Source organism: Peromyscus leucopus, unplaced genomic scaffold, assembly GCF_004664715.2.
Source record: "Peromyscus leucopus breed LL Stock unplaced genomic scaffold, UCI_PerLeu_2.1 scaffold_1362, whole genome shotgun sequence".
Classification (NCBI taxonomy): Eukaryota; Metazoa; Chordata; class Mammalia; order Rodentia; family Cricetidae; genus Peromyscus; species Peromyscus leucopus.
The window spans coordinates 21,663-92,968 of NW_023504515.1; the positions used below are offsets into that span (position 1 = coordinate 21,663).

At 36.7% G+C, this 71,306-nt stretch overlaps 1 pseudogene; it reads left to right on the forward strand.

The window, feature by feature from the left end:
* Positions 1–34,332: 34,332 nt before the first annotated feature.
* On the forward strand, positions 34,333–59,909 carry LOC114688342 (annotated as a pseudogene).
* Positions 59,910–71,306: the final 11,397 nt, after the last annotated feature.

A 71,306-nucleotide genomic window follows, 5' to 3' on the forward strand; every position in this document is an offset into this window, starting at 1 on the left:
AAATTGTACCACTGTGGTATCATTATGAATGAATACTAATGTTTATCTTTGCATTTTTAAAATAAAAAACATCTTAGAATATTCTTTATTACCACATTTAAAAATGTCATTGAAATTTTCAGTACCAGTCAACCCAGAATTTGAGAGTATAACTTATGAATCTCAAACACCAACTCCTGCACGCTAAACAATAAGACACATCAGTGACTTGAGCTGTGACTGTTGCCTACTGGACTAAAGTGCTATGTTTGAAAACAACTATCAGTAATATACAAAATCAAAACGTATATTATATCCAAATTGGTAAAATATGCAGCTATAACTAGTAAAATTACAGAAAGAGAAACACAAGAGGTAAATATAAGTGTCAGAGAATAAACACATTAGACATAGAGAGAAGAAACGCATGCTTCTTAAATAATGTTAGAGATGTGCTTGTATGTAACTATTTTCAAGTGTAGCCAAGTATCACATGCCACAGCTGTCATTCAGGCAAGTGACTATGAAAGTAAGAAGTCATATGAGGGAAGAGGGGGATCTGTGATTGGTATGTAAAGTGAATAAAAAATTTCTTAATTAAAAATATGAAAGTAAGAAGTCACAACTATTAGTTAGAGTCTCACATTTCAAAGAATGGAAACATATAGTTTATAGTCCACACATTCCTTCTGTAGCCTATAAAGAGAGTGAAGAACTAGACTATGAAATTAAAGGTCAGGTGTTACACATGTCTATATGTGAAGTATGGGGAAACAGGAACACATGTGAAGTTCACAGTGGACAGGTCTCCACTTTTATTTTTGATGCAGCTTTAGAAGACGCAATGTGACTGCGTGAAGAACATCTCAGAGAGGAACTGAATAGCTATGTAAAAATTCTCTGCAGCTAGGGTGGCCACAATTATTAGTTGTCCTAGCACATGCATTAGGAGTGACATAGTGATCAAAGGTCATCACAGACTCATTTGACAGTCATTTTGTTACACTCATTTAGAATGATACTCCTTGAATACTGTGGGGTTTCTTTCAGTGAGACATCACCAGCTACTGTGCTGTGGGAAATGTCAAGAGAAGAGCTATATGTGATGGACAAGATACAGAGTCATTTTGCACTCAGCTTCCAGCCTAATAAGTAGGAGGCTAACTGGGAGAATAACAAAACACTCTTTGGACAAAGTAAAAGAAGAAAAAATAGCATTGAGTCTCTAAATGAATCTGAGTTGTTTCTTGGTGCGCAGATTGGGTAACAGGACAAAAGACTCAAGGCAATGCTCTGACTCTCATCTTCCTACCCACCTACTTCACACATTTACATAGAAGATACAAAGAAACTTACTGTGTATTCAGAATGTAGTTGAAATAATCTTTTTCAACATGCTCCTTCACAGCCCAAAGGAAGAAGATACAGCCTGTCGACAGGTCTCCATGCATGTCTTTATTCTGTTTCATTCTCCAAAAACACCTGGAAACAAGAAGTGGAATGTTCAGGACAAAGAACAGAAAAATCAAAGTGAACATCTTTGTCATACTTGACACCTGGGCAGTGTGCATTGTGAAGTGCTATTCAGATCAACACATGATATGGGCACCCATGTATTTCCCTTGCTTTGTTCCTATAGCCAAAGGAGGGACTACTTATGAATTCGTGTTTTCTTTTTTTCCAGATGGTCCCTCCCCTCTGGAGAATCTTGGACACTCTCTTACCTGGGGCTCTGCATCTGATGTCTGTGTGATTAAATTTGGTTCATAAATATATATGAGGATAGTTTAGCTAGTTTCATGATATCACTCATAGTTTTGGAAATTAAGGGTCTTTGGAAGATGCCAGTTTGGGAAATTTGGTCGCAGGACTGCCTGAATAATCTGTTTATGTTAATGCCTTTAGAAATGATGTCAGTAGATTTTATTGGATGATCCGCATTGAGACCTGCAGTGATGGTTCAGGAGGAACTCACAGCCAGAATTCATGGTTACATACTGGGAATTGTATTACATAGTCCCTGGTAGGCAAAAGCAGCTTGATGTTTAGAGCAATTGAGTTACACACAGCAAGCACAGGACCTACACCTGTGACAGTTAATGTCTAACCAAATCTGGTGCTTCCACTGTGTTGAGAAACAATCAGACCAAATTCCAAAATTTTCTTAATCCTGCCATTTTAATACTATCCAGCTAATCATAGGGCCACTGTTACATATATAGCATTACGAAAATGTTTTTAAATATTCAGAAAGATCCATAGAGATCTCCTGTCCTACATTTCAAGCAGTAAATAAGATCTCTCATTCCTCCTCTACACCAATCATTATTAAAGTGTAGATAAGTTGAATATTTGATTTCAAAAAGATCATCTTTGTCCCCAAGCTTCAGTTCTCATAGATTAATTTCTTGTGTTGACTCATGTCTTCTGCTTTATATTTGATTCCCTACATTGTTTTAGTTCATTTGACAAGTTATTAAATGCTGTGAAGAAGACTTTTTGGGTATCTTAGAAGCAAATAACAAACGAGAAGTGGCCCTGTGTTTAATGTGTAAATTGTTCTTATAACATTTGCCTAGTTTTATATTATTGTTTGCATTCTAGAACTTGAACTGCCAGTGTGAGAGCATTCAGGTGAGTGTGGGCCGATCATCCTTCAGTGGATATGGACTACAGAGAAAGCAAAACAAAAGTAGGGCACTTCTTTGCCTTGGTTAGTGATGTGTCTTATTTAGTATTTGTGATGATGCACACATGGCTATTTTTCTTATCTGAATCTTATTTTTTATTCAATAATAAATATTTAAAGAGTGCATGACCTCTGGTTTTGTGATGAGCTATCCTGGGAGTCTAAAATGTGGATATAAAGGAATGTGACAGGAAGAGTTTTTCATAGGAAGACAGAGAAATATCACCTTTCATGGAGAGTGCAAACAAAAATTCCAGTGGTCCAGTTTGGGCATGGTATCTAGCTTTGTTTTGTGTGTATAATTATTTTTTAATAACTTTACTTTATTTGGCAATTCACACATGCATTATGTGTCGTTTGGCTGCATTTTCTCTACTCTTGCCCACATCTACTGCTCAACTTACTACTCATTTTATTTCTCAGTCTAAGCTGTTCTCTTCTAACTTTCTTATGTTTGTGTGTTTGTATGTGTGCATATTAAGTTAATGAGACAGTGTGATATTTTCTTTATATTGGTTTCACAAGGGAACACATCCTTAGATCCTTAGGCCTTAAATTCTCAAATAATACATGTGATATTTTATTTGTGCTGATATGTGATTTTATTTGTATGTTAATAAATAAAGTTGCCTGAGGGTCAAAGCTAATAGCAAGCCATTTAGCAGAAGTCTGGCAGTGGTAGCACACACCTTTAATCCAATCACATGGCAGGCAACGTCTCTGTGTGTTCAAGGACACAGCCAGCACATGGATACACGCCTTTAATGCCAGTACCAACCACAGAAACCTGGAGGTCTGTATAGACAGGCACTAATGAGGAAGTCATGTGGTTGAGTTAAAACCAATGTGAAGGCAGAACAGAAAGGTGATTAAAAAGACAGGTTACACAGGAGAAGGTCTCTCTCTCAGAGGAAAAATGACAGTAACTGGTAAGCTAAAGGCTATTTGCTAGTGTTCTCACCTCTTGGGCTTTTAACAATTTATTTGGCTCTGTGTTTCTTTTCCTTCTTTTCTTTTTCTTTTTCTTTCTTTTTTTTTTTTTTTTTTGGTTTTTCGAGACAGGGTTTCTCTGTGTAGCTTTGCGCCTTTCCTGGAACTCACTTGGTAGCCCAGGTTGGCCTCAAACTCACAGAGATCCGCCTGCCTCTGCCTCCCAAGTGCTGGAATTAAAGGCGTGCGCCACCACCGCCCGGCTCTGTTTCTTATTTAATAAGACCGTTTAGAATTACATCTACATAATACCTCTCCTACTTTTTCATGTAAAATATTTGCATACATGCACACACACAAAAACATGCACATGCACACACAAACTCATAATCACATACACATAAACACATAGACACGCAGATACACACAATTATATGTAGAATCTGTGAAAAGTCTAAATTTCCAGAGTCTGTTTAGATAACATGGATAACCTACTAATTTGTCCACAATGCTTGCTAATGACATCATTTAATTCTTCCAGGCTGCAGACACCTTTATTATGTGTAAATAAACCTGGTGAGGATTTCCTCTGAATTATAGTATGTCTAAGAGAAGTCAGGACTCAGTATTCTTATTAGTTTAACTTCATCTTTTTTTCCAATCATTTATGAATTACATAGAATCAATTTGTCTAAATTTCTCTAAAATCCATGTATACGGTTTAGTTAAAAATCACTGTGTATATATTTAAGTGTGGTAATTCATGATACAAAACTTTCAAAATTCTAATAATGCATTACAAATAACAAAAGTGAATCTTTGTACATATGAAAATAAAATCACAAAATTTTAGCTGAAAACTATTCTTTATTTCCTCACCTTTTTAGAATCATTGTGACTGATTCCATATCTAGCATATTCTGAATAACGGTGAAATAAACCTGGGCAGACAAATACATATGTGCTATGCTGACTCATTTGCTTTCGGAAGGTTTCATGAAAGGTCTGGATAGACCATAAGATATTCCTACAATTACTGACTGAAGTAGCTATATGTGCTTACCACAATGGAGCCCTAGGCTTCAACTCACACTAGAAACATTCACTTATTATAGGTCAGATTTTAGTCACCAATTATCACAGTGATAGGGAACTCCCATCTTTACTATGGTTTTCCCTTTTTATAGCTAAAACAATTGAGTGTATGTTTATACTCATGTTGTCTTTCACGATTTGAAAAAAATAAAGTTAAAATCTAACACTGGTTAGGAAGAAGTCAGCATTTCTAATATTTTAATGTTGGCCATGGACTTTCTTTAAATTGCATTAACCACGTTGAGGTATGTCCCATTTATTCCTAATTGTCTCCATGACTTTTACAACTAAGTGGTGGTGTATTCTTTCAAAGGCTTTTCTTCATCTCATGGGATGATCATATGTGATAGATTATGTTAGTTGGTTTCTTGTATTGAACCATCCCTCCATCTCTGTAAAGAGGCTGACTTGTTCATGTTGGATGATATTTTTGATGCATTATTGGATTTGGTTTGCAAGTATTTTATTGAGTATTTTTGCATCTACTTTCATAAGGGAAATTGGACTATAATTCTTGTTTTTTTAATATTTAGGAGAACTGCATATCAAGGTAACTGCCTCGTGAAATGAATTGGGCATGTTCCTTCTATCTTTGCTTTGTGAAGTAAATGTTTGAGTATTGGTGATAACTCTTCTTTGAAAGTCTGCAATAATATATTATGACCCTGGGCTTTTTTTTTTTTTTTGGTTGGAAAACATTTAATGACAGCTTCTATTTTACTAGGGATTATAGGTCTATTTAAACCATGTATATGATCTTGAGTTGACTTTTGCAGGAGATACATATTGAGAAAAATGCCTGTTTATTATAGATTTTCAATTTGGTAGAACATAGTTTTTTAAAAGTATTTACTTATGGTTCTCTGGATTTCCTCAGTGTCTGTTCTCTTCCCCTTTTAGTTTCTTAATTTATTTAATCTCTATTTTGTTTCTGTGTCTTTTACTTAGTGTGTATAGTGATTTGTTTATCTTGTTGATTTTCACCAAGAACCAGCTCTTTGATTACTTTTTTTTCTATGTATAGAGAACTTTGTTTCTATTTTATTGACTTCAAACCTGAGATTGATTAAATTTTTGTATATACTCCTCTTATGTTACATTGTGTCATTTTGTTATTGCTCTAAAGCTTCCAGGTATGCTTTATTGTTGTTAGTGTGAGATATCTCCAACATTTTTATATAGGCACTTAGTGATATGAACTTGCCTCTTGGAGCCATTTTTCTTCATGTCCCACAAGATAGAAGATGAGGAAGTCAGATGGGGAAGAAGTAAATGGGTAAGAACGAGATGAGAAAGACCAAGATGGGGCAGAACTAATATTTTTAGAAGGAACAGCAGAAAGAGGTAGAGAGTATTAGGCAAGAAAGGAGATAAGTAAGAGAGCAAATGGAAGACGTGTAGAGAGAGAGCTGACTCAGAAGAATAAAGTGTATAGACTAAAGAACTCTGTGTACATAGATTTATTAGAGAATGTCTCAGATTAATCCACCACTAGTAGCATCTCTTATGAAACTATGGGTGAATGCAATTCAGTGACTGGACCCAATAGCTTTCATTACCTGGTGCTTTGCATGATAACCATACTAGTCAGAAGAGTAATTACCCAAACATCCAGGGAGATAGAAGTCACATAGAGGATGCTGTCCAGAGTAGAGTCAGTTTCCTGGAGGGTCATAAAGATGACCTCCAAAGTCTTCAGCTACCAAGTGGACCTAACTAAAGGGTGCTGCAGAGCCAAGGACATGGTACCTCCTGGAGTGTTGAGTAGTTTGAATAAGACCTTGCCCCAGTCCCCTAAGAATATTTTTCAAACCATGGGTCAGAACAAGTCTAAAGAGAAGGAACTTCTGATAGAACTTACAGGACACAGTCGTGAGATAAGAGGCATTTCAGGCAGCTCCAGTCAGTTTACAAGCTTAGATAAGGAAGCAACAGACTATCTTAATCCCAAAAGGCTCCCTGAAAAATGTAAAGAAAGATTTAAAGGACCCCTAAGGGCCTCACACCTGGTGGGATGGTTTCACTGGCAGACTATGATAAGTGGCAAAGATTGTAACATTTCCCTTCTAGGGAGAAACCTGCTGTTACTTCATCCAGGGCCTTATAAAGAAATAACACAATATTATCACAATACATGACTTCCTGAGAGCGTAAAATACAGCTAATGAAGTCTACTAAGTCCTCTGAAGTGGTAGCCTCCTGTTACAAAGGTCTTTTTTTTTTTTTTTTTTTTTTTTTTTTTTGCTATGACTCACTGGAATCTAAAAGGATAACTTGAGCTGTAAAATTTCTAACCTGCTCTGCAGTTAGCTAGAAGCTCCATCAAGCAGCCTTCATTTAAATAACAGTACAAGCCTCAAAGCCCTGCTTGAGCCAGTTTTAAAACTATAGCAATTCCCCAGCATTCATAAACTAATTCTTCAGCTCTCCTATCACTGTATTACAAAAGTGTCTGTTTTTCTTTTCTCTCTCTGGGTTGCCTGTTGCTATGAGGTTCTTGGTTATTTACAAAAATCTTGGCCAAATCTAAGGACTTCCAGTTAAATCATTCAAACCAGACTTGCAGAAAAGGGAGACTCTTCCATGATCTGGAAATCCTATGGGTTTTCTGGACCCCAGAGACTTCAGGAGACTGAGAAGTCCTACCTAAATAAATGCTTCCTGAACATCTGCCTTCTTTTGTCTCTGAACCTAACTGCCTGCCTGTAATTAATCTCCTTGCATTTCTGCTAACTTTGTCTCAGGTCACTTCAGCCTGCATCTCAAGCCCTTTGCTCACCTTGCCCTGCCCAGCAGTTACCTGACTTGATTACAAACTGGAGAAATTGGCTGCTGCAGATAAAAAGACAAAAACAAAACTTCTCCCTTTTAATTTTTTTACTGTGCTTATCTTATTTTATGATACACCATAAAGGATTTATTCAATTGTCACTCTCCTTACATACAATAATTCTGAATAAGAGCTCTTGTCCCTATATTAAAATAACTTCAGTACAGGCTTATTGTTTTCAAGCCTAAACCTAACATGGATAAAACTTAAAGTTCTAAGTTTATAGGACAACTAATTTATAAACTATTAAGAATAGGTTTACTTAAATTATAAACTATGAAAGATAATTAAGATATACAACGTATCAATTGCTTGTCCAACTTAAGCTGTAAACTGTTTAACAATAAGTAGTACTTAAATTATAAGCTATTAAAGACAATTTTTTTGGATACAAGTTACAGCTTGATCATCTTAATAAAAGTCAAATTCTCTAATGTATATAAAATCATATTTATATACATGCAAAGTATGCCAAATATAATCAATTCATTAGTTAGCCACTGGCATTTAAAATGTTTAAGATTCCCACTTTAGACAAAACTGCCATGCCCCTTACTGCCAAGGTTTAGTCCAAATTCGACTTTGGGATCATTTGCTCTGTATTTCCATTTACCAGGTCTAAAGATAATTTGCCTTAATACTCAATCTCAAGTAAAGATAGCTCACCAAACAGTTTTCAAAATAATCTTTCACTGTTACTTTGTTTAAAGGAATTCATTCACTTTACATTGGCTGCTCTCCATATTTAATCATTCATGTCTCCTGAAGAAATAAATGCAAAGATGCTTTTAGATGTAAAAATTTTACCCGGATATTAAGGCTTGGATATAAAGAATGTTTAGGGAAGTTCAGAAATAATTTAGGATATTTGAAATACAATTTATTGGGAGAGATAAATATAACATATAAACATCTAATATGTTATAAATGATACATGAGTCTCAGTAAATAACCTAGATATACTGAGGATGTATGTCTAAGTTAGATCTAATGATAAAGTTTTTTTATTGTCTGAGATATATTAGACTTTAGGAGTGGAATTATGTTCCACCTCCTTCACAATATAATCACTGACTTCCCAACAGTATGCCTTAGTACAAGAGTCTATGGACCTCCCTAGCCATAGCTCCTTTGTTGTACAAGGTATCAATGTTGCCCCAGGGATGATCAATCTTGACTTTTCTGGAGAGATTAAGACCATTGTACAACCCCCTACAAAAACAATTCACATTAATGCATGGCAGCACCTAAGGGAGGTGCCAGTTCTGATTCTAGTGACATGGCTTTCTGGGTATAGGAAATTAAATTTTCCAGACCAACTAATTGTTTTAAACACAGGGAAAGAAAATAATTGCTTGCTAGACATAGGCACAGACATTTCAAGCATTTTGCAAAATGATTGGCTGGGTTCTTGAAATAACTATTACTCTTTCCTCTCTACTAGGCTTAGGTCAAGCTAATGTTGTAGCCAGAAGCTCAGGAATATTAAGGTAATCTGATAGAGAAAATCATAGCTCTTTCTGTCTATATGTTATCCCCTCCATACCTATCACTTTATAGGAAGGAGATGTGCTACAACTAATGGGTGTGTTATTAAACTCTGCTAATGAACTGGTTTCAGCTCAAATGCTTCAGATGGTTTTTAAACCCTGAAAAGGACTTGGGTAAACAAGCCCAAGGCAAAATTGAGCCCATTATTCCAGAAATTAAAAAATGATAGACATGGCCTAGGGTATCAAAATCTATCCTAGGGACCACTATTCTCACTGCTGACCTCCATTACATGGAAGTCTGATGCTCCAATAAGGATAAACAATGGCCATTAAATGCTGAGAAATATGAAGCTGCTACCTGTCTGGTAGAAGATAGAGCCCCACACCAGCTCTTAGAACACACCAATATTTGTTATTAAGGAAAAAAATCAGGCTAATGAAGGCTTTTACAAAATCATAGAAAATTAAATGGAATTCATTGGAGTCTATGGACACTTTACAACCTGTCTTGCCATCTCCTATGGCCATCCCTAGAAATCAAAAACATAATTGTCATAGATTTGCAAGATTGCTACTTTGTCATACCTCTACACCCTAAAGACTGTCAATGTTTCACCTTTTAGCTTACTTTCTCCAAATTTTCATAGACTCTATCAGAGGTATGAGGGAAATACCTTACCTCAAGGAGGCAAAACTAGCCTGACAATATGTCAAAAATATGTTTTTGCAAGTTTGTAAAATGTATTCTGAGGTTTAACTTGTTCATTGTATGAATGCTATATTGATTTCTCATGCTGACAGAGCCTATTTACAAGAAGGATTACATTTTCTGATCCAACATTTGACTTTATATTGGGCCTCAAATGGCCCCAGAAAAATCCAAATTCAACCTCCTTTCTCATATTTGGAACATGTTATTCACACAGATTTTGTTTCTCCTCAACCTTTTCATTTGAGAATGCTCTGTTTAAAAACTTTATATGATTTTCAAAAACTGCTTGATGATCTCTCCTGAGTACCTACTTATTTAGATATACCCATGGTTGTACTCAAATTTTTATTTGACATTCCTTTTTGATGACCCTAATCTAAGATCATCGTGAAAATTATATATCTGAGGCTAAAGCTTCCTTGGCTCTGTTTGTGGGAGGGTCTTAATTCTAAAAGACTGGGCCTAGGAAGGAAATTAAACCAAAAAGAGAATTGTTTGGGCAAGATATTCATGTGACAACCCTCCCTCATTGGCTGAACAGCATAATATCTTGTATTATGAGCCTGAAGATTGGCAAGTAACTCAGATCGGATAAATATACATCTTTTCATATGAACTACATGATAACTACATTATCTGTTCATTATTGATGGTTTGTAAGAGTACTAAATATGCTTTCATAATTTCAGGTGTTAATTCAATCTACAGCATTTGGGTCGTTGATTTTCCATATCAGGAATGCCTAGAGCTCAAAAAATGGGCAATGGCCTTCTTATACTTCAAGAACTTTTAAGAACTGGTGCTCACCTTTCTTATCTCCCACTAAGGCATTCCTTATAACCCCCAAGGTCAAGCTATGGTAGAAAGAGCTCATCATACTTTAAACACCCAAGTATCCAAATTGCAAAGTAAAGATTTTAATATTCATCTGCCCATCATAACTTAAATCATGTGCCATTGTAATCATATGAATATAAATCTGAGGACAATACGAGTTCTTTGCTCAGACACTTCTCCACAAAAGTTACACTTGAGCCTCTTGGACCTCCTCACTGGTAATTGGAAGGTCCTGATGTTTTAATAATGACAAGAGGAGAATGTGGTTGCATGTTTTAACAGGACACTGACTCACCTTCATGGATCCTGGATCACTTGATCACACCACATGGCCAGGCCACTGCAGGACAAAGGCACTCCTAGCTGCCAGTCTGGCTACAAGCTGTAATTTACTTCTAGATTCTTAATATTTAGACCTTGGCTTTAGAAATAAACTGATAGAAAAAACAGGTTCCTCCTTAAAAACACCATGACTGCATGTTCTACCACGAATATATATTTGTTTCCAGCAGGAATTCTAATCACTTAAAAAGTTAAAGGTTGTCAACCTCTTGCCAACTGGTGTGCTGTCTAGCTGCAGCCCTGCACCCCACACTCCAGCCCACATACCAAGGAGTCCTTCTGCACTCCTGTTTGTCTCTCAGCACAGACTGATTCAAATTGCTGCCTGCATGGACAACACGTGAAAACTCCAACTCTTCCCTGAGCTTCCACTGTGTTCCAGGCTTCTCAACTCCAAACTTTGCCCTATTTCAGCATGAAGCAACTATAAGCAAATTCCATGCCCAAAAATATCACTCCCCTTCATTTCCTTTATGTTTACATAACCTTCCCACAAAGAGACTAGATTGCCTTTTTTTAAGGTTTTATTATTAATTGTATAAACTCTGCCCGTGATCATGAATTGTATGTACCATTAGACACACTCTTCATGTGCTTGTGATAATTGTTCTGTATGTCTTTCTGTATATACCCTGACACAGGTGATTACAGCCCTCCCAAAGTTAAATGGGTTACCATTGTGTTGATTATAAATTTGAAGTATTAGGTCAGCTTTAACTGCAGTCCACAGTTGCTCATGACTAACTTATGTAACTCTTAATCTAGCAATACTTCATTAAAATACAGATTAATCAAATTAATACCACTAATCAGAAACTAAAAATATACTTAATATTTAAAATTAACCACTTCTGTTTGATAAATCAGAATCTTATTATTTAGACACACTGTACCATATTATGTCACACTGACTAATCATAGATTTTTATGTTACTTCTCTGCTCCCTCCTTGGGACAGAGATATTCTAATTACATACAACTACACCTATTTGCTGTGGAATATAATTCTGTATGATGTGGATATGTGTTGCTCTAATTGGTTGATAAATAAAATGTTGACTGCACAGTAGCCAGGCAAGTAATATAGGTGGGATGAGCAAACAAGGAGAAATCAGGGAAAAGGTAGGCTGAGTGAGGAGTCACCAGTCAGACAAAGGGAAAGCAAGATGACAAAGCAGAACTGAGAAAAGGTACCAAGCCATATGCTTAAACATAGATAAGAATTACGGGTTAAATAAACTGTAAGAGCTAAGTCAGTAATAAGCCTGAGCTAATGACCAAGAAGTTATAATTAATATAAGCTTCCTGGCTGGAGAGATGGCTCAGCGGTTAAGAGCACTGGCTGTTCTTCCAAAGGTCCTGAGTTCAATTCCCAGCAACCTCATGGTGCCTCACAACCATCTATAATGAGATCTGGTTCCCTCTTCTGACCTGCAGGCATACATGCAGGTAGAACATTATATACACAATAAATAAATAAGTCATGTATATATGTATATATATATATGTTTCCATTTGCTTACTTGGGGGATGCAAGTGGGAGAGACTTGTCCCAATGGCTGGCCAACTGGGATACAGGAAAACTTTTGATGGTTAAACTTTTGATGGTTAAACTAATCCTCAGCTTTATATCTATAGATATTATTGATTATAAATATATTTAATTAATTATAATTATATATTATTGATACAAATATTGAATAAATATCAATACTAATTAACCATTACCATTTTTCCAGTCATCTCCATATTTAAATTTATCCACATTTTTTGCTTTCCTAGAGAGGATTAAACATTCTACTTTTCTTTGCTAAATGAAAAAAACAGAACTATTGCAAGCTGCAATAATACAAAGTAAGATTTCAGCTGATTATGACAAGCTACTAACTGAAAGTAGCGAAGGTCAAACCGAGGCTCAAGGAGCCTTGGTGATATTGTCCTTTGATTATTAGCCATATCCATAATTCAAATAATCAAATAATGAATTTCTCATGTGTTTTTGTAGCATTTCCATCATTTATTAGGCACAATTTCCCCTCTACTAATGGAATATGTAGATACACTTCTGGACAGTAACACAGCCAGGATCCCTAATTTAAGTCCTTTCTGTAATTATCATCATTAGCAGCATCCATCCAGGACAATCTCTGGATGGAGGAAGTATCTTATTTGAGATACTTCACAGATTCACTAAGAACAGACTTAAGCATCCACAATACCTGTTTGAGAAGGCCTGGTGGATGTGTTAATTAAACTTAAGTTTCTCCTTTCTGGGTTTAGATCCACCCTTACCTACAGTAAAACCAAATGTTAGTGTTCTAAAAAAGGCAATAATAAATCTTGTAATTGCATTGTGTTACATTCATGGATCAACATCTTGCTCAATCATCTTCAAAATATCTTCATTCTGTAGCAGACAGGAACAAAGAGCAAACAGAAATCAACAGCCAGACATTATGGTGAGAGGAAGAAAACTAAGTTTAAAAGGGTTGCCTCCTTCACATATCTCCCTATAAGCCACAGAAAATAGCATGGACCCATATGTAGAAAGAGGATAAGAGGCAGACAGAGTGGAGAACTATTAAGGTCAAAGCATGTGAGTCTATTTAATGGGTAATATGGATTTATTAAGATTTAAATTTAGAAATACACTCACTAATTCAGACACAAGTAAACTCAAGTCATCTTCTGTTCTGTAAGTGAGCAAATGCACCTAGCCAACAGATCAAGCCAGTAAGAAGAAGAATGGGACCCCTCTCCCTTTCGTTTTAAGAGGTCACATATGATGGCATGAAGCACAGCCTCCTTTGGCCTGTATAGCCCAAGTTCATGGGTGGAGCAGATACCATGACAGAGGACACCAAAGAAAAAATCCTTATAAATGAACAGGATTGATAAATAAATAAATCATAGAACCTAGGAAACAGGTACAGTGCAAACATGGTTTTTCCCACTTGGTGTCCCAGACCTGGGAGTAGAAGTGATCACAAGCCTCATCCCTAAACCAGAAGTTATCTCCAACTGAAAACCACCAGCTAATGAGAATTTACTTTCCATTAAATGAGTCTCAATAGGGAAGTGAACTACTTTTAAGGGTGGACTGCATGCCCAGAACTAGATGGGAACAGAAAATTGAGTCAAACTCATTTTTGGAGGTCCTTGTCTCATAGTATTGTGAGAGTTCCCATTTTGTTCCACTTTTGTAGGTGTTTCATGCTTTGTGTGTGTGTGTGTGTGTGTGTGTGTGTGTGTGTGTTTGTGTATGTTCACACCTTTATATATGTAATTTCTACTCACTTTTAAACTACACATTGCTTGCATATATGTTATGGTTCAAGAAAAGATTTTTGGGGGATTCCTGAGTGTACAAACACATGTGTTTAATTCTCATGCCATCTCTTGGGCTCTTTTCCTTATGTTTGCCATTGACCAATTCCAATGTGTTAGATTTTCTTTATCATACTATGTTTTTTAATTATTATCACCTAGAAACCTTACTGTTTTCCGGTGAGAGACAGAAGTGGGGTGGATTGTTGCTGGAGGGCTTCTCTCCAGGTTCCACAAGCTCTGCAGTCCCACAATCCACTTATAAAATAATCACTCAGACGCATATATCACTTATAAACTGTATGGCCATGGCAGGCTTCTTGCTAACTGTTCTTATATCTTAAATTAACCCATTTCTATAAATCTATACCTTGCCACGTGGCTGGTGGCTTACCGGCATCTTTACATGCTGCTTGTCCTGGCGGAGGCTGCAGTGTCTCCCCCCTCAGCCTTCTGCTTCCCAGAATTCTCCTCTCTCCTTGTCCCACCTACTTCCTGCCTGGCAACCTACTTCCTGCCTGGTCACTGGCCATCAGTGTTTTATTTATATAGAGCAATATCCACAGCAGTGGATTAAGATAAGAAGTGATGCGGGGAGTATCTTGGGAGAGCTTTAAGGAGCTGGGAGGGGAAACCATAATCAGGCAATATTTTGTGAAAGAAAATCTACTTCAATGAATGGGAAAGATAAAAAGCCAGGGTTCCATTATAGTGCTATGTAAACTTCACTTTAAATTTTTCATTTAATTTCCCTTATGTATATGTGTGCTTTTTGAGTGTGCTCTTATGTGCACGCCTGTGTGTAGGTGTTCTTGAGAGACAGAAAAGGCATCTGATCCATTGGCACTCTTTTTAAAGGTACCTATGAATGTTAAGATGCATGGATTTGATAGTGAACTGGTCTTCTTTGAAAAAGTTGTACATGATTTTAAATGCTGATACATCTCCCCATCTTTCACAATATTATTTTTATCTATTTAACAAAACATCTTTCTTTCTCCTTAACTTTACTCTTCTAACTTCTACTATGCAACAGCAGTCTCTTGTCACCTCCAGAATGGGTAATTAGTCTGCAAATATTCATTCCCTCTACTACAAACTTTCTCGGTTTTTCTCTTACATTAAAAGTCACACATTAAATCAGATAACAAAAGAATTACTTGAGTTTATTTCAAATATTACTTTGTATTAGAGAAATAAAATAACACATCCATTATGCACTAATCTCCAGGAACCAGGTCTTGAAAATAAGTGTTGCAGTGGAAGATTAGAAGATACAATGTACAGAAAAGTAGTATACCTGACATTTATGGGCATTATCATAGAAGAAACAATGAGAATCGATAGCTGATGCATACATCTTGCATTGTATCACAACAGGTGTTTCTGTACCATCACTATGTTTTTCAGTAACAATTTATGAAAAGAGTGTTTAGGAAGATGTTTTCTCCCTTAACTTTTGAAGAGAAATTCTCTCTGGCCGGAACAAAATTATATAGTACTTGGGGATAAAGATGCATCCCAGCAGACCTGCATTTGAGGACAAAATGGAGAAGACCTCCACCACCATCATGACCTTGCCTTTGGTGCTGTGGTAGACAGGGAGAAAGGTGATCCAGACACTGCAGAACAACAGCATGCTGAAGGTCAGCAATTTGGCTTCATTAAATGTGTCAGGGAGATTCCTGGCCAAGAAAGCCACAATAAAGCTTGTTAAGGCAAGAAAGCCATGGTATCCCAAGACACAGTAGAATGCAGTAACTGAGCCCTTGTTGCACACAATGATGATTTGTCCATACTCAGAGTGTGCATCAATGTCAATAGAGGGAGGAGAAACTAGCAGCCATATTGCACAGAGAATAATTTGGATAAGGGTACATATGACAATGATGTAGTTGGGTGCCCTTGAAATCATGAAGAACCTCATCCTTTTTCCAGGGGCTATTACTATGAAAGCCAAAAGCACAGTCACTTTTTTGGCCAGCACCGTGGAAATAGCCACAGTGAATACAACTCCAAATCTGATTTGCTGTAGAATACAGGTAGCTGAGCTGGGATGTGCAATAAAGAGCAAGGGGCACAAGAAACAAAACATGAGTGAGATGAGCAAGATGTAACTAAGATTCTGGTTGTTTGCCTTCACAAGGGGAGTGTCATGGTGCTTGACAAAGACCACAAGAACAAGCACTGTGAATGCAGTGAAGCACAAGGCTATTGAGGCAAGAGTCTTTCCCAAGGGGTCTTCATAGGTCAGAAAGACCACAGATTTGGGAATGCAGTGGTTCTGCTCTCTGTTGCCATACTGGTCCTCTGGACACCTCACACATTTTTCCACATCTGATGGAGAAAGGAAAGTATGATTAATGCTGCTTTAGCCATTTATTCACTGGATATTTCAATTGAATGTGCTGAAGAAGCATTGCACTATCTGCATTTGTTTCTCAGGATGGAGTCAAAGGATATTGCTGAATAACAGTGCTTCCATTTCATAATGCTTATTCATTATCTTTATGGGAAATGAAACCATCACACCATGTGTTATCTAATTTAAGGTGTGTTGATGATGTCATTTGTTATGTTATCAGAAAGCACAGATATTTCCATTACATGACTTAAACTGGTGAATTGACAGAGGGTAAAATCATTAACCATTATTTTGCACAGAGTGTATTTTAAAGTCTCCGATCCCATGGTTGTAGTGCCTCCTGATGTCTTTCTGCCTTTTTATTTATGTTCTTCCTAGAGTAGATGGGGACTTTGTCTTCTATTGGGACACTTCCTATGATATGTTTTCTAGTTTGAATTGACTAGCCCAAACCCATTGACATAGAAGAAATACTAAACATAATCTGTAGGGACACTTTGAATTCACACATGGCATGCCAACACAAAGTAGATTTATTTGACCCAAAGAATAATGAGAAGGGAATAGGAGAAAATAACAGGAGATAAAGAATGAAGGGGAAGAGGAAAACAATAAGAAAGAGGGGAAGAGGTATTTGGACATGTAGGAGAAAAAACTGCTCTTGATAAAGAAGACATAGACATGGCCTCTTTGAAAATGGCAGCTTATAAAGATAAAAGGGAAATCCCTCGTTAGGCTGAAGTCTTTAATTTTGATTGGACACATTAATAGGGACAGACACAACAGAGTTTTTGGAAGCTGGGCTTCCATTCTTTGAATGCTGAACATTATTTGTCAGCCTCAGGATGAGGAAGTGCCCAAATAAGGGAATAGACATTGATGACTAGCTTTAGGAATATAATAGCCTTAGTTAGCATTTCTATTGCTGTGAAGAGAAACATGACCCCAGTAGCTCTTACAAAGGAAAACATTTGATTGAGTGGCTTATAGGTCAAAGGCTCAGTCCATTATCATCATTATTGGACATGGTACTATGCATGCAGATATAGTTCTGGAGAAGAAGCTGAATATTTTATATCTTTGATCCATAAGCAACAGGAAGAAAACCCTCTCACTTGGTATGGCTTGAGCATATAAGAGGCCTCAAAGTCTTCATCCACAGTGGCACAAATCCTCCAATTAAGACCACACCTTCTCCAACAAGACCACACCCTCTAATAGGGCCAATTTCATTCAAACTATCACTGTAATCTCACGACTTTTAGCAAGGCAAAGGGAATGGGGAAGAAAGGAAGGGCTTGCTAGAGCCATATTTCCATGCTTATTGTAAATAAAGTTCATTCATAATTAGTAAGTTGTGTGTGTATGTATGTGTATGTTTGTACATGCAAAAGTAACAACAGAGCTCTAATAAGAGAGTGATTGAGTTTATATGGGGAAGCAGGAGGGTGAGAGTGAAAGAAGTATGTTACATAAATATAATTTTTATGTTTATAAATGCAAAAATAATAAATCAAAAAAAATCTGTCCCTAGTTGTGTCCTTATCTGGAAGTAGGGATAGTTTGTCCCTGAGTCTTGTTCATAAGAAACACTAACCCCTACTGCAGGCAGAAACCTCTGTATATAATTAATACTAACAAGCCTTTCTTCCTGATTCTATAACCTTTGGGAACAGACCACCACCTTCCTTCCTCTTTCACTTATTTCCATCTATGAGAGTCTCAGATTTTGTGAGTGCACTAAAGTGCTAAATAGATATTGATATAATACCATGGTCATAATAAAAGAAGAACACTCAAGCAAGAGTGATAGGACAGAGGTTTGTTTGGAGGAATAATATCCTGTCCATAAGTTGCAGTCTCCACCATAGAAAGTTTAAGAAACTTGAGTACAATTGCTCTGAATCATTTGAAATTGCATAGAGTCATGATGGGCTTCTAGGTTTCTAGTCTTTTTATCTAGAACAATGCATTTATAGACACATGTAACTAGTTATATTTTTAAGGAATAGAAATTTTTCTCAGTAGTGAAGAGAATATACTGCTCTTGTAGAAGAACTGAATTCAGGTCTAAAGACCCATGTCAGGTGTCTCACATCTGACTGTAACTCTAAGTTACATAAATTTCTTTAATTTATTGTTACAAATAACATTTATTCTTATATGTTACATATGTAAAATAATTTCTTTAGAGTTGATTTAAGTAAATTGCAGTAAGTTGTATGCGCAAATGCATAGGGATCAGAACACAAACTTTAAGACTTGGCAACATCTTTCTATTACATGGGCCCAAGGGATGAACTCATCATCAGCTTTAGTAGAAAGGGATTTAACTTCTGAACTGTTTTACTGGCCATAAATGTTCTTTAAGAACTTTCAGTATATAGAATGATAGGCAACAGGATAGAAAACGTAAGTATCTGCCATTTTTATATAACAACTCTAAATAATCATTTGATTAACATGGGCTGTGTAGGTGACAACACCATTTGGATAACTGTAGCTAGTTGCTATCATTCAAAACCATTGTGTCTTCTACATTTTACTTTATTAACTATGCTATATATAAAAATACTGATTATAGTACTCCATAGTTTCTACTTTATTTGGGAACAATTCCCCACACTCCTCTAGATTTCAAATCACAATGATACTTTGAAGGGGGGATCTCTGGATATAGCTTGAAATCCTTTGTATCATACTGAACAGTTTCTTATGATTTCCCAAGAATTTGTTTCCACTCTTCATTAATCTTACAGAGACAGAGGGCTTATATTTGGTTTCTAGAAAACACATAGCACAGTTCAAGGGATCAGAAGCCCTATTCTGTTCTCCATTGATTCCCTGCATATTCATGGTGCCTATCAACTTATAAACTTATGTAGTGACACAAACAAACATGTAAATATAAAAAATAAATATTAATAAAATTTTAGCATTGGAATCTAATCTACTTGTAGTTTCAAATGATATTAGTTACTAGTAAAGACCTTCTATGGAATTCCCTCACATTGTGGTTTGATTATCAAAATTTCTATGAGAAAAGGCCACCTACCATGGATTTTCAATGAGTCAAAGATGTATGTCATGGCATAACATGTTACTTAAAGTGACATTGTTAATGATCATAATCCTATCAAAACTAACTTGGGAAAGTTATATGGTTTATTTTTACAGACATCTTTTAGAACCTTTGATCATCCCAGTGTGTTTGAGAGAAGATGATTCATCTGAAGGATTTATCTAACAGCAAACACTCACTTGTGTCATTAGAAACTTCATTTTCTGGGCAGGGAATGCAATCAAAACAGCAGGCTGCAATTCCCTCCTGCAAGAATTTTCTGAATCCAGGACGACAATTAGCACTGCACACAGAGGGTGGCATCTGAGAAAAATTAGACATATGCTGATATCAGGAGTTTTACTTACTTCTTCCATAACAAAATTATATTAGTATGAAGAAATATCAATAAGCTTATTTTATATATACCAAATGAGTGACCACATTAAACTTAGTATATTTTATAATGCCAAACAAGCAAATGTGGTGGTATTGTGCTCCTCGAAATATTGTGCACCCTAATAGACTTATCTGGGGTCAGAGACAGAACATCCACAATATTAAACATAGAGGATAGGCAGTGGTAGCACACGCCTTTAATCCCAGCACTTGGGAGGCAGAGCTAGGCAGAAATCCATGTCTTCAAGGATACAGCCAAGCATGTTGACTCAAGCCTTTAATCCCAGAAAGTGAGCCTTTAATCTCAGGGCATGGTGGTAGAAAGCAGATAGATATATAAGGCATGAGGATCAGGAATAAGAAGCATTTTGCTGGGTAAGCTTTTAGGTTTTGAGCAGCACAGTTCAGCTGAGAGCCATTCAGATATGAGGACACAGAGGCTTCCAGTCTGAGGAAACAAGATCAGCTGAGAATTTGGCCAGGTGAGGCTAGCTGTGGCTTTTTCATCTCTCTGATCTTCCAGTGTTTACCCCAATACCTGGCCTTAAGTTTGATTTTATTAATAAAAACTTTTAAGTTTTATGCTACAGGCAAATGTATGGAAACAATCTGATGTAAGTTGAGTAGCTTCCCAATCTTAGAAATTTAGGAATAAGAATTGGTTCTTTGCTGTGGGCAAACACCATAGAGTTTGCAAAGTGATTTGTCTAGTTAATTTCACCTTGACTGAAAGTACATTACAAAAGTTAGAGGTAAGTGTAACTAAAACATTTTTCTCCATTGAACTAGCCGGCTGTCATATTATTTATGGACTTTATTTTTGCATAATTGATATATGAGTTCCCATTCCACTGTGGGCAGTGCTGTCCCTAGGCAGGGTTGTAGTAGAAATCAAGCAGAGCAAAGCAATAGACAATGTTCCTTCAGGGTCTATACTTTAGTTGAAGGATCCAGATCCTTGCTTTGTCTTCCCTGTACTGTAAACCATGAGCCTAATCAACCCTTCCTCCTCAGTTTGCTTATGTTCAGTGTTTAATCATAGCAACAGTGCAACAAAGTAGGATAAATGGATATCAGAAACATGGGAAATATCTCTTCAAATCTCTGACAGCAAACATGACTCCAATAAATAGTATTGAGAAGGCAGAACAGAAATGCATTAAAAAGACAGGTCACACAGGAGAAGGTCTCTCAGGGGAAGAATGGCAGCAAAACAGCTAAATAGGCAGATCCTGGTGCATTTGTGAGGAAATGCTGGGCTGATATGTATAGAGCTTTACGTGGAATGTTTCCTGAGGTCAAAGTTCCTTATAAAGCCTGCAAGTATTTGTGGAACTGGAATAAATGTTAGATAGTTTAACTTAATTAAATGATTTCTTTATGTTTATAATACAAAAACATTGTATTAATCGAAACCTTGTGATAGTGATCTATATACTGATTTCAACAGCTGCTGATCATTGCATACTCACTTTGCATTCTTTATTCAGTATTGAGTTCTGTATCAAAATCACATGGCCTCTAACTCTTTCTAAACAATATGATTACTTCCAAATATTCCTTTTTGTTGTGGTTTTCTTGAAATAGGTTCTCACAATGTATTGCTGGTATACCTCAACTACATACATAGAGTAGGTTAACTTAGATCACACATAGATCTGCCTCTAATGCCTCCTGAATGCTGGAATTTAAGGTGTATGCTACAGCTGGGCACATTTCTTTTCTTATTTATGTATTTCATGTTTACCATTTTTTCTTGTATTTGCCCTGATTAAGGACAACTTTCAAGAAGAGTGGACAAAATGTTTATCCTTCTTCAATTTCTTTTTTAAGAAATTATTTATTTTACTTCAACCAAAATTGCCTCTCCCTCCATTCATCCTGTTCCCTCTCCACACCTCCTTTCTACCACCCTATCTACTCCTCAGAAAGTGTAAGGGCTCCTATGAGAGTCAATAATGCATGGTATACCAAGTTGAGGCAGGACAAATTTCTTTCCCCCTGCATCAAGGCTGAGCAATTAATCCCAACATAGGGTATAGTTTCCAAATCCATGTCATGTACCAGGGACAGATCTTGGGCCCACTGCAAGGGCTATAAACAGACTCAGGTATACATAATTATCACTCACATGCAAGGGACTTAGGTAGGTATCATGAAGGTCCCCTAGCTGAAGGTTCCTAAGCTTCTACTACTGAGGTCAGCTTTCTATGTGTGTTGTCCTGTCAATATCTTGACCCCACTTGCTGAAATAATTCCTCTACCTCTATTCAAGTGGACTGGGAGAGCTTGGCCCTGTGCTTGGCAATCAATCTCTGCATCTGCTTCTATAGCTATTGGATGAAGATTCTATGAAAGAATTAAGGTAGTCAAAAATCTGATTGCAGGAGAAGGCCAGTTCAGGCACCCTTTCTAGGAGAGTCTTAGCTGAGGTCACTCTTGGGAAATCCTGGGAGTTTCTCTGGCACCAGGTATTCCAGTCATGCCATAATGCCCCACTCTACCAAGATGTCTCTCTTGTTGCTCTCCCCTCCAACCTTCCCCTAAAGGGCACTATCCCAGCTCCTCATGTCTCCATTCTCCATCCCCTTTGCTCTTCCCCTTACCCTTATTTACCCAGGAGATATCATCAATTTCCCCTTCCTAGGGTGATCCATGTGTCCCTCTTAAGGTCTTCCTTCTTACCTAGCTTCTCTGGGCCTGTGGAGTGTAGCCTGGTTTTCATTTGCTTTCCATCTAATATCCACTTATGAATGAGGACATACCATGTGTGTGTATCTTGGTCTGAGTTACATTGCTCAGGATGATTCCCCTCATCCAAATAATGGATAAAGAAAATGTGGTACACTTACACAATTGAGAAAAAACTCAGCAGCAAAAACAACAACCAAGAAACAATGACATTATGATATTTTCAGGCAAATGGATGGAACTAAAAATATCATCCATGTCCAATTTCTGCTCATTTCTTTTGAGGGAGGGTCTCCATATACAACCCTAGCTCATATGGACTCTATGTATGCCAGACTGGCCATAAACTGAGAAGGTTTTGCCTGAGTCCCCCTGCCCTCCCAAGAGTTTTGATTAAAAATGTGCACCAACACATATGACTGACCTCACTGAGAATTTTCATGGAAACTCTTTGAGTTTCTCTTCAATGTTGTCAATAGTAATGCCATAAAAATTTAAAGTGATCAGGCTGGAATAATAAAAAAGAAAACCTTATTAATCAGAATGTCTTTCTTTTATTTTGTCAGGTTTTTCTTTGTTTTAAATATTAATTCTGAATTGATGCTGGACTTTGGTAAGAGCCTTATCTGCACATAATTGCATAATCACATAGTCCTGTGCTTGAGTCTATTTTTGTGCATCATTTACTTGGCAGATAAATCTGCATATGTTGAATCATCCTGTCCCTGGAATGTAGTCATTTTTTGTCACAGGGAACAGATCTTTCTGGAGTGTTGTTTAGTTACATTAGTCAGTGTTTAGTTGAGAATATTTTCCATCCATGTCTATCCAACTGTTTAGTCTATCATTTTTCTTTATTATATTCCATTTCCTGAAAATTATTTCCCTCAATATTTACAGAAGGGATCTCTCCATGTTTGTAAGTGTGGTTTGTTTTTAGAAGCAAAAATGAATGTTGGTATTTACAAAACAGTCTTTTTGCTTGTGTATTATGATTAGAGAACGAAAAGTTTAACATTCAATTGTTATTGATAATTGTATGCTAATTAGTGTCTGTTTTGTTAATGCAATACATGATATAGTTTTATAACAGTTGTTTTTTTGTCCAGTGTTCTCATGCTGTCTTTGTCTTCTATGACCACTTTTATTTATCCTGATTTTCAGTGTGTAGTAGTTCTTCATGTGTCTTTCATAGAAATGTGAGAGTGGTTATGAATTCTTATAACTTATATACATCCCTGAACATTGGTATGTCTCTGTATTAGATAGGGTTCTCTAGAGTAACAGAAATTTTAAAGTGAATCTGAATCTGTCTGTCTGTAATCTATTAGGATGGCTTGTAGGATGGGTTCTAGCTAATCTAACAATTGCTAGGTATAAATACTAAGTCCAGGAAAGTAGAAACTTCTCACTCCTTGATATTGAATGTCTCAGTTGATCTTTATTAAACACTTAGTTCCCATAGATTTAGCTTCTAATGCCAGTGAAGAAATGGAAACACTAGCAAGGTGAGAGCAAGCACACTAATAGCACAAGTTTCAATTTTCTGTGTCCTTATATAGGCTTCCAACAGAGGCGATAGCCCAGAATAGAGGTCAATTTTCAAGATCAAATGTTTTAACTTTAAAGCTGTGTCTTCCCAACTTAAGATCCAGATAAAAGATGTGTCTTTTCCCAGCTTTAAAGATGTCAGTTAAAGGCATGACTTCCTTTTCTTTCTTATTTCTTTTTTTTTTCAGTTTTATTTCATAGACATGGTTGCTCTTTGTAGCCCTGGCTGTCCTGGAAATTGATTTGAGGAGTAGCTTGGCCTTGAACTCAAAAATTCACCTTCCTCTGCCTTCAGAGTACTGGGATTAAGACATGTACCACTATCACTTGATATAAGGCATGTCTTCTTATCTTAAAGATCTGGATAACAAGTGTATTTTCCTACTTAAAATTAAATAAAAAAACCACCTCTCAAGTATGCCTTCTATGCTTTTTAACCTTTTCAAGGTTTAATAAATTCAACATGTAGCCAAGTTTACACTCATGAAGAGCCTCCATTGACTATAAAATATAATTTTGTTGAGCGTAGTAACTGGGTTTGGCATCTGTGTCTCTAAAAACTTAAATCACGTCATTGATACTCTCCCTTTTTAAGAGAGTTCATGAAGGAATCTGCTGTTATCTGGCAGGGCCTTTTGAAGAAATGTGTTTCTCTCTCTGCAGCCTTCAGTTTCCTTTCTTTACTTTTATAATTCAGATTTTAAGTAAAATATGTCATGGCAAGATTTTCTTTTTCTGGTATGTCTTTAGAATTTAAATGGCTCCTGTCTCTAGCTGTCCACATGTCTCCCTATATTGTGGGAAATTCCATTGTATTTTACTGGATATGTGGTGATGTCTTGGTAAGCCCTTCTTTTTCTCTTCTGCTCATTGTTTGTGAATTTGATCCTTTAATCCTCTCCCCCTGGTCCCATGTATCTTTCATTTGTCCTTATTTTTACCTTTGTAACAGTTTCAGTTTTCTAATTTTTCTGCCTTGTCTTCAAGTCTACCATCTTGTCTCCAACTTGAAATATTCTGTATACTGCATGGTGATTCAGCTTTTGTTAGTACAAAAAAATAGAAGAGTTTTCTGGCTGCATGCTGCTGGATGGAGGCATGGACCCAGTGCCTCCCAGAGTCTGCAGCAAACATGGCATCCAGGGCATATTTGGAAGCTGAGGTGGGTGGAGGCAGTAACCAAAGCTGATTCTTTTTGTACTAGCCATGCAGTACAAAATTTAAAATCTCTCCTGGCTAGAGAAAGATTATAGATTCACAATAAGACAGACTCAGATGAAATAGAATTCTAAACTATTTACAATGTGTGTAAAAATGTAGATAGGCCTGGAAGAGAAAAGAAAACGAATATAGACAGTTATAGTAAGAAATAGTTTTACAAAATAAAGTTTTTAAAGAGACAGTAAAGGTAGTATAAAAAATAAGCCATGTAAAGATGGATATTAATTACACAGAGAATGTGGAGTGTATGGTCTTTGGGATTTTTAACTGCAGAAAGACATTTGATTATAAATGCTGCTCAATTAAATGAATAGGTATATTTCAAAGGTGTCTTTATTTCAAAATTTGTGTTTAAGGATATGTTGCTTTGGAAAAGAGGTTCTGCCTCAGTTTTCACAGAAGATGAGAACCTATGGATTGCTTCCAGCTTAATACAGTTTGATCAAGGAAGACCCCTGAGAGGTCTCTAGATGTTCCAACATCCAGATCAGCTTCAAAGCAACTAGCTCAGTGATTATAGTGTCACAGACTATTCTAGTCAGTACTTGACTGTAATTCTCAATTTTCTCAGGATCGCCATAAGAATACAGTGCCCTCAAACAGCAGAAAGTCACCTTGATAACTATGCCTACATTCCCCAAAAGTGGATTATGGATATTTGTCTTTTCTAGAGATTGGTTACATATTGTTATTGGTCATAGTCAATGTCTATCTAAAAGTAAAAAGGGGGATATGATATAGATTTGATAAGATGAAATGATAGATTATTGAATCTACTTTTAGAGAGCAACTTGTTATAATTTGCTATAGATTTTAGTGTATTGATACAAATTTAAAGTTAATTTTGTTATACTCTATGTATATTTATACTCTTGTTTAAGGTATTAGGTTTGCACAGCTCATTTAAAATTGTAATGGATAATTAAGAAATACAGATTAATAATTAGTCTTCTTTGATAATCAAATTTATAGTCATGTCAAGTTTTATAGGTAAACATGGATAAAATTCAATTAGGTGGGTAATCTTCAGACACTTCAAAGGCCTACAGAATATCACATTTAAAAGTTTTAAAAACTTAGACTTTCTGGACAATGAGACAAGTATGCTCCTGGCAACACAGATTTATTTCATAGAGAAAGATGAGCATTGAAGACACTCTATACGGAGTTTATCTTCTTCTTGCCAAAAATAGCCACTTGGGCAAGAAACAGCTCTTGCCTGGACTGCTTGAGGAAATGTTGTTTAAACTGGACATACAAGATCCTTGGAAAGGTGACCACTAAACTTTGCAAGGCAAGATGCTCATTCAAGTTCCTGTTTCACAGAAGAAACTGCCAGAAATTCTACAGGGCACAGAGTGAAGTGACTGAGAGACTCTAGAACTATAGGCTAAAGAAGCATGCCCCCATATTGCACAGAAGTTGCAGTGACTGTCCAGGGAGACAGCTGTCTGTCATTCTAGATTTTTGAAGTTCCTTACAACGCTCTTCCTGTTTACTTAGGTAATATTATATCCTGCTGAGTTCTTTGATGTAGTTGAAGACTAGATAGTTATAATTACAATTTTACTTGTTTATGCTAAAAGTTAAGTTAGATATGAAACCTTAGACTCACAAATGTAGGATAAATAGCATATTTTGTTTAAATATGTGAAATACAAATAAACTAGATATTATAACTGTAATTCTTTTTTGGTACTTGCTTTGTTATATGCAATTTTACTATATTAAAGCTAAAACCTTCCTATTTGATTAGACAGAAAAGAGGGAGTGCTGTGGAATGTCGTTCTCTGTGCTGTGAATGTGTGCTGCTCTGATTGTTTGATAAATAAAATACTGACTGGCCAGTAGCCAGGCAGGAATTATAGGTGGGATAAGGAAAAGAGGAAAATTCTGGAAGAGAAAGTCAGGAGATGTCAGCCTGCCATCCAGGGAGCAGCATGTAATGGCACAGAGGTAAAGCCAGAGAAAAGGTGGTGACATATAGATAAACAGAAATGGGCTGAGTTCAAGTGTAAAAGCTAGTAAGTAGTTAGCCTGAACTAAAAGCCGAGGAGTTTTAATTAATATAAGCCACTGCGTGTTTACATGGGTCTGAGCAGCTGCGGACAATGCGGGACACAGGAAAACTTCAGCTACAAAGTCAGAAATGTAAACAGGAATAAATGCAGCATCTTCAACAAATAGTGCTGATCAAGCTGAATGTCTGTATGTAGAAGAATGCAGATAGACCCATCTTCAATAATTTTCACAAAGTCTAGTACAAATGGATTAAAACCTCTAAATAAATACAGATACACTAAACATTATAGAGGAAAAAGTGGGGTATAGCCTTGAACTCACTGGCACAGGAGATGACATTTTGCACAGAATGATGCTATGACAGGCACTAAGATCAACAATTCATGAATTGGACCTTAGGAATCTTAAAAGCTTCTCTGAGGTAAAAGCACTGTTATTCTGACAAAAAAAGTATATTACAAAAAAGAAAATGTTTTATCAACTCCACAACTGACAGAAGCTAATATATAAAGTATAGAAATAATGTTAGAAAAAAATCCCCATTAACCAATAGGCCATGGCTGCCAGAAATCAAGATAGACTACTTGCAGACTTCTCTTCTTTCTTTCAGATCCAACCCCCCAATTCTGGTCATAAGTTTTACAACAGATCTCCTGTGGCAGCCTTCACAACTGGACTCTTCCCATTTCCTTTGATCCCACAGATTATCCCTTTCTAACATTCTTTTCCCCACACACTGCTGTCTTACAGCATCCAAATACAGCAGGGTCCACAAGGCTTCTCATTAACCTTTTTTCTCTTACAGTTTCCTTATTTCCAATTGCCCAGACTCAGCCCAAGCTCAGCAACAAAACACTTCTGAGAGCCTTCTCCCTGGCATTCTGTCCTTATTAACTAGGGACCCCAAAGATCTTTCACTTATAAGCTGCAAACCCCAACTTGTTACATTTTATCAGCCCCCAACAGCATGTGGCATCACCAGATAACCCAGGGCTGCTTCTGAAAGGGCAACAAGTGGGTTGAAAGCAGACCCACAACTCTGCTACATCTCCTGACATCCAATCACCCAGGTCTGGTTCTTGCAACATTGTGGAAAAATGGTTTTTGTCTCTAGTTTCCTCTTGGGCACTCTACCCAAGAGATCACAAAGTCTTTTCTCCTCCAAATTTCTTTCCCCCAACTTATCCCAGTATTCTAGCCTCCAATACAAGCAGTCATTCCATGTGAACATAACAGACAGAGCATGTCAGAAAAACAACTAGCACGCTGCCATCTTTCTTCCCAAAAATCTAGAGTGGAAAGAGAAACCAAGGAACAAAACAGTCACCTAAAAAGATAAAATCTAGAAATTGGCACCCATATCTATAAGGCTCCTAGACCAAGACACCCAGAAGCAAGCATATAAACAATCTATAAAGGCAAGCGAGGTAAATCTCCACTAGAGCCCAGTTATCCTAATACAATGGGTCCTAAATATTTCAAGATAGATGAAGCCCGTGAAAAGTACCTTAAAATGAACTATATAAAGTTGGTACAGATCTATAAAGAGGAAATGAATAAAAACCACAAAGAAACCCAGGAAAACACAAAGAGATATTGTAGGAAGTGAAGAAGCCCCATAAACAAATCAAGAATATACAAATACAGAGGTGAAGGAAAATAGTATAACTGTTAACAACATGAAAATGAAAAGAGAAATAATAAAGAAAACACACATTGAGGCAATTGTGGAAATAAAAAAACTTAGGAATTTGAATAGGAACTACAGATGCAAGATTTTACAATAAAGAAGAGATGGAAAATAGAATCTTAGGCATTGAAGATATGGTAGAAGAAATGGAAACACTAGTCAAAGAAAATATTTTATCTGAAAAACCCACCAACTAAAACATTGAGTAAATTTTGGACACTATAAAAAATCAATCTAAATGAAAAAAAAAACCCAACAGGATAAAGGCCCCCAAAAATTCCAACAAAATCAGAAGAAATTTAACCTATAATAGGAGATGCCTCTAAAGTATAAGAAGTAATCGAAAACTAATATTAGAACCAGAAGAGAAACTTTCCTAATATTATATTATTATTATAAGATAATAATAAAAAAAAACAAATATGCAAAACAAAGAAAGCATATTAAAAGCAAAAAGAGAAAATACCAAATAACATATACAGACAGTACTGACTTGCAAAGGGAGACTCTAAAAGTTAGAAAGTCCAACACCGATGTGCTGTGGACTCTAAGTGACAAGAGAGGGCAGGTCAGGCTACTAAATCCAGCAAAGGACTCAATCGCTATAGATGGAGAACATAAGATATTCCACGATAATTCAAAATATAAATATGTATTTACAAATACAGTCATAAAGATGTTTCTAGGATAAAACCGCCAACCAAAGGATTTAATTATGTCCATGAAAACACAAGGTATAAATAATCTCAGACCAGAAATAAAGTAAGAGAAACACACACACACACACACACACACACACAACAACAACAACAACAAAAATATCAGGAATCAACAACCATTGGCCATTGATATCTCTCACTATCAATGGTCTCAATTCACTAATAAAAAAGACACACACTGACAGAATGGATGGAAAAAAAGAATTCATTCTTTTACTGCATATAAGAAACACACCATAACATCAAGAGTAGTCATTACCTCTGGATAAATTCCTGGATTAATTTATTTCAAGTAAATGCACCTAAGAAGCAAGGTGGTGTAGACATTTCAATATTTGACAAAAAAAAAGACTTCAAACCAAAACTAGTCAAAAGTGTTAGGAAGGCCACTGCATACTCATCAAAGAAAAAATCCACAGAAATGATATTTCAATTTTTTACATCTATGCCCCCAAGACAAGGTCACCAAAATTCATCAGAGGTACACTGATGCTGCTTAAATCATATATTGAACACACACATTAATAGTGGGAGAATTAATTACCCATTCTCACCAATAGATAGATCATCCAGACAAAAACTTAAAAGAGAAATACCTGCATTAACTAATGTTGTAAATGAAATGGCCCTAACAGATATTTGTAGAACATTGCACCAAAACACAAAAGAATATACGTTCTATGTGCATCATGGTACTTTCTCAAAAATTAACTACATTCTCAGAAACAAAGCAAGTCTCAACAGATAGAGGAAAATTGAAATAAATTTCTGTATCATATCAGACCATCATGAATTAAAGCAAGATATAAACAAAAGCAACAGAATTCTCACAAATTCATGGAAACTGAATAACTCTCTAGTAAATGAAAAGTACATTGGGACAAATAAAAAATACGACATCCTAGACTTCTGTGAAAATGAATATACTACATATCCATAATTGTGGGATTCAAGAAAACAGTGGTACTAAGAGGAAAGTTCATAGCACTAATTGCCTACATAAAAATACTGGAGAGATCTCACACTAACAACTTTACAACACACCTAAAGTCTCTTGCAAAAAAAGTAATGTTATCCCAGAGGTGAAAAGAAAAAAATATATAATCATATTTATGTTTAAAATCAATAAAATATCATCAACGTGAAAAAAATAAAAAAAAATTAATGAGCCAAAGAGCTGATTTTCAGGGAAAGTTAGCAGGATAAACAAATCCTTATCTAGTCTAACTAAAAGAATGACAGAGAATTATCAGATTAAAAAATAAATGAGAAATGAAAGGGGTGCAAATAATAGACACCAAGGAGATCTAGAGAATCATAGGAACATATTTTTATAACCTATACTCCACCAAACTGGAAAATCTAAAATAAATGGATAATTTTCTTGATAGATCTCCCTACCAAACTTAACTCAATATCAGATATACAATTTAAATAGACCTATAAATTCTAGTGAAAGAGAAGCAGTCTTCATATGTCTCCCAAGGGGAGGGGGAAGCCCACAGTCATAGGGTTTTAGTGCAAAATCGAACTAGGTTTTCAAAGATGAGTTAATATCAATTCTTTTAAAATTATTCTACAAGACAGAAACAATATCAATATTACCTAATTCATATTATGAGATAGAGTTACCTTGATCACCAATCCACAGGTGAGCCTAAAAAAGAGAGAATGGCAGACCAATTTTCCTAGTGAACATCAATGCTGAAATATTCAATAAAATGCTTGTAAATCTAATCAAATATCTCATCAAAATGATCATCCCAGAGATGCAGGGATGGTTCAATGTATGGAAACCTACTAAGGTATCAACCATATAAACAAAATGAACAAAAGAAAGAACACATGGTCATCTCACTAGATGACAAAACCCAGCACAATTTAATCATAAAAGTCCTGAACATGATATGGATGTAAGGGACCTGCCTCAACATGATGAATGCAGTTTACAACAAGTACATGGCCAACACTAAAAATTAGTAATGCTGACTTATTTAAAACCCGTATATTTTACTTCCCTTTTTAAAATTATATAAGACAATATGAGTGTAAAATTACATTGAAATATTTTAGCTATAATGATGTAAAACCACAGTTAAGATGTTCCACTTTACAGTGAGAATAAATGAATAGTTGAAAAAAGACCAAGTCGGGCAGTAATGGTGCACACCTTTAATCCCAGCACTCGGGAGGCAGAGTCAGGTGAATCTCTGTGAGTTAGAGGCTAGCCTTGTCTACAGAGTGAGTTCCAGGAAAGGCACAAAGCTACACAGAGAAACCCTGTCTCAGAAAACCAAAAAAAAAAAAACCCAAATAAATTAATGAGCATGTTTTTGGTTTTTAGAATGAGTAGAAACTAAGGTCCTCATTGTGGTAAGTACATACATCTAATTCAGTCAGTAAATGCAGCAATATCTTAAGGTCCATCTACACCCTCTATGGAACTTTCTGAAAGTAGATAAATCTGCATAGCATATAGACACTTGTCTGCCCATGTTTATTTCAGCATTATTCAGAATACAGAAGATATGGAATCAACCTTGATGCCCCTAAACATAAGAGGAAATAAAGAAAATACTTCCTATAAAATTTTGTTTTTATTTAATATAAACAAAGATTCATTATTGCTATTTCCAATTTATTTATAGAAATTTGAAAGTTTCATTTCATTAATTACCACAATTAAATATACACACAGTGATTTCTTTTTTTCCATTTTGAGAGAGGGTTTCTTTTTGTAACAGTCCTGTCTGTACTGAAACTTACTCTGTAGAACAGGCTGGCCTTGAACTCACAGAGATAAACTTGTCTCTGCCTCCAGAGGGCTGGCTTTAAGGAGTGTGCCACTACCATCTGGCCAAGTGATTTTTTAACTATACCATATACATTGATTTTAGAGAACTTTAAATAAATAGCTTGTATGCAATTCACAAATGATTAAACCAGTGATGAAGATGAACAAATATGATTACTGGGTACAGAATGCTCTTAGGCATATGCAAATTCAGATGAAGGTCTCACAGGATTTATATACACATAGTGGAGTTGTCCCCCAATCTGAAATAAGTAGATGATGTCATTAGCAGGTATTGGGGATGGAGTAGAATGTCATGTTAACTAAAGAGACAGATTCTAGATGTCACAGTATGCTTCTCTCTTTGGGTGTGCATATATACACATTTTTTCACATAAAAAAGTAGGAAAGGTATTATTTGAGAACAGAAGGCCTAAAGGAATTGGGACTTACTTCACATACTAAGTGAAGTAAGTATGACGAAAACATTATATGTCTCATAAATTAAACAAGAACAAATATCATGAAGTAAAAATAAAGGTGTTCTAACTAAGAAATGGAATCAGTATTTTCATGAGCAATATATGTGGGTGACAGAGGGGCAAATACCAACAAATGAAATGCTATACATGTGTTAATTACCATAATAAAAGCATGTATGATGTATGTCAATTAAAAATCATTATTACACCCAAAACAAAATTGGATACAATCCTGAATCTGGACCACTAGAACTGTGATTTGTACCCTCTAAGAAAGGTGAATTTTCTCTGTCTTCATATTAAAGAATCTTCCTTTCACATACTATATCCACATATTAGGCGCCCAGTATAGATCATCACAGGACCAGCGGTCATGTACATTTTAAATATTTCTCTTTAAATGTACTCTAAAATCTAGAAGAGGCTAGTAGTTCCATTTGCCTCATCTCAAGTACTAAAGAAAACATATCACCACACAGAGCAAAGACTTGCCCCATGTATTCCTAATTTCTCTGCAGTCCATGTCCACTGAAAGAGGCTCATCATTCTATGCTCATCAGAACACTCTCACACAGGCAGTACATGTTCTAGAATACAAACTAAGTAGAAGACTAGGAAATGGTATAAGTAGGTCACATCCCAGTTTCTATTTGCTCACCTGATATTCAAAATAGTCTTCTTTGCAGCCGCTTCAGGATTGTAAAGTGAGCAAAAACAATGTAGGAAATCAAAGATAAAGAAGAATAAATGGGCTATTGCAAGGTATTGATCTGTGAAAGAAGGAAGGAATATCGTGTTTTAGAAATCAAATATTCAGCTTGTCTTTTCATTAATAATGTTTGATGGGGAGTAGGAGAAGCGATATGTCTTATATAGTAAATTACATGACATCCGATGCAGAGCCACAGAGAAGAAAGTATCATAGATTGTTCAAGGAGTGAGGAAACACCAGAAAAAAAAAACAAAAAGCATCATAAATGCACAGATTTCTCCTCTCCATTCACAGAAATGAAAGCAGATGGGGATACATGGCTACTCATTTGATGCGCTTATCTGCATGGCTGGTCACAACTGATACTGCTCAGGCATACAGCTGGACAAATATGTTCACTTTGACTTTCCTCTTCTTGCTCGTGAGCATTCCACTTCTTGTGTCCAGTTTCATTCATCCCAGATGCTCCTGGAGAAGAAATCAGAATGAAGACAAGGATGGAGACTTAGTGACAGGTTGTGTCTTCTCCCTTGCAGCAGTGCAGTGGCCAATAGAAAAAGGGAATTTCAACAATGTTTTATTTCATGAAGGATAGAAGATGAGAATCAGAGAAAAGATTTGAATCTTCTCCCTCAATTTCCCATCCTGCGCATCAACAAACACCCAAAATTATTTTAGAGACGCATTGCTATTTTTCTAATTTTATTTTGTCCAGAGTGTTTTCTGTTTTTCTCTCAGTTAAAACTCCAACTTACAAGTCTGGAAGCTGAGTTAAGAAAGGACTCTACCTTGTTCTATCACATATAGGCCTCCTCTTCAAAGTTTCTGTAGCACAGTAGCAGGTGATGACTAATCAAATAGACCACAATTCTGTTTCAATTAGTATAATTCTAGCAGGGTAAATGTAAACAGCCATAGAGTAGAGTCAGGTGATGGTCCTTCGATTACTGTGTAGGTCCTAATGCATGTGCTAGTGCAACTAATATTTGTGGCACATTAGCTGCAGAGAATTTTCACATAGATGTACAGTTACTATTTCTGATGCTCTGAATGTGGTTCCATTATGTTTTCTGAAGCCTCATCGAGAATGGAAGTAGGAGACATGTTCATTGTGAACATCATATTTTCCTATTTCTCTGTGCTTCACTTACATACATGTACAAACCCCGGCCTTTAATTTCAAAGTCCAGTTCTTCACTCTCTATTTAGGAAATAAGGAATTTATAGAGTGATTTGTTTGCACTGTTTGAAAAGTGAGGCTGTCACTTCTCTTGTCACTTGCCTGAGAGATGGCTGTGGTAGGAGATACTTGGAGACACTTGAGAACAGGGTTAGAGGAGTTACTTATTTACACATCATTGCCATCATTTAAGAAACATGTGTCTTCTTTCTTTATGTTTAAATTGTTTATTCTCTGACACATCCCAACTACATCTTGAGCTTGCTTTCTGTACTTTTGCTTATTATATATGCATATTTATGCAACACTGGGCATAATACACATTTCATTTTGCAGATTGTTGATGGCGGTTGTCAAATACAATACTTTAGTTCACTGGGGCACTCTAACAGCTCAGGTACTTAGGTTTCTGTATGTTTAGTATGCAGGCATTAGTGTTTGAGCTTCACAAGTTTTAGTCACAAATTCCTGTTGTGTGATACTGAAATTTTCAATGGTATTTTTCTGGGTTGTAATAAAGAAACATTAAAATAATTTATATTTTACAAATGTACAGGTAAATCTTATTTTTATACATAAAGAAGCAGTGGGACAATTGCTAAGTGGAAATGAGACAATATTTAACTCTGAGTGAATCATTCAGAATGAAGGAATATGTTTGATATATAATGGTCAGATGATAGGAAATGACTATAAAGAACCACAAATAGCCGGGCATGGTGGCACACACGCCTTTAATCCCAGCACTCGGGAGGCAGAGGCAGGCGAATCTCTGTGAGTTCGAGGCCAGCCTGGGCTACCAAGTGAGCTCCAGGAAAGGCACAAAGCAACACAGAGAAACCCTGTCTCAAAAAAACCAAAAAAAAAGAAAAGAAACATAAGTTATTATTCTTCCAATAAACAGAAACACAAGTTGATATTGTTCACTCCCAACTGTATATTACTCATTTTTATTACAAAATATACCTTCATAAACAATCTTCCATACATTTTACACTTTATAGTCTTCCATTTTATAAAGATTTAGTACTGGCATATCCAAATTTCAGTAGGATGCAAATTTTGTTTTAGTGTAAGTGGAAAGATAGTCATGAGATGTTTTCTAGCAAAAAATATGTTGATTACATATACCAAGTGTGATATATGACTTGCCTGTGAAAACATAAAATAGCTGAACAATACTGGGGAGGTAGCAAATGCCCTTAATCTCTGCATTCAGGATCTGGAGCAGGTATATCCCTGTACATTTCAGGTCAGTGTGCTCTAGAGCAAAGTATCATTCAAAAGCTTATAATCCATTCTTCACAATGGCCTATGTAAGCATTAGTCCTGTCCATACATACAGGTGAATGGTGACATATAACTTTACCAAATACATCTCTGGTAGTTAAATTTATTTAAAAATATTCTCTAAATAAAGTTTTTACACCTGCATTAGATAAACCAGAAAAATAAAAGAACAAGAGAAAATGGATATGAGGGTATATGTTAACTAGATTGCCCACTGATTATAAAAAATTATAAGCAAAAGACCCAAATGTACAAACTATTGTGTGCTCATAAAACATTATTTGACTGCCTTAGCCAAGTCAGTTAAAATCATAAGAAAATGCCATAGTCTCATTGGTTCACACATCACATGTATTTTTCATATTGCTTGATAATTCCAAAATGAAGACATGATCAGGATTGCTTGGATAAAGCATGTGTCTTTATCTTTATCTGCTAAGTAAGCACTCACAAAGCAGAAATGGACACTACTGTCTGTGAAAGATGCCAATGGCTCATGTTATTTATGGGAGATGCACTCTCATGAAATTTAAAAGCTATTGTAAGCTTCCAGGTTCTTATGTCATTCCAACATCACAGAACATTTGTTTCAGTATTTGGGGGTGGTTGTGAATACCATCCAGTTCATTATACTCCTTCTATTGACTACAAAGGATTATCTGTATATCTCTGTCCATAATAAATACCATACCCTTTTCCAGAACACCAACTGAAAACAAACACTTTCCATTGGCTTTGGCTTTTTCCCTGGATGAAGTCAATAGGAACCCTGATCTTTCGCCAAATATATCATTAGTATTTGAATTCTCTGAAGGTGCTTGTAAGACTGTGTCAGAATTATATAGTCTCATGCCTTTATTTGAAAAATCAAGATTTTTACCTTAATTATAATTGTAATGAAGGCACTACGTGTATAGTGATGCTGACAGGACCAATCTGGGAAACATCTGCAATGGTTGGGACAAGCCTGGACCACTACAGATCTCAACAGGTGAGACATTTGTGGTGTGGGTTTGCAAAAATCCCGACTGTGTTAGTACCACTCCCAGATGCAAAGAAGAGTGTGAGGAGGATACTCACACTTCTGTCAAACAATGTGGTCAAGGGTACATTTTAGAGAGTTGATTGGGCTTCATTTTCTTTTCTGAAACTGAGATGAGGAAAGAAGTAACAGGTAAGAGTATTTTATGGAACTCTTTGTTGAAAGTTTGTTTACAAGTTCTTAGGAGTGCATGCTACCTCATGCTGCTCCCTGTGTCCCAGGTCCTCCAGCTTACTTATGGACCTTTCCATACCATCCTGAGTGATGATGAAAAATTTCCCTATCTGTATCAGATGGCCCCCAAGGACAAAGCTCTACCCCTGGCCATGGTTTCTTTGATGCTTCACTTCAATTGGAACTGGATAGACAATGACCAGGGTACCCAATTTCTATCACATTTGAGAAGAGAGATGGAAAAAAATACAGTCTGCTTTGCCTTTGTGAGCGTGATCCCAGTCAAGATGGATTTATGCATGTCAAGAGTTGAAGTATTATTAGAACCAAGTCATGACATCATCCTCAAATGTAGTTATCATTTTTGATAACACAGACAGTACTCTATCTGTGAGCTTTAAAATGTGGGAATCTCTAGGTATACAGAGAATAAGGGTGACCACTTCACAGTGGGATGTCACTATAAGTAAGAGAGACTTAACACTTGACACATCCCATGGTACACTAGCTTTTGCACAACACCATTCTGAGATTTCTGGTTTTAAAACTTTTGCCCAGACACTGAACCCTCTCAAATGCTCAGATGAATACCTTGCAAGGCTGGGATGAATGAGCTTTAACTGTGAAGTATCAGCTTCTAAGTGTGAGACACTGAAGAATTGTTCATGCAATGCTTCATTGCAATGGCTAATGAGACAGATTTTTGACATGGCTTTTAGTGATGACAGTTATGACATATATAATGCTGTGTACACTGTGGCCCATGCTGTTTATGAGATGCTTCTTCAACAAGTGGATGATGGGAAAGGACACTATGGTAACTGCTTCGTGGTAGTGTTTCTTGTATTGCATGAAATGTTGTGTCATCAGTATTATCACCTTAGTGTCTGTCAGATGCCCTGATTTACTTTATACATATTATAAATATTTACTAAAATAGAAATACTTCTGAGATGTTTTCCTGGTAAGGACGTAATATGTAAGTTGGTATAAATCTTGTTTTTTTTTTTTTTTTTTTTTTTTTTTTTTTTTTTTTTTTTTTTTTTTTGGTTTTTCGAGACAGGGTTTCTCTGTGTAGCTTTGCGCTTTCCTGGACTCACTTGTAGCCCAGCTGCCTCGAACTCACAGAGATCCGCCTGGCTCTGCCTCCCGAGTGCTGGGATTAAAGGCGTGCGCCACCACCGCCCGGCTAAGTTGGTATAAATCTTAATGCAAAACAATGGAGTGTAAAACACAATTTATCAAGGAGTATCACTGATTATCTTTCAGAGCATCTGAATATCATCGCTCCTGTTCTCTCATTGGAAACATAACAGTCCTTCCTTATTAATCCTCTCCATGAGAAGAAGAGCCCTACTTCATTAATTGTGAAATATGTGGTAATCAGTGTATCAGATGGATTTTACAAGTGTTCTCAACAGATTCTGCTCCACTGTAGGCTCTGGAGAACTTCTTTGGCACTCTGAGAGGAATTTCACAGGAAACAGTGCTACGATTCATTTCATAACGTATATTTCTATACATGTGTGTGAATGGATTATTCTCATTGTGGATGGGAGTATATATATATATATATATGTATATATATATGTGTGTGTGTGTGTGTGTGTGTGTGTGTGTGTGTGTGTGTTTCTTGCACATATATCTGCATATCTATCTATCTGTGGAACTGAGCTTAATTTTGTCTCATGTCAGTGTCTTTCTGTATGGGAGTTTGTTTCTCTTTCTGTGTATAACTTCCTGTGTGTGTTTCACATTATATGTGTCTGCATGTGACTACTGGTCTCTTTTGCATATTGCTTGAACATATGTGTATTTGTGTTTCTGTGTGTCTGTCTGTCTCTTTGTTTGTCAATTTGTCTTTGGATGTGAGGATAAATTTGTCTATAAGAATGTCTCACTCTGTGGGTGTTTCAATCTGTGTATGTCTCCTTGTGTGTATTTGTCTATAAAAGTGTGCATGGGTGTGTGATCCTGTGTGCTTGGCAGGTTTCTGTTTCTGTGTGTCTATTTGTGTTCATGTGTCTGTCTATGACTGTATTTTCATGTGTGTGTCTGACATGCATATATAAGTATGCGTATATTGTATGTAGCTGTGTAATGTACGCATGTCTCTATGGATGTGGGTCTCTCTCTGTGTCCATGTGTCTCTCTCTCACTCTATGTGTGTGCATTTTTCATATCAATGTTTGGTATCTGTTTGTATGTCTGTGTTTCTTTTGGTAGTTTCCTCTGAAAGAATATAAATTCTAGGAAGTTCATGATACTTTTATTTGTCCACTTACTTTTATTACATTTCTCCTCTGGACACCTTCAAAAACATTGCTTTTAAAAAGAAATCAGTATATTTTCTGACTTCAGGAAAGAGCACATACAATATTGAATGCTGCCTCTCTTTCAGCTGCACTCATTTCTGAGGAAGATTCACTTCACTAATCCTGTTGGAGAAAAAGTGAATAAGATCCAGAGAGAAAACCAGCAGGCAGAGTATGACATTATCCAGGTTTGGAATTTCCCAAACGGATTTAAACTTAAAGTGAAGATAGGCGAACTTAGTCCATATTTTCCACATGGTCAACAGCTCCATTTATATCAAGATGTGATAGAGTGCTCCACAGGAAATAGACAGGTGGGTCTGACCTAACTGCAATCATTTCTGATACACAGTGGTAACACAGTCAAGTGGGCCCATATCTCCTGTCTTGTAACTAGTGAAATGAAACAGACTACCACAATAGGAAGCTCTTCCTAGCCTCCCTCTATTGGTGAAATTTTTAAGGCCACTCCACGTAGTTAAAAGGAAGATTTATTTAGAGGGTAACTTACAAAAGAAGGGATAGGTAGGCTGTGGCATCTGGGGAAGGTGTATCACAGTCTAGCGGTGTTCAACCTCCACCGCCAAGATTCCAGGAACAGAGTGAGTGCTGGAGCATCCAGATCTCAGGTCTCCAGGTGCCTCCCTTGGCCTCGCCTTGTAGGCATGACAGTTGTGGAAGTCTCAATGGGGGTTGGAACTTCCAGATCAAAGTTGGAATGGCTACTGACTACATCCCTCTTTATGTGTTTTCCTTTATTAATTATTTGAAGGTCTCAGACATGCATGCTACCCATACAGAGAATTTTTCTCCATGTGGAAAATGTTTCTGGTTTTTAATATAAAAAGAAAATTGATTGTTACCACTGTACTATATTATTTCCAGTAAAGTGAGCAATATCCTCTTGATGCCATTCTGATTACTATACAGTGCTTGTCTATTTTTTTCTGCTGAAATTTTGACATAGATGCTGAGGCTAAATGTAAGGAGGATTGAAGTAATCAATCTCAAACCATTAATTATTATTATATAATTTACCTTGAGACATACCAACAGGTTCCTAAATGGTCAACATCTCTAACCACACATGAAGATAATATTTTCATAACCCATTTAAATACCCAATGAATGATAACTTTGTTCTTTCTTTTTTTCCTTCTTTTTCCTATTAAATATGTATGGATGTTTTGTCTCCATGTATGCCTCTGCAACACTGGTATTTCTTGTGCATATAAATGTCAAAACAATGATTTGGATCCCTGGGAATTGGAAACAGTTCAGGGCCACACAGTGGGTGCTAAAAATCAAACTTGGGCCTTTTATCTGATCAGGAATTGTTATAGACAACTGAGCCAATTCTCCAGCCATGAAGCATGTCCTGTGTAAAAGAAATTACTCATTAGAGGAATGTTTCTTGATCCCACTAATTCTTTCACTTTTCATCCAAAAAAGAGTGTGTCTAATTTCCATATGTGTGTGGGGAGGAGGTAGTAGAAGAAAAATAAATGGCTTCTTAAAATTTATAAATGATTTATTCTACTATAAGTCTAAGGTATATTATATGTATGAATTCTGATGTGGGTAGTTTCATGGTCTCCAATTCCAAATTCCTGACTATAAAGTAGCATGAAATTTAAAGGTGCAAACTTCAGAAAAGTCCTCAAGTTTGTAATAAAGTTGTATTTAATGGATACCAAAAAATATAAAATCTACAAAATATTCTTTTTCAGAATGACAAGGAAAGTTATTATCCAGGAAGAGGACATATGAGCTGAAGGTTCAGAAAAACTGAACTTTCTATTCATTCAGAGAGCAGCAATGAAAATTCAAGTGTGCTCTAACCAAGCTCACTTGAGTAGTACAAAAGACATCTGCTGGAGGCATATAGAAGATTAGGAACAATGCAAGTAGTGATCTACTCCCAGATATAAAATTTTCAATGCAGAAAAAGGAAAAAAGTATAAAGAAATCAAATAAATACAAATCCAAATGTCAGAGTCATAAGCTTAATTGTGAGTATGTTCAAAGACATCCTAAGAAAAGAATCCAAAGAATGATTATAACAGTATTCCAGAATATCAAACAGGACAAAAATCACCTCCAGGAGAATGCAATGAGATCACAAAAACTAGCATACAATAAGTAACTGAGTGAACATGTGACTAACATGATCGAAAAGGTATAAAATGATAAAAAATTCAAACTAAAATATGTAAAGGAAAGAAAATAAATAAAAAATTCTAGTAAAAATTCTCACTAACAAAATATTTCAAGTTGAAGATAATATGGCATACTTGAAGACAAGGTAAAAGAATTAGAAACTGAAACTGTGACAAAGGTAAAAATAAGAACAAGTGAAAGATAAATGGGACCAGGGGGATAGGATTAAAGGAACAAATTTACTATGAGCAGACGAGAAGAAGAAGGACTTACCAAGACAAAAACAGTATATCCAGTAAAATACAATGGAAATTTTCCAAAATATAGGGATTCATGTAGACATCTAGAGACATGAGGCATTTAAATTCTAAACATGTTTCAGATAGATACCTCCCCATGACATATTTTACTTAAAATTTGAATTATAAAAGTAAAAAAAGGAAACTGAAGGCTGCAGACAGAGAAAACCATTTCTTCAAAAGGTCCCTTCCAGACGACAGCAGATTCCTTCATGAACTCTTTTAAAATGGGAGAGTATCAGTGATGAAATTCAAGTAGGTAGAGATATAACTGCCAAACCCTCTTACTATACTCAACAAAGATATCCTTTATAATCAAAGGAGGCACTTCACGGGTGTAAACTTGACTACATCTGGATTTTATTTTATTTTTTTTTTTTTTGAGACACGGTTTCTCTGTGTAGCTTTGTTGCCTGTCATAGATCTTGCTCTGTAGTCCAGGCTAGCCTCAAACCAACAAATTTCCGCCTGGCTCTGCCTCCCTAGTGCTGGAATTAAAGGCATGAGCCACTGCCAACGAGCTCATCTGGAATTTATTAAACATTCAAAAATAGAAGACATACATGAGAGGCTTTTTTTAAAATAAATTTCAAGTAGGAAAATACACTTTTTTATATTTTTTTTTTATTTTACGATACTGTTCAGTTCTACATTATAGTCACAGATTCCCTTGTTCTCTCCCTTCCTGCCCCCTTTCCTTCCCCCCAGCACACCCCCCATTCCAACCTCCTCCAGATCAAGGTATCACCCAAGGACTGGGATCAACCTGATGAACTCAATCCAGGCAGGTCCAGTCCCCTTCTCCAAGATTGAGCCAAGCGTCCCTGCATAAGTCCCAGGTTTCAAACAGCTAACTCATGCAACGAGCCCTGGACCTGGTACCACTGCCTAGATGCCTCCCAAACAGATCAAGCCAATCAACTGTCTCACCTATTCAGAGGGCCTGATCCAGTTGGAGGCCCCTCAGTCTTTGGCTTATAGTTCAAGTGTTTCCATTCATTTGATTATTTGTCCCTGTGCTTTATCCAACCTTGGTTTCAACAATTCTCACTCATATAAACCCTCCTCTTTCTCACTAATTAGACTCCCAGCGCTCCACCCAGGCCTAACTGTGGATGTCTGCATCCAGATTCCTCAGTCCTTGGATGGGTTTATGGCACAACTATTAGGGTGTTTTGCCATCCCATCACCAGAGTCGATCAGTCCCAGCTGTCTCTCGACCATTGTCAGCAGTCTTTTGTGGGGGTATCTTTGTGGATTTCTGTGGGCCTCTTTAGCTCTTTGTTTCTTCCTTTTCTCGTGTGGTCTTCATTTACTGTGGTCTCCTATTCCTTGTTCTCCCTCTCGTTTTTGATCCAGCTAGGATCTCCTGCTCTCTTTTCGTTGACCCTTGCCCTTCATTGCTCCCACTCATGTCCAGGTTGTTCATGTAGATCTCATCCATTTCTGCGTGTCTTTCTTGGGGTCCTATTTTCCAGGTAGCCTCACTGGTGATGTGAGTAGCAGTCAAGTCATCCTTGTTCCACATCTAGCATCCACCTATGAGCGAGTACATACCATATTTGTCTTCCTCAGTCTGGGTTACCTCACTCAGGATAATTTTTTCTAGATCCATCCACTTGCCTGCAAAACTCATGATGTCATTGTTTTTCTCTGCTGAGTAGTATTCCATTGTGAATATTGCCACAGTTTATTTATCCATTCTTCATTTGAAGGGCATCTCGGTTGTTTCCAGGTTTTGGCTATTACAAACATTGCTGAATGAACATAGCTGAGCAAGTGCTCTTGTGGTATGATTGAGCATTTCTTGAGTATATGCCCAGGAGTGGTATAGCAAGATCTTTGGGGAGATTGATTCCCAATTTTCTAAGAAAGCGCCATATTGATTTCCAAAGTGCTTGTACAAGCTTGCATTCCCACCAGCAGTGGAGGAGAGTTCCCCTAGTTCCACATCCTCTCCAACATAAAGTGTCCTCAGTGGTTTTGATCTTAGCCATTCTGACAGGTGTAAGGTGGTATCCCAGAGTTGTTTTGATTTGCATTTCCCTGATGATTAGGGATGTTGAGCAATTCCTTAAATGTCTTTCAGCCATTTGAGTTTCCTCTGTTGATAATTCTCTGTTTAGTTCTAAAGCCCATTTCTCAATTGGACTGTTAGTCGTTTTGATGTCTAATTTCTTGAGTTCCTTATATAATCTGGATATAAGACCTCTGTCAGATGTGGGGTTGGTGAAGATCTTTTCCCATTCTGTAGGCTGTCGCTTTGCCTTGTTGACAGTATTCTTTGCTCAACAAAACTTCTCAGTTTTAAGAGGTCCCATTGATTGATTGTTTCTCTCAGTGTCTGTGCTACTGGTGTTATATTTAGGAAGTGATCTCCTATGCCAGTGCGTTCTCTTCTAGCAGGTTCAGAGTAGCTGGATTTATGTTGAGGTCCTTGATCCACTTGGACTTCAGTTTTGTGCACGGTGACAGATAAGGATCTATTTGTAGCCTTCTACACATTGATATCCAGTTATGCCAGAACCACTTGTTGAAGATGCTTTTTTTTCTATTGTACACTTTTGGATTCTTTGTCAAAAATTATATGTTCATAGGTGTGTGGGTTAATGTCAGGGTTTTCAATTCGATTCCATTGGTCCACATCTCAGTTTTTATGCCAATACTAAGCTGTTTTTATTACTGTAGCTCTATAGTAGAGCTTGAAGTCAGGGATTGTGATGCCTCCAGAGGTTGTTTTATTGTACAGGATTCTTTTGGCTATCCTAGGCTTTTTGTTTTTCCATATGTAGTTGAGTATTATTCTTTCCAGGTCTGTGAAGAATTGTGTTGGTGTTTTGATGAGGATTGCATTGAATTTGTAGATTGCCTTTGGTAAGATTGCCATTTTTACTATGTTAACCCTGCCTATCGATGAGCATGTGAGATCTGTACATTTTCTGACATCTTTTTCAATTTCTTTTTTCAGGGACTTAAAGTTCTTGTCATATAGGTCCTTCACTTGTTTGGTTACTGTTACCCCAAGGTATTTTATGTCATTTGTGGCTATTGTAAAGGGTGATGTATCTCTATGTGCCTTCTCAGCTTCTTTGTCCATTGTATATAGGAGGGCTACTGAGTTCTTTGAGTTGACCTTGTATCCTGCAATGTTGCTGAAGGTGTTTATAAGCTTTATCAGTTCCTGGGTGGAGTCTTTGTGGTCACTCAAATATACTATCATGTCATCTGCAAATAGGGAAAGCTTGACTTCTTCCTTTCCAATTTGCATCCACTTAATCTACTTACGTTGTCTTATTGCTCTGGCTAGAACTTCAAGTACTATATTGAATAAGTATGAGGAGAGTGGACAGTCTTGCCTCGTTCCTGATTTTAGTGGAATTGCTTTGAGTTTCTCTCCATTTAATTTGATGCTGGCTGTTGGCTTGCTATAAATTGCCTTTATTATGTTTAGGTATGTTCCCTGTATTCCTGATCACTCCAAGTCTTTTATCATGAAGGGGTGTTGGATTTTGTCAAATGCCTTTTCTGCATCTAGTGAGATGATCATGTGTTTTTTTTTTTCTTTGAGTTTGTTTATATGGTGTATTACATTGATGGACTTTGGTATGTTGAACCACCCTTGCTTCCCTGGGATGAAGCCTACTTGATCATGGTGGATAATTGTTCTGCTGTGTTCTTGGAGTCTGTTTGCCAGTATTTTATTGAGTATTTTGCATCAATGTTCATGAGGGAGATCGGCCTGTAGTTCTCTTTCTTTGTTGCATCCTTGCTTGGTTTAGGAATCAGGGTAATTGTAGCCTCATAGAAGGAGTTTGGTAATGTTCTTTCTGTTTCTATTATGTGAAACAATTTAGAGAGTATTGGTATTAACTCTTCTTTGAAGATCTGGTAGAATTCTGTGCTGAAACCATCTGGTCCTGGGCTCTTTTTGGTTGGGAGACTTTTAATGATTGTTTCTATTTCCTTAGGGGTTATTGGACTATTTAAATAGTTTATCTGGTCTTGATTTAACTTAGGTATATGGTACCTATCCAGAAAAACGTCCATTTCTTTTAGGTTTTCCAGTTTTGTGGAGAAGAGGTTTTTGAAATATGACCTTATAATTCTCTGGATTTCCTCAATATCTGTTCTTATGTTCCTGTTTTCATTTCTGATTTTGTTGATTTGGATTTTCTCTCTCTCTGTCTTTAGGTTAGTTTGGATAAGGGCTTGTCTATCTTGTTGATTTTCTCAAAGAACCAACTCTTTGTTTCATTAATTTTTTTGTATTATTCTCTTAGTTTCTAATTTATTAATTTCACCTCTCACTTTGATAATTTCCTGGTGTCTATTCTTCCTGGGAGACTTTTCTTCTTGTTTTAGAGCTTTCAGGTGTGCTGTTAAGTCACTAGTGTGGGATTTCTCCAACTTCTTTATGTGGGCATTTAGTGCTATGAATTTCCCTCTTAGCACTGCTTTCATGGTGTCACATAAGTTTGGGTATGTGGTGTCTTCATTTTCGTTGATCTCTAGGAAGTCTTTAATTTCTTTCTTTATTTCTTCCTTAACCCATTGTTGATTCAGTTGAGTATTATTCAGTTTCCATGAGATTCTAGGTTTTCTGTAGTTTTTGTTGTTGTTGAAATCAAACTTTAAACCATGGTGGTCTGATAGAATACAGGAGGTTATTCCAATTGTTTTGTATCTGTTGAGATTTGCTTTTTGGCCAAGTATGTGGTTGATTTTAGAGAAAGTTCCATGGGGTGCTGAGAAGAAGGTATATACTTTCTTGTTAGGATGGAATGTTCTGTAGATATCTATTAGGTCCAATTGGGTCATGACATCAGTTAAGTCCTTTATTTCTCTGTTAAGTTTCGATTTGGGAGATCTGTCCAGTGGTGAAAGTAGGGTGTTGAGATCTCCCACTATTAATGTGTGGGGTTTTATATGTGTTTAAGCTTTAGTAATGTTTCTTTTACATATGTTGGTGCCCTTGTGTTTGGGGCATAAATGTTCAGAATTGAAACTTCATCTTGGTGAATCTTTCCTGTGATGAGTATGTAATGACCTTCTTGATCTCTTTTGATTGATTTTAGTTTGAAGTCTATTTTGTTGGATATCAGGATGGCTACACCCACTTGTTTCTTAAGACCATTTGATTGGAAATTCTTTTCCCAGCCTTTTATTCTTAGGTAGTATCTGTCTTTGATTTTGAGATGTGTTTCTCGTATGCCACCGAAAGATGGGTCCTGCTTTCGTATCCATTCTGTAAGTCTATGTCTTTTTATAGGTGAATTAAGTCCACTGATATTAAGGGATATTAATGACCAGTGATTCTTCATCCCTGTTATTTTTGGTGGTAGTGTGTGTGTACTTCTCTTCTTTGGGGTTTACTGTTGTGGCTTTATCTATTGCCTGTGTTTTCGAGTGTGTATCTGACTTCTTTCTGTTGGAATTTTCCTTCTAGTGCTTTCTGTAGGGCTGGGTTTGTGGATAGGTATTGTTTAAATCTGGCTTTGTCTTGGAATGTCTTGTTCCTTCCATCTATGATGATTGAAAGTTTTGATGGGTATATTAGTCTGGGCTGACATCCATGGTCTCTTAGTGTCTGCATTACATCTGTCCAGGTCCTTCTGGCTTTCAAAGTCTCCATTGAGAAATCAGGTGTAATTCTGATGGGTTTAGCTTTATAGGTCACTTGGCCTTTTTCCTTTGCTGCTCTTAATAATCTTTCTTTATTCTGTACATTTAGTTGTTTAATTATTATGTGTCGAGGGGACTTTTTTGGGATCTAGTCTGTTTGGTGTTCTATAGGCTTCTTATATCTTCATAGGCATTTCCTTCTTTAAGTTGGGAAAGTTTTCTTCTATAATTTTGTTGAATATATTTTCTGTGCCTTTGAGTTGGTATTCTTCACCTTCTATCCCTATAATTTGCAGGTTTGGTCTTTTCATGTTGTCCCAAATTTCTTGGACATTTTGGTTCATGACTTTGTTGGCTTTAGTGTTTCCTTCGACTGATGAAACTATTTCTTCTACTGTATCTTCAATGCCAGAGATCCTCTCTTCCATCTCTTGCATTCTGTTGGTTATGCTCGCATCTGAAGTTCCCGATCTTTTACTCAGGTTTTCTATTTCCAGCATTCCCTCTGTTTTGTTTCTTCTTTATTTTTTCAATTTCCCTTTTCAGGTCTTGGACTGTTTCCTTATTTGTTTCATTGCTTTTTCATGATTTTCTTTCAGTACTTTATTGTTTTCTTCCACTACTTTATTGTTTTCTTCCAGGACTTTAATGTTTTCTTCCAGGACTTTATTGTTTCCTTCTAAATTGTTTGCCCTTTCCTTTAGTTGTTTACAGCATTCTTCCCATTTTTTTTGTCTTTTCCTCTACACAAGCCTCTACCTACTTCATGATTTTACTCATAAGGCTATTTTCTTCTGCTTCTTCCAATTTTTGATGTTCAGGTCTAGATGTTGGAGGTGGGCTAGGTTCTGGTGATGCTGTATTGCTCTTCATTTTGTTGTATGTACTTCTGCCTTGACGTCTGCCTCTCTCCTTGTGGTTCCTTCTTGGTCTTATCAGTGTACTTGGTTCAGAAAGAGCTGACAGATTCAGGAAGTCTCTCTCTCTTGTCCAAATGGGAACTCCAGGGCAGGATGGAAGCTCTTATCTGGACCAGATGTCTGTCTGGTCCAGAAGGGAAGTCGGGGGCAGGATCAGAAAATACACTTTTTATCCAGATCTTTAAGATAGGCAGACATGCCTTATATTGAGTATTGGTGGTACATGCCTTTAATCCCAGATCTCAGAAGGCAGAGGAAGGTGGATCTTTGAGTTTCAGTCCAGCGTCTTCTACAAATTGTGTTCCAGGACAGCCAGGGATACAAAGAGTAATCATGTGTGTGAAACAAAACCAAAAAATTAGAAAGAAGGAAGGGAAAGGAATCATGCCTATAATTGATATCTTTTTTTTATTTTTTAAATCTAATTTTTTTAATTTTTTTTAACTTAATTTAATTTTACATATCAGTCACGGATTCTTCTCTCCGCCCCTCTTTCCCCCAGCCCACTCTCATTCCCATCTCCTTCAGGGCAAAGACTCGCAGCCTGAGCAAAGAGACCCTGCATAAGTCCCAGGTTCCAAACAGCCAGCTCATGCACTGAGGACAGGTCCCAGTCCCAATGCCTGGATGCCTCCCAAACAGATCAAGCTAATCCACTGTCTCGCTTATCCAGAGGGCCTGATCCAGTTGGGGCTCCTCAGCTATTGGTTCATAGTTCATGTGTTTCCATTAGTTTGGCTATTTGTCTGTGCCTTTTCCAATCTTGGTCTCAACAATTCTCGCTCATACAAACCCTTCTCTTTCTCGCCAATTGGACTCCTAAAGCTCCACCTGGGGCCTGACCATAGGTCTCTGCATCCAGTTTCCTCAGTCATTGGATGAGATTTCTAGCATGATAATTAGCGTGTTTGGCCATCCTATCATCAGAGTAGGTCAGTTCAGTCTTTCTCTCAACCATTATTACTCAAAACTCCAGGGAGACTACCTAGAAAACAGGACCCTAAGAAAGACACATGGATCAACCAATGACAGAGAAATGGATGACATCTACATGAAAAACCTGGACATGAGTAGGGGTAATGAGGGGCAAAATTCAAGGGAAAGAGAGACTAGGGGAGCAGGAGATCCCAGCTGGATAAAGAACAGAGAGGGAGAACTAGAAATAAGAGACCATGATAAATGAAGTCCACATGAGAATAGGAAGAAGCAAAGTGCTAGAGAGTTCCCCAGAAATCCACAAAGATACCTCCACAATAGACTATAATTGATGTCTTTTAATATCACACATCTTACTTTCTGGATCTTAAGTTGGGAAGACACAACTTTAAATTACCTCATTTACTATTGAAAATTCACCTCTAATCTGGGCTACACCCTCTTCTGGAAGCCTACATAAGGACACAGAAAAAGGAAACTTGTGTTATTTGACTGCTTGCTAAATTAGTCCATTTATTCCCTGGTATTAAAACCATAATCTATAGGACTTAAGTGTTTAATAAAGATCAAGTGAGACATACATTATCATGGAATGAGAAGTTTCTCCTTCCCTGGACTTGCTATTTATACCTAGCAATTGTTAGATTATCTAGACCACTTCCCAAAAGACATCCTAATAAATTTTCTCCATATATATGTATATATATATATATATATATATATATATATATATATATATATGAAAAGAGAGAGTCAGAGGAACATAGTAAGGGAGACAAAAAGACATAGAATGATTCATTTTTATAATTTCTGTTTCTCTAGAGAACCCTAACTAATACAGAGACAAACCAATGTTCTGTGATGTATGTAAGTTATAAGAATTAATAACCATGCTAACATTTCTAAGGAAGACACATAAAGAGCTCATACACATGAAAAAGTAAGATAAATACAAGTGGTCATGGAAGACAAAGACAAGATTAGAACACCAGACAGAAAAGCAACTGTTAGCAATCTATAACAAATATTGCAATAACAAAATGGGCAAAAATTAGTAAATAATTCTCAATAACAATTCAATGTCAATCCTCATATTTTCTATCAATAATGCAGAAATGACAAGATTGCTTTGTAAAAACGAACATTCATTTTTGCTTCCAAAAACAAACTGAGCTTACAAGCATGGAAAGATCCTTTCTCTAAGTATGAGGGAAATGATTTTGAGGAAATAGAACATAATAGAAAATGAGAGACTAAACACTTTGATGGACATGGATGGAAAAAATTCTCAACTAAACACTGACTAATGTAACTAAACAACACAACAGAATGGTCTGTCCCTGTGACAAACATGACTTCATTACAGGGATACAGGGATGGTTCAACATATGCAGATCTATCTGCTAAGTAAACGCTGCACAAAAATAGACTCAAGATTAGGACAATATGATTATCCAAATATGTGCAGATAGGCTTTTACCAAAGTCCAACACCAATTCAGATTTAACATTTAAAACAAACAAAATCCTGACAAAATAGAAGGAGGATATCCTGATTAATAAGGTTTTCTTTTTATTATTCCAAACTAATCACATTAAATTTTTTCTATGGCAATCCTATTGACAATATAGTACTACAGGGAGAGAAACTGAAAGAATTTCCATTAAAATCTTCAGGGAGGCCAGTGATTCTTGGTGGTGCATATCTTTAATCAAATCTCTCAGAAGGAGAGGCTGGTAGAACCTTCCCAGTTTTTGGCCACTCTGTCATGCAAAAGAGCTAGAGTTGCATATTGAAACCCTCCCTCTAAAGAAATGAGCAGATATTGGACAAGGATGATTTTTTTTTTGTTGCAGAGTAATACTCAATTGTGTAAATGTACCACTTTTTCTTTATCCATTCTTTGGATTAGAGGCATCATCCAGAGTAATGTAACTCAGACCCTGATACACAAACACAGTATGTCCTCATTCATTAGTGTGTATTTAATGGAAAGCAAATGATAACCAGTCTACACTCCACAGCCCCAGAGAAGCAAGGTACAAGGACGACCTTAAGAGGGACACAGGGATCATGCTATGAAGGGGAGATTGATAAGATCTCCTGGGTAAACTCCTAGGGGTAGAGGACAGGGGATGGGGGATGGAGACATGAGGGGTTCGGATGGTCCAGTTTGGGGAGGGATGGAGAGAGAGAGAGAGCAACAAAAGAGACATCTTGATAGAGTGGGGCATTATGGCATTACTGGGTTAGGGAGAAACCTGGTGCCAGAGAAATTCCCATGATTTCCCAAGAATGACTACAGCTGTGACACCTAAAGAGGGTGCCTAAACTGACCTTCTCCTATAATCAGATTGGTGACTACTCTAATTCTTTCATAGAACCTTCATCCAATAACTATGGAAGTGGATGTACAGATTCAAAGCTAAGCACTGGGCCACATTCTAGGAGTACAGTTGAATAGAGAGGAAAGGGATTGTTTGAGCAAATGGGGTCAAGATAATGACAGGGCAACCCACAGAGAAGGCTGATCTGAATAGTAGGAGCTTAGTGTCTCTAGGCCTACAGCAGCAGGCTCCCATGGTACCTACCTAAGCCCCTTGCATGTGGGTGATAATTATGTAGCTGAGTCTGTTTGTAGCCCCTAGCAGTGGGACAAAGATCTGTCCCTGGTACATGAGCTGCCTTTTGGAACCTATTCCCTATGGTGGAATTAATTACTCAGCCTTAATGCAGTGGGGAAAAACTTGGTCCTGCCTCAACTTGGTATGCCATGCATTGTTGACTCCTGTAGGAGACATTACCCTTTCTGAGGAGTAGATGGGGTGGTAGAAAGGAGGTGTGGAAAGGAATGATGAGTGGAGGGAGAGACAATTGTGGTTGTTAAGTAAAATAAATAATTCCATAAAAAGAAATTGGACAAGCATATGTATTTTCTCCACTCTTCTTGAAAAAACATCCTTAATCTCAGCAAGTTCAAAAAGAAATGGTAAATATGAAATACAGAAATAAGGGAAGAAATGTGCCCACTGGTAGCATACACATTTAATCTCAGCATTCGGGAGGCAGAAGAGGAAGATATCTGTATGGTCTAAGTTAACCTACTCTATATACATAGTTAAGGTATACCAGCATACATTTTGAGATCCTGTTTCAAGAAAACCACAACAAAAAAAGAATATTTGTAGGTAATCATATTATGTAGAAACTAAAAGAGACCATGCATAGGAGATACTGTGATTTTGACACAGAACTCAATACTGAACAAAGGATGCAAAGTGAGTATGCAATAATCAGCAGCTGTATAAATCAGTATATAGATCACTATCACTAGGTTTTGATTATATAAAGTTTTTGTATTATAAACTTTAAGAAAACCTTAAATTAACTTTAAAATATCTAACTTTTATTCCAGTTCCCCAAATACTTTCAGCCTTTGTAAGGCACTTTGACCTCAGGAAATATTCCACCTTCAACCTCAATACATACCAACCCAGCACTTCTTCACCACAAATACAACAGGCTCTGCCTATTTGGCTGTTTTTCTCTTTGCACTCTGTTTTTCATGCTTTTCGGTGGTATTTACTGGAGTTCTTGTTTCTTGCCAGAAGTTTGAAGAGCTATTTCCCATGTTTCAGATATCCATTTATCCTAGTTTGCTACACTGTTGCTGTGATTAAACACTGACCATCAGCAAACTGAGGAGGAAGGACTGATTACGCTCATGGGTTACAGTAAAGGGAGGACAAGGCAAGAGTCTGGAGACTGCAACTAAACTCTGAAGGAACATTGTCTACTGCTTTGCTCTGCTTGATTTTCCTACAGCCATTATAGAGACAGCACTGCCCACAGTGGGCTGGACACTGCTACAACAATTAACCATTAATGAAATACATAAATAATATGACAGCAGCTAGTTCTTTGAGAGAAATATTTTAGTTAGGGTTTTCTCTAACTTTTCAATGGGCTTTCTGTCAAGGTGATGAAAATTAACTAAAAAAAAAATCACTTTGCACTCTATGGTGTTTGCCCACAGCAAACAACCCATTTTCCCCTAAATTTCTAAGATTGAGAAGCTACTCAACTTCACATCAGATTGTTTTCATACATTTTCTTGTTGGGAATTACAAAATATACTAAATTTAATGAGGTCACTCATTTAGTGTATGTAAAATAAGCTTATCAATATTTAAAAATGCTAATATAATATAATATACTTATGGAAGGAGTAGGTAAAACTCCTGATATCACCATGCATCTAATTTTCCTCAGATGCTACCCTCTGTGTGCAGTGCTGATTGTGGTCCTGGATTCAGAAAATTCTTGCAGGAAGGAATTGCAGCCTGCTGTTTTGATTGCATCCCCTGTCCAGAAAATGAAGTTTCTAATGAGACAAGTGAGTGTTTGCTTCTGAGATAAATCTTTCACATAGATCGTCCTCTCCCCAACACACTAGGATGATCAAAGGTTCTAAAAGAGCACTGTAAAAATAAACCATATCACTTTCCCAAGTTAGCTTTTATGGAACTATGATAATTAACAATGTCACTTTAAATAACATGTTATACTATGACATACATCTTTGACTCACTGAAAATCCATGGTAGATGATCTTTTCTCAAAGAAACAGTTTTGATAATAAAACTATAATGTGAGGAAATTCTACACAATGTCTTAACTAGTGACTAATCTTTTCTGGAACTACATGTAGATTACATTCCAGTCATAAATCTTTAATATTAATATTTAATTTTTTTCTATTTCTATGTCTGTATGTGTCCTTACATAAGATTATAGGTCCCATGAACATTCAGGAAATCAATCGAGAATAGACTAGTGTATTAGATACATTGAGCTCTTTCATGTGTGTACTAGAAACCAAATCTAAGTCGCCTGTAAGATTAATGAAGAGTGTAAATAATTACTTGCAAAATTATAAGAAAATGTTCTGTGCGTTGAAGATTTCAAACAATATGCACAGATCCCCCCTTTCAAAGGTTCAATGTTATTTGAAATCTAGGGAATCATGGATAAGTGTTGGCACATAATGTAGAAAATATTGAGTCTTATATTCAGTTTGTTTATATACAGCACACAATTAATAATGTCAAAAAGTAGATAAAAATGATTTCATATGAAAGCAACTAGCCATAGTTATTTCAAATGGTGTTGTCACGTACACAGTCCATATTTGTCAAATGATTATTTGTTTAGAGTTGGTTATACAAATGGCAGATATATAGATTTTCTCTCATTTTGCCTGTCATCCTATGTAATGAAAGACTTTAAAGGATACTTATGGCCATTAAGATGATTCAGAAATTATATCCCTTGCTACTAAAGCTGATGATGAGTTCATCCCTAGGACCCATGTAGCAAGAAGAGGTTTCCAATCCCTAGAGGTTGTGTTCTGATCCCTATGCACTCACACATACAACATACTCCAATTTAATTATACAAACTATAATGAAACTGTTTTAAATATAAAAACATAAGAGTAAAGGATATTTACAACAATAAATACAACAACAGTAAAAATTTAATCATTTATTTCATTATGTGTGTGTATGTGAGAGGAGTGGTTATGTGTACATAATTGCAGGTGGATGTGAGAGGCATCCAAGGCCCATGTAGTTAGATTTACAGCCAGTTGTGAAAAACACAAGATATGTTCTTGGAATTGAATACAGTTCTTCCTCAAGAGTGGTAAATTCTCCTCACAACTGAGACAACTTTCCAGTCCACTAAACAAATTAACCTATTACATGGGCCCCTAAATGCACTTTTCAAGAAAAAAGAATTAAAGCCTAGAAGCATGAAATCAATCTATTCAATTATTCAATGATTCAGAGAAAATATAGTCTCATTTCATAAACTTTCCACTGTAGAGATTACAACTTATGGATGAGGTACTATTCCTCAAAACAATCCTTTTGTGCTATCACTCTTGTTTAAGTGTTCTTCTTTTATTGTGATCATGGTATTATGTCAATATCTACTTCACACTTGAGTACACTCACATAGCCTGGGTCTCACAATGACAGAAATTAGTGAAGGAGAAAAGTACTTATCTATTCCCAAAGGTGATGGAATCAAGAGGTAAGTCTTTTAAATAAGTATGTACAGTGGTTTCTACCTTCAAGATATGGTTACTCCTTCTTATGAACAAGACTTAGGGTTAAAGCATTCCTAATGCAGATGAGGACACAACTGAGGACATATTTATTTATTTAAATTTTTACATTTTAGAACATAAAAATTATATTTATGTAACATTCTTCTCTCATTCTCATCCTTCTGTTTTCCTCATATAAACCAATCACTCTCATATTTGAGCTCTGTTGTTACTTTTACGTGTAGATACACATATACATATACAAACACACACACACACACACACACAAAACTTACTGATCCTGAAAGAACACTAGTGAGGCTGATTATGGCAAATATGGTTCTAGCAAGTCTGGTGTTTCTCCCTCATTCCTTTTGCCTTGCTAAGATCCATTAGATTCCAGTGATAGTTTGAATGAAATTGGCCCCACCAGCAGTGTGGTCTTGTTGGAGAAGGTGTAGTCTTATTGAAGGAAATTTGTCACTGTGGATGCAGACTTCAAGGCCCCTTAAAATCTTAAGCCATACACACTGAGACAACTTACTTTATGTTGCCTATGGATTAAAATATGTAAAATTCTCAGTTTCTTCTCCAGAACTATGTCTGCCTGAATAGCAACATGGCCCACCATTATGATAATGGACTGAGCCTCTTAACTATAAGCCACCCATTTAAATGTTTTCCTTCATAATAACTACTGTGTCTTGTATAATATTAGAAGGACTAGCCTTAATATTATACATCTCAGGGTCTCAGGAGAGAGATCTATGAACGTCAAGAACTATTTTCTGGAAATAGAATCTCAGTACACCGAGCTCTTAGTCCAGTTATTTATTCTTCCCAATCTTCTCCATCCTCTGTGCCCTGGGCATCCCAGTACATGTACAAGCAGTAGTCCCTTGACTTCGAGGACTCCAGGTTCAAATGGAGTGGTGTTAAGAATCATATGGATGGACAGTAATTGTTAATTATCATTTGCAACCCAAAAGGGAAGTGACTAATGGGGAAATGAATTAACTAAAGCCTAAATTCAGGTAATATCTAAGAAGAGGGAGCTTATTGCTCAACTATAATCTTAAACAAGACTGGAAGAAAAAATGTTAAGATTCTATAAGTTGCTAGGTCAATGGGAGAAAATAAAACTGCTTCTTTTTTTTCCTGTGGCTTCTATCTGTCCCAGCTATCTGCCATTTTTTTCTGCAGGGTGGGGGAATGTGTGATCAGTCTCTAGGCAACCTGTGTACTGCTAGATGCCTCTGATGATAGTTAAAGGGAGACCTGGAATTAAAGGTAAGATTTGGGAAAGTAGGTAGTTAAGTTTATTTGGCACATCTTCCAGGTCTTCGCAAATGACTCGTCTGGAGTACAGAGGTATCTCTGATAAGGTACTTTCCTGGGTCTGTGGATGGACCTGGCCAGATGCTGCCAATGACAATAATTACAGGGAGGCTTCAACTGGGGTTCTGACTGTGCATAGCTGTCAGTGCACAAGGTTACCTAAATATTCCTAGAAGTGATTAGGTAAGGAGTTAGAGGTCTATTAAGTTAGGAAGACTGTAAAAAAGGAGGGTCTGAGCTAATTTGTGTGAAGCTATTACTTAAGATCCACCAGACCTAGGCAGTGTCTCTGTGTGGACTTTACTTTAATTCAGGAGACTTATTATGTGGTGGTTTGGACTGTTGTTCCTGTTAGTCCTTCAATGTGGCTAAAGGGGATATCTGATTCCAGTGCTGAAAGGGAAGAAATGAATGGGCTTGGGGGAAGGAAGCCTTTCCTGGGGATGTTCTCCAGATACCTTGACTGTATATGTCCAAAGAGTGATCATTTCACACTGTTAGCAATTCTTAGGGAAAAATCAATTGGGAAAACTTTGAAAGCACACATGATTCTCATGACAGAAGACAGCTGGTATATAACAAGCCAAATAACACCAAATGCTCCTTGGAATTTGGCTTCCTCTGAAGGAATTCCTTGATCCCTTCAGGTGGTGGCTTTGCCATAACCAGCCGAGTTCTTATAATATATTCCTGTGGCCCATAGCCACTGTGGTCATGGTTCACTTTATAGCAATAGAAATGAGGCTACATTCCTAAAGATAGCCACCAGGGTCTATTCCCTTATTTGGACAATTTCTCCTCCTGAGGCTGACTATCAAGGTCCAGCTACTAAAGTATTGAAGTACAATTAGCAAAAACTCCCTTGTGACTTTCCTAATTAATATATCTAATCAAAATTAAATGCTTCATCCTACATGGGTTTCCCATTTTTCCTTTATACACTGCCATTTTCCTAAAGATCACATCTCTGTCCTCTCTATTCAGAGGCAATTCTTTGTCCTCCCTGTCCAAAAACCCCTTCCCCAACTCTCTTGTTGCTTTATCCTACTCTTTCGTTCTCTATCTCATGATTTTGCTTCCTATTTCCTGGCCATTGACCTCTGGTGCAAACAAATATACTTTGTGTTGAGAACTTGGTCTTGACATGTCATGTGCAGACTCCAAGGATCCTAACTGATTCTGTTTATTATTTTCTCTATGTCAAAAAGTTCGGGCTGGTAATATGATAGTAGAAAGTGTACCACAGGTCTTGTCCAAATAGAAAACCCAGTCTCCATCAATTACAAGAACAGCATTAATAAAAGAGATAGAAAGACATCAGGAGGCACTATAACCATGGAATCTAAGACTACAATACACACTGTGAAAAGCAATGGTAAATTTACCAGTTGAAGTCCTTTCATCATAGTATTCAGAATATACTGAAATTACATGTGCTTTCTGCTAATATAGCAAATTACATCATCAACACAGTTAAGCAGACAACATAATGATTGTTTAATTAAATCCTCATAATGAGTATTTTGAAATGGAAGCATTGGTTTGCAGCAATGTACTTCAATTACATCATCAGAAACAAATGGTGATATTGCAATGCTTGCTTCTTCAACACACTTAATTGTAATATGTCAAGAAATGACTGAAGCTGCATTAATCATATTTTCTCTCTCCATCAGATGTGCATAAATGTGTGAAGTGTCCAGAGGACCAGTATGCTAACTGAGAGCAGGACCAGTGCATTCACAAAGCTGTGATCTTTCTGAACTACGAAGATCCCTTGGGGATGGCTTTTGCCTTAATGGCCTTGTGGTTCTCTGCATTCACAGTTCTGATTTTTGGGATCTTTGTAAAGCACCATGACACTCCCCTTGTGAGGGCCAACAACTGGAATCTTAGTTGCATATTGCTCATCTCACTCATCTTTTGTTTCTTATGTCATTGCTCTTCATTGGCCAACCAAACTCAGCTACCTGTGTCCTGCAGCAAATCACATGTGGAGTTGTATTCACTGTGGCTGTTTCCACTGTGTTGGCCAGAACAGTGACTGTACTGCTGGCCTTCATAGTCACAGCCCCTGGAAGAATGAGATACTTTCTGGTCTCGGGGGCACCCAACTATATCATAGCCATATGTACCCTCATCCAAATTATTGTCTGTGCAATTTGGCTTCAAGTTTCTCCTCCCTCTATTGACACTGATACATACTCTGAGCATGGCCAAGTCATCATTGTGTGCAACAAGGGCTCAGTTACTGCATTCTACTTTGTCTTGGGATACCATGGCTCCCTTGCCTTTGGGAGCTTCATTGTGGCTTTCTTGGCCAGGAATCTCCCTGACAAATTCAATGAAGCAAAGTTGCTGACCTTCAGCATGCTGTTGTTTTGCAGTGTCTGGGTCACCTTTCTTCCTGTCTTCCATAGCACCAAGGGCAAGGCCATGTTTGTTGTGGAGATCTTCTCCATCTTGGTATCTAGTGCAAACCTGCTGGGATATATCTTTATCCCCAAGTTCTACATAATTTTGTTTAAACCAGAGAGAAATTCTCTTGAAAAGATAAGGGAGAAAACATCTTCCTGAACATCCATTTCATAAATTGTTACTGATAATTCTAGTATTGGTATAGAACTACCTATTCTAATGTAATACAAGGTGTATGCATTAGCTATTGACTCTCATTGTTTCTTCTAAAGATGATGTCAAGAAATACCATGTATACCACTTTTCTGTACATTGTGGCCTACAATCTTCCACTCAGCCTCTTATTTTACAAGACCTGATTCTTTGATATTAGTGCATATGGGATGAGTTCTTTTCTTTCTCTAATGCAAAGTAAATAGAAATAAAAAAAATAATTCTTTTGATATATGAGTAAATGTGTGACATGGAATGTAAGAGAGAACAGGAAGTTTGTGGTAGATTGAATGAATGTTTTCAGATGATGAAACTAATTTTCCCCTTGCAAAAGAAGACAGAAAAATCCTGTTGCATTTTGGGAGTTAGAAGAGTAAAACTTAAAATACATAAAGATGTTTTGTTAAATAGCTAGAAAGAATATTGAGAAATATGGAGAGATATCTCAGCATTTACAGTCATGTATGGCTTTTTCAGAGGAGATGGGTTCACTAACCAATCCACACATCTTGCAGTTCACTGCCTACTATTCACAATAGCTCTAATGGATCAGATACCCTCTTCTGGCTTCTGAGAACACCTACACACAGATGTGAACAAAATAACACACTCAAAAAGCAGAGATACATAATAGAAATTAAATTAATGATTTAAACTGAATTTTACATAGCACTATAGTCCAACACTTGTTTTCCTTTGTCTTCCTGTTCATTGAAAATAGATTTTCTTTCACATAATGTCCCCTGATTATTTTTTCACCTCCCTCTGCTCCTCCAAGCTCTTCCCCACTACCCTTTCTATCTGAAACCACCCCATTTCTATCTTTCATTGGAAAACAATCAGGGTCCTTTGAGATAATAATAAAAATATACTAAGATAAAGACAATCTGACACATTGGAATTGGTCAAAATGGGCATACAGAAGGAAAAAGAACCCAAGAGAAGGCATGAAAATCTGACCCATGTGTTTGCATATTCAGAATTTCCATAAAAAATTATAATTTTATACATATACATATATGTTGATATATACATTTTGTATGCATTCATATACATTATATATTATGTATATCCTAAAATTATATGTATAGGTATATGTACAGGTATATGTACAGGTACAGGTATAGGTATAGGTATAGATATAGGTATGTACTCTTTCTACATATGCTTCCATGCTATTCTCTGTGGCTTGTAAGGAGATATGTGAAGGAGACAGTCCTTTACATTTAGATTTATTTTTCTCACTCTAATGTCTGTCTCTTGATTTCTGTATTCATTCCTGTCTATTGCAAATCAAGATTATCTGATAATGATTGAATAAGGCCTTGATCTAAGAGTATAACACAATGCAACTATAAGACATTTTAAAGAACTGTAGCATTTGTTTGTGCTGTATAGCTCAGATATTTAGATTCTGATTCTTTTTTACTCAAGTTGAGGATTTATTCATTCAAATCAGATATTGGTTGCTTACTCTTACAAATTTGTGCAACCATTTCCCTAGTTATCCTGCAGACAGAACATCATTGTAGATCAAAGGGTTTTTGGATGTATTGGCAATTACAGTTCTTTTTTGTTAATGGCCCTAGTACATTTCAGTATCAAAGACACTAGAATACTGGATGAAAGTTCAATGAAGACACCAGATCAACTTCTGCATGTTTAATCTGTTATGAAGGTGAAGTTGGGAAGATCTTATTAATGGGTGCTTGCCACCAGTTTGTGGAGGACAACCTACAATCCTGACCACAATCATTTTTTGGTGGATTTTTTGGTGACTACCATGGGAAAACTTTGGGCAAGAACTTAATTAGATGTGACCCAATTAATTTTGTGGTGAAATGGCCAGTTTGGTCTCTGTCTCCCTTATTATTTAGTGAATTTATTTAGATTCCCTTTAGGTATGTGTATAATTTAGAAAGCTTCTACTGTATTAGGTTTATACAATACTCCTCAAATGGCTTTTAATTTTAGACATCTTTCTATACATTTCCTAACTCTTCCTTCTTGCCAGCACTCTCCTGTTGATGTAACAATCTTGTTAAATAAGAAACACAGAGCCAATGCAGAGATGAAAGCCCAAGAGGTCAGAGCTAAGAGCTAAAAACCTTACCTTCACTGCTGCTGCTGTCCTCTTCAGCCAAGAGACCTACTTCCTGTCTGTCTTTTTTATAGACTCTCTATTCAGACATATCATTGGTTGTAAAACCAACTACATGACCTCCTCATCACTGCCTGTCTATACAAACCTCCAGGTCTTTTATGGTTGGTATTGAGATTAAAGGCATGTGTCTCCATGCTGGCTGTATCCTTGAACACAAAGAGATCTGCCTAGCTCTGCCTCCCAAGTGCTGGGATTAAAGGCATGCACCACCACTGCCCAGCTTCTGCTATGGCTTGCTGTAGCTCTGACTCGCAGGCAACTTTATTCATTAACATGCAAATAAAATGATATTTCAGTACAAATAAAATATCACATTTCCCCTTTTCTATTTTAATAAAAAGAAAAAATGGAAATTGTAACTAATATAAGAAAAACTATATGCAAAAGTACAATAACTATATACAATATATACAAGCAATAAATACCTTAAAAATGTCTAGTCCATTTGTATTTGACAAATTCAGAGAAAATAATTCCATTGTCTATCCTATTTTGGTGAGTCCATATGTACCTAATTCACTTTCTATCCTAACTAATCTTCAACTATAACTAACTAATCTTTAACTCCCTCAGAGACCCAAGAAGAAAATAATATTACCCAGCAAAAATAAAAACAGGAAGTGCATGAAAGCAACTTCCAAAAAAAAATGTGAGTTGACAGAAACAGCCAGCTGCCTGGACAGTCACCCAAAGTTTCTCCACACAATGGGACATCATCTTCAGCCTATCATCTGACAGACTCATTTGTGAAGTAGTATGTACACAAGGTCAACAGTTGGACCACACATTTGGTGAGAGCATCCCATGTATCAGAAACATATGAATTCCACTAGTGTCATGTCATGATTCAGAATCTTAAATTCTGGAAATTGTTGATGTTTTTGAATTGATCTGTCCATTCTTCTTGGTTATGTGTGTGTGTGTGTGTCTTCATCTCAGCATTCTATTCTTCTCTATATCCTTCTATTAAATGCCAGTATACTATTGAGAGGTGTGAGTTTAGATACTCTTCAAGAATAACTGTTTCAGTTGCTGTTCCACTGCACATCAGAAGCCACGAGCCCACTGGCTGGTCAGCTGCCTTCGAGGAAAAGGACATGGTCGGTACCTTTTCCAGCTTGCAAAGGGCACTTCAGAAGTCCTGGCCTCAGAAGATGCCTTTTGATAAAGCCACAACCACACTTGTCTTAGAAAGAATCAGTTCTTTGTTTCATGTCCTGTCAGTTCATTTTGTCCCGTTGTCAGCAGCTGATTCGAGGATACTTTGTTGTCCAGTGGCTAATTTTTACCACAATGAAAGTTAACTCCATATGCAGTTTTTTCAATGCCCATATTTTCTCTGAAGTAGATTGGTACTGCTAGGAGCTGACATGTCTCATAGTCATAACAAAAAAGAAAAATTTTCTAAGTTATTAAAACATTTTAAATGCCATATTCTGTAGATCTCTTAAGGGTTTGAAGATGACCTGTCTATCTAAAATATATCTGCTCAATCTTGAAATCATACCTAATATGACCATAAATTCTACTGTAATGTCTAACAACTAACTTTCATTTCTTTATGTCTTAATAGTTGGTAGAATCAGCAAATTGCATTACATTGTTAAATTAATGGTATAAGTACAATATCGTGAACAAGATTAGAAATATACATATAGAGTTTTCTAACAATAGGAATTTCAATATATATAATTTGTATACAATATAAAACAATCCAATTCAATGTAAAGTATTTAAAACTAGTAATTGTCTTTTTCTTTTTCTTTTTTTTAAACAAGAACATTAAATCTAATCTCCTTTGCTTAGCCCTTTTCCTAACCCTTAACAACAACTTGTAACCAACCCTCCTAAACAATGAAAATTATCCCAGATGCAAAACCCATTAAAAGACCAAAAAAAAAAAAAAACCACCTGAACCACACCACCTCTTTGTGAATGTGGGCATCGTATTCTTAAAATTGTTTCCTGCTGGGTATGGGCAAAGTTATTTTAATTCTGAAAAGAAAAATTTTAGGTTAATTGTCAAATTCTAGGAAAGGTATCTATATCCTTCATTGTCCAGTTTGAGCATAATGCCAAAGTTCAGGGTTTATCTCAAGTCCTTATTCAAGTAGTCTTTGAAATTGTATAATCTCAACTAGCACTCTCAAAATTGGTCTGAGCACTTGGTAGTCTAAAGCTGATCTGTAGATGATGTTTGTCATCCTAGTGATATTATTATTGTCCTTGTGGAATTATTCTTGTTGTGGGACCCCATCTTTTTTCTGGAGACTTCAGTTGATGTTAGACCTGGCCGTGATTTCCTGCAGAAACCTGATAAGAGACTCGAACACAAAGACATGTATAGGCAGCTAATTAAAGCCTTTTTCTAGAATTATTTAGTACTCTATATGACCATTCATATCTTAACAAAGTTTAAAATATATATATATATATATATTATATATATATTATATATATATATATATTAATCTTGTAAATTTGATATAAAATTCATACATTAAGAAAAGTTTAAAGAATCAGAAGAGCATTAAAGAATTGAGATTAGTAATGGAATAGTCCCTTAATTTATTTGGTTTTTCTCCTCTCCCATAACAGAAGATGGCTCTATTCTTCTGGCATGATACAAGGAGTTTGCATTTTCCTTTTAACAACATGCTTGAGTTTAAAGAAGGAGAGAGCCATTCTCCAACTCCAAAGTCAGCTTTAAATTTTAATTGAACTGGGACTATTAGAAGACCAATAGTTTTAAATGTCTTTAGAGAAGAGCAGAAACAAACATTTAGGAAGACTTATAAATTTTTTTAGATGATATACCCATAGGCCATTTCACTTTGTTCCCTGAGACAGATGATTTGTTCCTTTTCTTCATTTGTCCAGTGTTCTTCAGAATCCTTAACCTTCATTCTCCTAAAAGACAAAAACAAAAACCTTTCCCCAAGACTAATTTTGGGGAGGTTCCCTTTCAGCAAGTTATTATCTGATTAAATGAAAAGGCATGTTTTACAGGTACAAGTTAGTTTAAATTGGATGTTCATGCTGGTTGATGAACTATCACCTCCTCTAATTAAGAGGTCTCTCTTGTTCAAATCAAACCTTTATCAATTTTGATGGTATCCACAGTTTATCTTCTCCTGTAGAAACAAAAGCAAAACACCGTCCCCAATGTAACACATATCCTGGTTTCCATTCTGAGGTCAGCACATCTTTAAAGTATATAGGCTGACTTAATTCTGTAGTTTTTTTCTATTATCCAATGTCTCTCTGCAGCCATTGATCCTTTCTCATTGGCATTGAGAAAATTAAAAGATAATAGAGCATTATGCAGTCTATTTCTGGGGGTTTTTGTTACCCCTTTCTGTTTATTTAGCATATCCTTTAGAGTTCTGTTTGATCTTTCTATAACAGCTTGACATGTACGACTATGTGGTATACCTGTAATATGCTTTATATTGTAATAAGCAAAAACTATTACATTTTAACAGAGACATGTGATGGAGCATTGTCAGTTTTGATTTGTGCAGGGATACCCATGATGGCCATAACTTCTAGCAAATGAGTGATTACAGAATCAGCTTTTTCAGAACTCAAAGCAGTTGCCCATTGAAATCCTGAATATGTATCGATGGTATGGTATACATATTTCAATTTTCCAAATTCTGCAAAGTGAAACACATCCATCTGCCAGATTTCATTCCTCTGAGTACCCTTTGGGTTACATCCTGCTGGTAATGGCATTTGATTGTAGAAGGAACAAGTAGGACATTTCTTTACTATTACTTTGGATTTTTTATGGAAAAATCCTTCTTTAAACTTTCACTAATGACATGATTTTTTTATGAAATTCTGAGGCCTCCAGCACATTTCCTACCAATAATTTATCAATCTCATCATTACCTTGAGCTAGAGGGCTTGACAGATCTGTATGGGATTGGATGTGAGTTATATATAAAGAATGACTACTTTTCCTGATAGTAACTTTTAACTGAATAAATAGTGAAGTTAATTCTGAAGCATCAGGGATAAATTCTGCAGTCTCAATATATAATACCACACTTTCAGCATACTGTGAGTCAGTTACTATGTTGAAAGGTTCTGATAAATCCTTTAATATCAACAGAAGAGCATACAATTCTGATTTTTGAACTTAATTATGAGGACTTTGAACAACTTTACTTAAAATTCCTGATTTGTAACCTGTCTTTCCTTCTTTGTTGGCATCTGTATAAAATGTATGAACTCCAGATACAGTTTTTTTCCCCATACAATTCGAAGCAAAATCCAATCAGCTTTCTTTATAAGATCCATTCTGTTGTTTTTGGGATATTTGCTGTTAATTTCTCTCAAAAAATTACTGCAAGCTCATTGTCATGGTTCACTTTCTGCCCATAATTTTTCAATGTCCTCTTTAGTTAAAGGTACAACAATTTCTGATGGGTCTATTCCTGCTAATTGATGAAGTCTCACTTTTTCTTTCCAAAGCAATTCGGAGATTTGCTTCCACAAAAGTTTTTAATTTTTTATTCGGTTTATTTGTTAAAAATATCCTTCCAATATAATATCTTCCCTCTGCATTAATATTCCAGTAGGAGAATGCCTAGAAGGTAAAATAACCAAAATAAAATTCTGCTTTGGATCAATACGATCCACGTGCCCTTCATGTACTTTCTTTTCTACCAAGGCCAATTCTTTCTCAGATTCAGGTGATAATTCTCTTGGACTATTTAAGTCCTTGTCACCTTCTAAAGTTCTGAACAAATTATTCAGTTCATCATTTTTTACCCCAACAATAGTTCGTACATGAGAAATGTCTCCAAAAAATCTTTGAAAAGCCATTAAGAGTCTGTAGTCGATCACTCCTCATTTTTACCTTTTCAGGTCTAATTTTTTGTAGTTCTATTTCATATCCTAAATAGTTAATAGAATCTCCTCTTTGTATCTTTTCAGGAGCAATTTGTAATCCCCAGCAAGGCAAAATTTTCTTTACTTCTTTAAAAATTATTTCTACAGTATCTGCATTTGAGTCAGCTAGTAAAATATCATCCATATAATGATAAATTATAGATCTGGGAATTTTTTTACTTACCACTTCCAATGGCTGTTGTACACAATATTGGCACAGGGTTGGACATTCAACATTCTCTATTGGAGGACCTTCCATTGAAATCTTTTAATTGGTTGAGAATTATTATAAGTAGGCACTGTGAAAGCAAATCTATCTCTGTCTTTTTCTTGTAAGGGTATTGAAAAGAAACAGTCTTTTAAATCAATAACAATGAAAGGCCATCCTTTTGGTAACAGAGTAGGCAAAGGAATTCCAGATTGTAGAGAGTCCATTGGCTGAATTACTTTGTTAATTGCTCTAAGGTCTGTTACCATTCTCCATTTATCAGATTTCTTTTTAATAACAAATACAGGAGAATTTCAAGGGCTGGTTGATTCTTCAATAGGCTGAGCATTTAAATGTTTCTTCTACCAGCTCTTCTAAAGCCTGGAGTTTCTCTGTTGTTAAAAGTCATTGCTGAACCAATACAGGCTTGTCTGTTAACCATTGTAAAGGTAGATCTGTTGGTGTCTTTGGAAGATCATCAGTTGTTGTGCCCTGTTCTTTTATAATATGGAAGGCTGGTGACCACTCATTAGAATAATATCTTCTATTTACCATGGTCTCCTATTCCTTGTTCTCCCTCTCTGTTCTTGATCCAGCTGGGATCTCCCACTCTCTTTCCCTTGACCCTCACCATTCATTGCTCCCACTCATGTCCAGATTGTTCATGAAGATCTCATCCATTTCTCCGGCATTGGGCCATCCTTGTGTATTTTTGGAGTCCTCATTTCCAGGTAGCCTCACTGGTGATGTGAGTAGCAGTCTAGACATCCTTGTTCCACATCTATTATCCTCCTATGAGTGAGTACATACCATATTTGTCTTTCTGAGTCTGGGTTACCTCACTCAGGATGTTTTTTTCTAGATCCATCCATTTGCCTGCAAAACTCATGATGTTTATATGAGCAAGAATTTTTGAAACCAAGGTTGGGTAATACACAGGGGCAAATAGCCAAACGAATGGAAACACATGAACTATGAACCAAACGCTGAGGGACCCCAAACTGGATCAGGCTCTCTGAATAGGTGAGACAGTTGATTGGCTTGGTCTGTTTGGGAGGCATCTAGGCAGTGGTATCGGGGCCTGTGCTCATTGCATGAGTTAGCTGTTTGAAACCTGGGACTTAAGCAGGGACGCTTGGCTCAATTTGGGAGGAGGGTACTGGACCTGCCTGGACTGAGTCCACCAGGTTGATCTCAGTCCTCCGGGGAGGCTTTGCCCTGGAGGAGGTGGGAATGGGGGTGGGTTGGGGGGAAGGGGAGGTGGCAGGAATTGGGAGAACAAGGGAATCTGTGGTTGTTATGTAGAACTGAATGGTATTGTAAAATAAAATTAAATTTAAAAAAAGAAGAATATCTTCTAATATATCTCTCAGAAACATGTGCTAGTTTATGACTTTTTTCTGAGATTGGAGGGATGTTAATCTGTGTATTCCATTTTTGCAACAGGTGTCGACCTCACAGGTTCATAGTTATGTTAGCCTCATATGGTTTTAATTTTCCTCTCTGTCTTGGACTTATACACTTGAGCCATCTTGCACTCTGTTTCACTTGAGATAATGCTTCAATTCCTAACTGTTGAACGTCAACCTCCTGAAGAGACCAAGTTGGATGCCAAAATTCTGGTGCAATTATGGTAACATCAGCACTGTGTCTACCAGACCAGACAACAAAACACCATTTATTCTTATTGCCAACTTTGGTCTTTGTTCATTTATATTAGTTTACCAAAAATTTTCTTTATGTTTTCTCCTGAATTTTCTATTCTCTCTGTTTTATCATCCTGAGCAACCTGGTTAATTCCAATTGGCATTTGGTTATTTAATTACTCTGAGTAAGGGGTTCCTCTGTGACTGCAGGAAAGGTCTGAACTGGATTTTCTGTGGGGTCTGCCTGAGGCCCCTCTGGGAGTTTCCTGAAGACTGAGGCAAAGGATGAACTTGCCTGGCCCTTGTTGATCTACTCTCATTGGTGCAGTGTTTTTCCTTATGACACCTTCTGCTTACTCCAGAAGGAAGGGGCATTCTGATGCCACTGTTCCTTGGAGAATCATTGATTCTAGGATTGACCTGTTTACATTCCCTTTTCAAATATCCTTGCTTTCCACATACAAAACTTCTGACATTCCTCAAACCTCTTGAAATTGTTTCTCCTATTCACATAACATGGTAATGTGCCTCAACATTAACCTTGTCTCTAATCCAATCTTCCATGGATGCAGATCTTGCCTTTAATGGCCTGATTATTCTCTTGCATGCTGCATTTGTGTTATCAAAAGCCAAAGATTCGATTATTATCTGATGGGCTTCTGAATTTGGGACCATTCTGTTTACTGCTGAAATCAATCTTTGTAAGAAATCTGTGAAAGATTCTTTTGGGCCTTGTATAATCTTTGTAAATGACTCAGTTTTCTTTCCTGGTTCCTCAACTCTGTCCCATGCATTCAAGGCTGCCATTTGACATAGAATTATGGTTTGGATACCATAGAAACATTTTGTTTGTATTGAAGCATATTGGCCTTCTCCAACAAGCTGATCCTGGAAGACTTGTATACCTTTATCCCTCCATTGTTTTTCTGTGTTTTTAACCTCCTCTTTGAACCACATTTGCCACTGGAGCTGTTGTCTGGGTTCCAGAGCTGCCTGTTCCAGCTCCCACCAGTCCTGTGGTATAATCCTATTATAAGTTGGCCAGGAGTTTAACATTTGCTTTACATATGCAGAAGGCATGCCATAAGATACTATTGCCTCCTTAAACATTCACAAGTCTAACATTTCAACTGGAGTCCAAAAATTTTGTGTATTCACTTGATCAGCTGCTGTATGGCTACCAGATAAATTAAGGGTGATTGTGTGAAAATAGGCTTTTTTTCTGTAACCTTATAATCCAATCCTGAAACAACTTCACTGTTAATTTCTTCTGTCTGAATCTGAATTTCTCTATAATTCATTTTAATAGGTTTAACAGTTTTTTTCTAAAACTTTTATCCTGGCACTTAAATTGATTATCTTTTTAAATAGTAAAATAAGGATAAGAAGAATAATAAAGAACATAATTCCATCAACATTAATCTTCTCATATAGTTGTTCCATAGTCAGACTGCCTAAAATTTCAAACAAAATTTCTTCCAATGAACACATAAAACACATTTTTTTAAATGTGGAAAATATTTCTCTTTTAAATAGTTTCGTTTAAAATATCTGATATCTTAATTGAATTAACAAGTCTGCGTAGAACAGTAGAAATCCGAGGGAATTTCAAAACAGCTACATAGTGTCAGAGGTGTGAATCCAGAGAGAGAGAGAGAGAGAGAGAGAGAGAGAGAGAGAGAGAGAGAGAGAGAGGGAAAAAGCAAGAAAGTGTAGCCACTAGTTCTGGCAAAAGCTTAAATCCAGCCATGTGTTCCAGCTTGAGTCGAGTCTAGCCTTGGGCTCCAGCTTCCTTAAATTCCGACCACATGCATTGGTGTTTCAGCCAAAAGCTGCGTGTAGCTAATGCAATTAGTGGTAGCTCTGGCAGGGCAGGCCTGAGTTGTTCATAGCACTGGCTTTAAGCAAGTAGCTCCAGCTGCAGTAACAACTTTTATCTATGGTCAGTCAAGCCTGCAGTCTACACCAAGCTAGGCCCGAGCTGGGGAGCGAGGGAGCCAGTGGGCCACCAAGCTGCCACAACCAGCTTTGTGTAGCTCAGGTCTGAATGGGGCCCTGAAAGGCCACAGGCCAGTGGCTGTACTTATCAGGAATGTTGGGCACTAGATGTTGATGTAACCGTCTCGTTAAATAAGAAACACAGAGCCAATGCAGAGATGAAAGCCCAAAACATGAGAGATAAGAGCTAAAAACCTTACCCTTCACTGCTGCTGCTGTCCTCTTCAGCCAAGAGACCTACTTCCTGTCTCTTTGTCTTTTTTATAGACATTCTATTCAGACTTCTTATTGGTTGTAAACCCAATCACACGACGTCCTCATCACTGCCTGTCTGTACAAACCTCCAGGTCTTTTATGTTTGGTATTGAGATTAAAGGTTTGTGTCTCCATGCTGGCTGTATCCTTGAACACAGAGAGATCTGCCT